Source organism: Oryzias latipes, chromosome 16 (genome assembly GCF_002234675.1).
Source record: "Oryzias latipes chromosome 16, ASM223467v1".
Taxonomy (NCBI): domain Eukaryota; kingdom Metazoa; phylum Chordata; class Actinopteri; order Beloniformes; family Adrianichthyidae; genus Oryzias; species Oryzias latipes.
In genome coordinates, this window is record NC_019874.2 from 3727957 (window position 1) to 3800045 (window position 72089).

General features: G+C 40.4%; 1 protein-coding gene and 1 long non-coding RNA gene across 2 annotated transcripts; both read left to right on the plus strand.

The window, feature by feature from the left end:
• The first annotated feature begins 9892 nt into the window (after positions 1-9892).
• Positions 9893-46150, plus strand: trhr (thyrotropin releasing hormone receptor). The gene is given in 2 exon segments (NM_001204790.1): positions 9893-10738; positions 45681-46150. Coding segments are annotated over 2 exon segments (1251 nt in total). The 5' UTR covers positions 9893-9928; the 3' UTR covers positions 46122-46150.
• Positions 28863-29859, plus strand: LOC110014814. Its single transcript, XR_002289812.2, has 2 exons — positions 28863-29156; positions 29401-29859. It is a non-coding gene; the product is annotated as an uncharacterized LOC110014814 (long non-coding RNA).
• Positions 46151-72089: the final 25939 nt, after the last annotated feature.

The window sequence follows — 72089 nt, forward strand, 5'->3', positions numbered from 1 at the left end:
ATATTGGCATGTTGTGCAATTCATTCTCATAAATAATATAGTTAACAGAACGAAATAATGTACAAAACTGATATTCTCGTCAGTGTGTCCGTCTGGCGGAGCAGGTATAGGTGTGGGCGTGCGGACGGACGGACAGATGTACTAATTATCCACTGGGGAAAGTTGTTTTCATATTAAAACATTTCTTCATAAGCTATGGAATTGTGGTATTCATGCATATGCCTTTAGTTTGTTTTATTTTTGATAAAACAATGTATGGCGTATGTCTCAACCATTCAGAAAGCAACAAGAAATTACATTTGCGCTGATCAATTTCCCATTTCCATGTCGATTATTACCGACATCTGTAGCTTGTCAGATGTAATAAAATGGATGGAAATAAAATGCCCCATCACAATGCGTAATGACGCACAATGGCTGATCTTGCGCTCTTAGAAGATGTGGCAAATGGAAGAATTCGGAGTGAACGCATCTTTAGACAGCAAGAAGACTTGCTGGCAAACGAGGACGAGTGGCTTATGAGCCGGTTTTGACTTCCTCCAGCCGTCCTGTTGGACTTCTGCTGGCTTTTGGGCAGAGGAGCACTCGGAGGAACCACGCGTGTCACCCGGTGCATCTGGCGCTCCGGTGTGTCCCCCCCCGATGGAGCGCTGTAGCCTCAAACCTCGAATGGTTGTGAGGCTACAGCATTTACGGCGTCTGCCGCTCACGTGCCTTTTTGGCATTAGTAAGGCCACACTGTGCCCTCCAAACAACACTTTTCTCCTCTTTTCCACCTCGCCAACGATAACTTCTACTTCACATTGAGTGAAGTTACGTTTTTTTCATTTCCTCTCTGTGATTGCCATGGTTCCGCAATCAATGAATATTCATTTGTGGGCGTTTCACGGACTATTTATGGACAAATATGTCCGTGTCATGAAGCCGCAAAAAGCTGCGCTGCATTTAGAATCGGTTGTGATTTATTAAGGGAAAGATGCGTAGGATGTGCGTGCGCACGGTTTTATAAATCCGAATATTTCTTTGCGTACGCACGTCCTATGTTTCATCCGTACGCCATTTCTGACGCAAATCCTACGCAAAGTTTTATAAATGAGGCCCCAGATCTTTTCATCAGCTGCTGATGGCTAGTCGGTGCAACTTTTATTCCAACATTAACAGTCATGACAGTAAAGGAACACTGGAATGTGGCAAACGAAGCTGGCAGCTGATAAATTCAAAACTAAAGCAATTTAAAAGATGCATAAAGGAAGTTGGAAACAATACCAAAGAAAAATAAATGAGAGTAAACAAAGAAATAGGTCAAGAGCAAAAGGGTGGTGTAATGGTTTGGTTGGGGGTCCTTCTGTTTGTTCTAAGCTAAACTTCCCTTTGAAGCAGTGATACTCTAACAGGAAGCTTAAGGTATTTCCTGCAGACATATAACACAATTGTCTCCGTCTGTTGGTGGAGTTTACCATGAGAAAGGAAGTGGCCTTGTTGAACCATGTGCACAGCTCCTACACAGCTATTTCACTCACTTTGATATGGTCCCCCTGGGACTGAGAATGGGTTGGTAAAGTCATTTTAACATGACGACTGTGTTGAAAGCTACAGCATGTCCGCTCTTGTTTGCTAATGATGCCCATTTCCAAAGCTGGCTGCAGGTAAACGGAAGATGGAATTGAACTTTTTGTCTTGAAAAGCACTTGTTCTTAATGAATGGATGGACATAAAGGTAAAGGGATGTGTGGAGAAATACGCTCTGATCAAACAATATTGTCATTACCAAAAATGATTTGTGACTTGAAAAGTGATGCTCATAAACATTTAGTGTATTGTATATTGACATTCCAGAGAATAAATAGGACTCATAAATATGTTTGGTAGATAATACTGTTTGCAGTTGTGCCAAGGTTTGTTTTCCTGTACTTTAGGGATTTTGACCACTAGGGTTCCTCTGTGTGGATTTCGAGTTTTGATAAATGAACCATTTTTCAACACATCCGTAAAAAGAATCTGAGTTTCCAATAATTAAACTTTATCCTGATAAATTCATTCATAGATATGAAAACAGACATAAATTAAAATCTAAACCTGAGATCTATGGGATAAACTGATGTAAGAGTGAAGTGAAACCCTGAATATAACAACAATTTGACCATGAGTAACAAAAACTTGAATAATTCCATATTGACTGATGGAAATCAATAATACAGGAAAATGATTTTATACTTCTTACTTTAGGAACCGAGCAGCTCCTCACATTTGCTGGCAAAGTTGAATCCTTTTTTCTATTTTATCAGGGTCATTTTAGCTTTTTTCCTGGAAAGTTTGCAAAAATATACTTCCCTTACTGGGTATCATTGCTTAGACTGCAGAACCTGTGGCCAGAACCAGGATAAGCAGAATATCATGGAAGTAAGCGTGGGTCAAAGTAGAAAAACGTTTTATTTTTCAACCGGAAAGGCAGTATTTTGTACTGTTTGTGACTTTTTTAGAGGCATTTCTTCATACTTCCATGTTCTTTATGTGACTGCACAGATAACATATAAGTAGGATACATTCATAACTTAGCAAAGAAATCAACTTAAAGACAACAAAAAAATTATTACTCATCATGAATTAAAGTTAGATGTTTTCTTGTCAATTCTGGTTCTGCTAGACATTAGTTTCAACCCTTGTGCTATCCTAGGCACTTTAACGTTGGGAGTTGGGTCATCTAGACCCACTAGACAGTGCTCTGAACCTTTTTTCTTCAATGATTTGTGATCTTCACTGGTGTCCATGGATTACAAGAAATCCTCTCCACCTTTATCCACCTTTGTCATGGTAGGGAGAACACGTTAATGGTCAACTTGACCCCATAGGATAGCACAAGGGTTAAAGGTCCTATACCATCCAAAAATCCATTTTTGAGCTTTTAGGTGTATTAGAATGTTCATTCCTCATGAGAAGAACCCCCAAAGCTTTATTTTGATCTGTTCTGAGTTTTCTTCTAAAAACCAGACACTCTGCTGAGGCCGACTCTAGGCTAACATCATGAAATGGGCGGCGCCCACATGAAGCGAAAGGCAGGGCCTCAGAGATCGAGTCGTCTTACTTTCGGGTTAGAAAAGAGCTCAGGAAAATAATTTATATTCAATTTAAAGAAAATTGTTCTTTCGAGTGCTAAAGGTATCATATACATGGACATTGTCTACTATAAAAGGTGTATGAATAGCATGGTTTAGACCAGGGGTCGGCAACCCATGGCTCCGGAGCCACATGTGGCTCTTTCATCCATCTGTTGTGGCTCCCTGTGACTTTGGAAAATAATGAGTATTTTATAATAATTAAATTTTATTTTAGTTTTTCATTTTTCATGGCATTTCAAAGGCGCTGCTAGCTCCGCACGAAGCACGAGCCACGTAAAAAAACAGCTTCGTAATGAGCTCGTATTTATCGGGCGCTGATAGCTGGGAGAGGCAAGCTGGGCGGCTTCAATAAACACTCCGATCTTTTGCCGGGAACTTGACGTGCTGCGGGGCAGACACTGATGACAGACTGAGAGTTCGCGCCAGCGTTGCCAGATAGAGTCACTGGTTTCCAGCCGAAAAGTCATCTGAAAACCGCCAGACCCAGCCAAAAACCGCCCAAAACAGATTTTGATGATGTTTTTTTTTCATACTGGACTGATAAAACAAAAGATTTTTCTAGATAAAAGATAGTTCAGACTAAAAATAAAATGTGTACAATATTGAATATTTCTTCAGCGGACCGCCTTCTTCCATTCATTTGCTCAACCCGCTCTATCCTCGCTATAACCTGCGTCCGGCTCTTTCATCCTTGTGCTGCGCTGGAGCGACCTGACTATCGTATTTAGCGCTCTCTGTGGGACACACTGAGGAGCGCGGGGGAAACAACTCTCAGCTGCAGAGGATATGAACAGGTGAACAGGTAGAGAGGAAAAGCAGGTAGAGAGGCGGAGGAGGGGCTTTGGCTTCAAACTCTGTCAGAGAGATGCAAACACGGGCGTCAGATTCAGACGCAGCTTTCCCTGCAGGAGTGTAAGCAGAGACTTTCTCTGGGATGATTTTATAAACCCAAACATGGAAACATGATTACCAAGTAGAACTCTTCAAAATAATAAACCTGATCTCTCCACATTCTCAGTGTCTACCATGCATTGATGAACACATCGCTCCATGCAGCGATCAGACCAGAACCAGTAGCTCCTCCCACACGCGGCCGCAGCATCATCTTTTAAAGAACATAATGTGCATTTGCAGCGACGTATGCTTCAGACGATCTCCGATTGGCCAATCTCCATGTCAATCAAGTCCCGTACTTCTCAGTGAGGATTTTGATTGGCTGGTGGATTTTATAGAAGTACTTTTTTTAAAAATCTTTTCTGGCCCGCGATCTACACTCATGTCATTGAAGATCGACCGGTAGATCGCGATCGACGTAATAAGCACCTTTGAATAATATATACATGCATAATATATATAATGATGTCAAAATGGGTTGTGGCTCCGGGAGCTTTCTTTTTTATTAGGGGCGGTCCCAAATGGCTCTTTGAGTAAAAAAGGTTGTCTAAACCCCTGGTTTAGACGCTTTAACACCCACAAGTTCTAAAAGGATTCAGTCATGAACTCACCATGTTGTGACAGCAAAGCAAGCAAACTGCAATCAAATAACCTCTATAGACTGTAGGTTTGACAGGACTCATCACATCCACTTCTGGAAGAAATCACATACTGAATTTTCCGCACCATTAGGTGCACTTAAAAAGCAAAAGCCTGCCAGAGCAGTTTGTATTTGGATTCATTCTGGTTGCATTCCCTAATGTTGAAGTAATTTTGAGAGATATTTCGTGCTCTGTCAAAATGTAAGTCTGTATATCTTCGCAAGTTCCAAACAAGGTTGGGTGCTATCGTAAATATGCGAACGCAGTTAACATTTATGTTTGTGAGACTGTGGGTGTTTTTGTGTGTTACAAATGAGGTTTGAAGTTAATGTAGTCACAGTAATGTTTGTTTTAGTGGCATCAGTCTGTTTTTTACGTGTTGCAAACAAGATGTAATCTGGTGTGCCGCATAGTGCAGAAAATATGGTACCTGGTAAAAATAAAAGAGAAGATTCAAAACATTCAAATTCAAAACACAATGTCCTGACAATAACCACCTTCTAGTCACAGACGGTCCAGCCCTGACACCCGTTCCATGGGCTTCTGCACCTCAAGCACCAAGAATCGTGTGACTGTGATGTTTTACATGATGGCCCCACAGGTAAACAACCCGCTGACCAATGACTGATAGGTGAGTCCCCAGACAAACACCAAACACCCAGCTCTAAAGGTGCTGATGAATGATGGAGACTCCTTTTAGTCAGAGGGGACTGATAAAATCTGGGAACAAAGGTAAAACATCCCTAGCCAGAAATGCCATGCTATAACATGCTATAACTATAACTTCCAAAGTTATATTTGCTCCTAAGATTTCTTTAAAACACAGACTCACGTAAGATTGTATTAGGATCAAACGTCAAATGAAGGAACCTTAGAGCGCAGCGAGTTTTAGTATTAGTTTGAGGTGTGTTTACTATAAAAAAATTACTATTTTTATTTAAATGACAAAAAAACAACAGTAAACAAACAACTATATATATATATATATATATATATATATATATATATATATATATACATATATATATATATATATATATATATATACATATATGTTTTTTTTAACCTTTGTTTTTGAAGGCATGAATGGCAGAAGAGACATTTTATGTTGTGATCTTAGTAGTAGTAGTAACCTTTTTAGTTTGGACAAGTGAAAACAAGTGTAAAATAAAAAAAGACAAACACGAGACAAAAATTAGAAAAAAAAACAAGAAAATTATATAAAACAAGACAAGACAAAATTATATAAACACAAGTCCAAAAGGGAGTGAGAAGAAAAATCTTATAAACTCTCACCCCCTTTACCTTAAGTGCTTTCTTTCCCAACTAAATCCAGTACTCCCACCATCAAAGTCCAGTGCCCTACCCAAGTGTATATTCGGTTACAGCTGCACATGTAATTCTCATTTCCAAAAAACATGCAAAAGAATAACAAAACGTATTCTCAAAGTATGCAGATTTATAAATATTGACTTTCTGTATTTTTTTGTTATTTCACATATTTGTCCATGATCATATTTCTGTATTTATACTTAAATTCTTTTATGTTTGGACATTGTTTCAAGCATTTACTGGTTCTGTTCCACAACTTCACGCCACAAACTGAAAAACGAAATCTCTTTTTATTTGTACGTGCTTTCCCTAAAATTGTATTTTTCCTCTCTTTTAATAAACAACCTTTGGATATTCGTCGGTAATAAATTGTTTACTAGATCGTAAAATTTGAGTAATTTTGATTGTATGAATAATTTATTTGTTTGCTCAAGATAATTGACTTTGTGTATGATTCGTATTGCTCTCTTCTGAAGTACTGAAAGTGAATGTAACGTTGTTTAGTTGTTCCCCCAAACCTCTACACAATAAGAAAAATATGGTAAAACCAATGTACAGTATAAGATGTGGAGTTATTTGTGGTCCAGAACCAGTTTAGCTTCATTCAAAACAGAAATATTTCTGGATAGTTTAGTTTGTAAGTAGCTAATATGTGCTTTCCAGGTTAGTTTGTCATCAATTATGACCCCAAGAAATTTATTTTCATAAATTCTTTCAAGTTTCACCCCATTTCTGTGCATGTCAATGTTAATATTTTTACCCTTATGGTGACCAAATAACATCATTTTTGTTTTACTTAAATTTAGTGAAAGTTTATTTACATCAAACCACAGCTTCAGTTTTTCCATCTCCTTCTTAACAATTTCTATGAGTTGCTGCAGATCATCCCCATCACAAAACACATTTGTATCGTCAGCAAATAAAACTATCCGCAATCTGTTAGAAACCTTAAATAAATCATTTATATATAAAATAAACAATATTGGTCCCAGAACCGACCCCTGAGGGACACCACAAACAATGTCCAAACATTGGGAACAAGCACCTTCAACCCTTACAAACTGCTTTCTGTTGCTCAAATAGCTTCTGATCCAGTCTAGGACTAACCCCCTAATGCCATACCATTCCAATTCATTAATTAACATACCGTGGTTAATTGTGTCAAAAGCTTTTTTTAAACCAATAAATACCCAGATTACATGTTTTTTATTATCAATTGCATTTGTAATATTTTCTATTACATTCATCAGGGCCAGTTATGTTGATCGATTTGACCTGAACCCATACTGTCCTTCGTCCAGTATCTTGTGCTTTTCAATGAAAGAGTTTAATCTGGTTATGAACATTTTTTCCAGTATCTTTGATAACTGCGCTAACATAGAAACTGGCCTATAGTTTGTGAAGTGAAGCTTGTTCTCGGTTTTGTACAATGGTATAACTTTTGCTATTTTCATTTGATTAGGAAATGAACCTGTTAAGAATGATAAATGAAAAATATATTCTAATGGTTTCAGAATTCCACTGATCATTGTTTTCACCAAAGCCATATCAATGCCATTAACATCAGTAGAGAGTTTACCCTTCATTCCTCTCACGGTCTTTAATATTTCATTTTCAGTTACTGGGTTAAGAACCATTGAACTGGGATTTCTGTCAATTAATATTTGCACATCCTTTCCAAATGTTCCTGGATCCGGGATTTGTTTTTCTAAATCAGGTCCAATGTTTACAAAAAAATCATTAAATCTTTTAGCAATCTCTTCCCTTTGATCTATTTCTTTATCCTTACTAATAAAGTACTTTGGATAGGAGTCTTCCTTGTTACCCCTTTTTAGAATAGTATTGAGTATGCCCCATGTTTTTTTGATATTACTTTTGTTTTCCTCTAAAAGTTTTCCATAATATTTCTTCTTGCATGTTCTTATGATCTGCGTTAACTTCTTTTTGTATTTTTTACATTTAATTTCTGCCTCTTTTGTTCTCTTTTTTTAAGTAGTTTTTATAAAGAGTATTCTTTTTCTAACATGCATTCTGCAATCCATTTGTAATCCATGGACAATGGATTACAAATGTTTATCATACAACGAACCAAATATCAGCAAAAAATACTCATAAGCCTCATCAACAGTTTCTTTTTGATAAATCACATCCCAATTATGCTCAAGTAGCTCAGCTTTAAATGCATTGATGGAGGTTTCTGTTTTAATTCTTCTGTATCCCATTGAGAAATGCAACCTGTGGTTAACATATCTACTGTCATATACTGGGAAAACTGGAAGATGGTCACTGATTTCATTAATTAGCAACCCATTAACCGTTTTATTTTCAATATCATTGGAGAATATATTATCTATTAATGTTAGACAACTTGCAGTTATCCTACTTGGTTGGTATTAATGTCTGGTATGGTATTAATAAATTCTTCAACTGCTTTAATCTTATGAGGATTCAAAAGGTCAATGTTAAAATCCCCACATACAAAAATTACCTTATTTTTATCCACAAACATTTTCTCCATCCAGTCTGTAAACATATCCATATTTGAGCCAGGTGTTCTTTAAATACAACTGACAACTATATTTTTTTGATTTTCTTGAGGGATTTCGATTGTTAAACATTCAAGCATATTGTCAACAACAGCTGTCATGCTAGTCACTACTCTGAAATGCAGAGTTTTATCCACATATAGAGCAACTCCTCCACCACCTTTGTTTAGTCTATTACAGTATCTGAGTTCATAACCCTCCAAATTAAAGTTTTCAACTCCCTTCTCTGCATTGAACCATGTTTCTGAAATTGCTATCACACTAAATCGTTGTGAAAAATTGCACCAGTATTCCTTAATGTTATCTTAAGGAGTATGTTGTTGTTGTTGGGAATGAAACCAATCATGGGGGGTCTGACTTACTGGCATCCCAAAATAACTGAAACAATGTTTAATGTGATACATTTGGCTTTCCCAATAAAAGTTGTCAATAAAGGAATCAAAACAGCATGTTTTCTGTTTCATAGAGCTCTGAATCCATTTATTCTCACAACAATTTAAAAACTATATGTTTATCAAGTTATTTTTTTTCTACTTTTCTGCTTTTAAACTGATCATGGCAAAGCAGAATGCAAACACAGCTTAAAACCATCCCAAAAAATGTACAAAATAAAAAATATCAAAAATAACAAATGAATTTTAAGAGAAAAAAACATATCTCCTTTTTCTTAAAAATAATCTTAAACAAATATATAGATATTTGACTTTTTTGTGTTTCGTTCTAAATCATTACATTTCAGTAAAGACAAATGCCTGAAGCTCATTTTGGAGATAAAATGTACATTTTATGAAATCCATAATTAACAATGCATAAATGCAGGATCAGTGAATCATGTCTGATGACCATACTGCGAATTAAGCAAGTAAATTAGCATTCATTAATATATATTCCATTCCATGAGATGAGCAGTATTCATAATGAATAAAATTAATTCGTTACGATTCCTGCATAAAATGTGTTTCTTCGTCAGAAGCTCATCCATAGGAAGGAAAAAACAATAAAAACATGCTTTTACAGTAAATCTAACCAAATTCCCCACAGAAAATCCACTGGCAGGGCACGAGAATTGTGTCCAATGCGTCAGAGCGTGACTCTGCTGTGCGCTGGATAGCAGCGGACGCGCTCTGAAGGAGGCGCGCAGTCCAGAGCACGGAGCCGCCTGCAGCCCATCCTCTCCTCTTGTCTGCAAACTTCAGCCAGCGATCTCTTTCTGCCATTTGGAAGGAGGGCAGTTGACAGTTTGATGGCTCAGGAAACCCAAAAGCTTGACTTGGGGGAAAGGAAAAGCATCTTTGTTAGGATCGTGGAGAGAATGAGAGAAGAAGAAGGCGCTCCAAGGATGTTGATGAATGCTTGAGTGTTTTCTGAAAGGTGCACAGAGTTCCGGCCTCCAGCTGTGATGGAGAACCTCACTATGGACAACATGACCCTGGAAAATAACACGTCGATGCTCGACAACCAGACCCTGGGAGTTTGGCACGACTACTCCATCGAATACAAGGTGATCAGCGTCCTGCTGGTGTCCCTCATATGCGGGGTGGGGATCGTGGGGAACATGATGGTCATATTGGTGGTCCTAACCACCAAACACATGCGGACTCCCACAAACTGCTACTTGGTGAGTCTGGCCGCAGCTGACCTGATGGTACTGACGGCCGCCGGGCTGCCCAACATCACCGACGCGCTGCGCGGACAGTGGGTGTACGGTTACGCGGGCTGCCTGGGGATCACCTACTTCCAGTACCTGGGGATCAACGCGTCCTCCTGCTCCATCACAGCCTTCACCGTGGAGCGCTACATTGCCATCTGCCACCCCATCAAAGCGCAGTTCCTGTGCACCCTGTCCAGGGCGAAAAAGATCATCATGCTGGTGTGGGCGCTCACCTCCGTCTACTGCGTCATGTGGCTCTTTCTGTCCGACACCAAAAAATTAGTCTACGACAACGTGGTCCTGCTCACCTGCGCCTACAAGGTGTCCAGGAGCCACTACCTGCCCATCTACTTCACGGACTTCACCGTCTTTTACGTGCTGCCGCTGCTGCTGGCCACCGTGCTGTACGGGCTGATCGCCCGGATACTTTTCCTGAACCCGCTGCCCGCCGATCCAAAGGGCGCCAGCAGCCACAAGTGGAAGAGGGAGGCGAGCCAGGCGGGAAGGATGATAAGCGCCAGCTCCTCCAGCAGCACCACGGCTTCCTCCCGCAGACAGGTGGGCCCCTGTTTGTTTGTTCACTTGATATGTGTAATGATGTGTGGACATCTGATCTCACACCCAGCTGGAGAGAAACAACCACAATTGAGTTTGGACTTAGTTTATTGCTTCTATTTGGGTTATGATCCCAAATAATAACACCAGCAGAATGAAATGATAAGGAATTCTAAACGGATTGATTTGCACAAACCATTTGGCCCTCGTGTTTTTCAGATCAATTTAAAATGTAATATATATTTTTTTTTAAATCCTTTAAAGTATGTTTCTACTTTGAAACCTTTGCTTTTGCTTAGATTGCGTAGTGTATAATCAGCACATCAATCACTGGTTCAGGACTTGTAATTTAAATGGAAACAAGCATCCGTGCTGTTCCTCAGAAACAAGCAAGAGTGTGAAAATAATATTCTTAAAGCTAACTTACACATACAGCAGCTGTCACATAAATAAGGGGTTTATATGCTCAGGATTAATGACATTTCAAAAGTAAAATTTCACCGATATTTAAAGCCTTTTTTTGGGAAATGTATTTTTATTCAGCTATGGTTAAAAAAGGATCAAAAGTTGAAAAGTGTCCCCTATTCAAAAAGTTCAGTGGGACCAGAAGTCCAAACAGAAAACAAATCCATTAAGTCTTATACAACTTTGTGAAGTTTGCAGAGATCTAGCAGCAGCTCTCAGAGAGCAAAACAATCATGAATCAAGCTCAGTGGTAACGAGACACACCTGACCTGACAGACCTTAGAGTTCAGTAATTCTCCTCGTCTGTCTCAACAGGACAGAATGAGGATTGAATAATGGTAGACAGAGCAGAGTTAGACAGGGGGATGTTACACAACCTGCAAAAGTCCAGCATTCACATTAAAGGATGAGGGCTGCACAGTCAGCAAAACGAAAAAAATGGAGGAATCCATATGTTTGATAGAGACGATACGAACTTTTATTGTAGAATTGTTGATATATTAATGTTTTACCCTGCAATTATTGTGGATACTTCTTATGGCAACTCATCGCTTCATATTCACTGCAGGATTTCCAGCACTACAGACAATGTCATGAGTTTAGTAGAGCATGAACATGGAGGAACAAGTGACACAAGTGATATGACTTCAGCTATTCAGGACACACACACACAATAACAAGCCATGAATTTAACTGGGTACCTCTGAATATCTTTTGTCTTATTTTCAAAGTGTTCCTTGTGTAAAACCTGTGTCATTGTGTAGGTTTTAGTTTCTGCATAGCAGCAAGGGGTTCATTAGAGATTCACGTCAGAGATGAGGGCAACCTGCTTTCCATCACCCATAAATGAGCTATGTTTACATGCTCTACCCGTTGCTTACTGCCCCTCACACCCCCAACTTAATATGCAACAAAATATCGGAGCAATCCAGGCGTACAGTTTTTAGCCAGATTCAAGCTCAGATAAGGAAAATAAAGTGGATCTAGTTGTTTTCAAGCGGACGCATCAGAATGGAGAGAAGCAGGGCGCTTGTGGCCCACCCAGCAAATTCTCTATGTCACGAATATGCTTTTTTTAAATTTTTGTCTGCTCCTGATTCACAACCATTTGAATAAAAAATACTCAAATGTAATTTTAAGCTTAATTTTGTTACTATGTGTTCTCCGTCATCAGGAAATTGCTTCCAAAAACACAATTGAGGGCCTTTAAGTAAGTGTGTGTTTTATTTTTAAATTTCCTTAGGGATTATTAAAGACCTATTTTATTCTATTCGATTCTATTCTATTCTATTCGATTCTATTCTAAAAACAGGCTTAACATAAGCCTGAATGCTGTGAAGGTTAAAACAGAAACACAACATGTGCTCTCAGGTAGATCGTGACAGGGGACGTTTGGTTATCAGATTAAGCAGGACGCCTCCCTGGAATGACAGGAGGTGGGGTTGCCTCAGGGAGCTCCATGTTTTGTTGGATGATTAAAACCCTTAACCCCAACACAAATAAGCTTTGGGCAGTTTCTTTTTACTCCAGTCAGTTGGACCTACAGTTGCATGTTTTTGAGAGTTTAAGGTTCATTGTGGACACAAGCAGCACAACGCTTCCTGCCTTTTAGCTGCTGTAGGGACTTTAGAGGGGGTGTTTAACCTGCATCACATCTTTCTGCATCATTAACAAGGACCTCTTCATCCTTAAAGGCGTGAGAATAATGAACTAGAATCAGAGCAACGAAGGGCTACAGTTTGGCTTATTGTATGCATTGTGTTATCTTTGTTGCTGTAACCCTCTAGATGAGTGCATGTACATGTTTTCCTCAATAAACCTTTGCTGCTATCTTTGCTTTTTGCTCTTTTTGAGTTCTTTGAGATAAAGCCGTCATGAGAAATGAGCTCAGGTATGGCCTGGCTGCATGCAGGAACAAAGACGCTGTGATGGAGGGGCCCATCCTCAGAGACGGTGCATGAGTGAGAGCGAATAATTTGCTTTTCTTCTGAGGTTAAAACACATCATAAGTACTTCTGCAGAGTATGTTGTGTGCTGTTAAGTCAAACTGTGAGTGAGTTTATGCTACTTCACAATGAAGCAAGCAAAGGTAAATAACGTCTAAAAAGACTGTCTAGCTGGTTGGAAAAGTTCTTCATGTCAGCATGGGATTCTTTGAATGAACCCTGGCTTGAGAAACACATCATGATTATTCTAGAAAGTTGCACCGGAGTTCTTTTCAAGTCAACCAAAATCCACATTTTCAAACGGGCTGACATGGGTTCACTTGTTTGGATTTAACATGGGATGAGCTGAGATTTCCCACTTTTCCAACTAATCTTTGGTGTATTTATCAAATGAGCTTAATTGATGTAGCTTCTGTCTCCAACCAAGTCAACCTTAAAAAGTCAAAACTCTTTTTAAAGAAGGTAATTCATCTCAGACCCTTTTCCGTCTTTGTGCTAGAAACATTTTATTTTGTTTTTCCTTGTCAGACATGAGCGAACAAAAGAAATTTAAAGATTAATGATTACATGCATACATGTGATAACATATTACCTTTAGCCCACTAAAGAACGATTTTTAATGAAATATTAGTTATTTTTGCGAGCTCACAGTCATGATTCGCTAGGCGAAGCAGACCCAGATGCTGGAACCCGGAAGGAAACACAGGAGAGTAAGATGGCGAATAAAGGGATTTATATTCCTGGATGAGGATCAGAGGGTTTGTATGTTTTTGGAGGATCTTTGACAACGTGACGATTCTGGCGGGAGTAGTGCCTTGGAGCCTTGGTTTGGCTTGGAGTAGTGGCTTGGCTGGAGGCTTGGATCGTGGATGACGATCAGACTGCTCTTGAGGAGGTAAGACCCAGGTAGACACTCGTGGTAATCTGTCCTGTAGATGAGGCAGAGAAGCGAGGTAAGCATAAGGTATGAGCATAGAGAGCATAAAGACAAAACTAGAGGCCAGGCTAAGCACCATAAGGGTCAACGAATGCTGGAGAAGGATCTTCTTAGAGGGGAAGGGGAGGAGAGACTGCCAGAGGCACCATGCCACTCACTCTCCTACCCGAAAGTCAGAAAACTTGATCTCTGAGGCACCGTCTTTTGGCAGATTGTCCGCGTTTTGCCCACACCCTCTGAACTTTTGCAAAGATGGATGTGCATACTGTCCATAAAAGGAAAGAGTTTAGCCGATCACTGCCAGCTTCTGCGGCAAAAGTGGTTGTTTGTGTTAGCCGGGGGGTGGTCCTGGCAACGTAGACTCTTCTTGGAAGGGGCTGTTCCTCATTTATATATGTATGAATGTGAGAACCCACTCTATTTCGTGGATTGGGAGGGGCTGGTGCTTATAGTGCAGGTTCTTAGAGGAATGCTTAGAAATGCATGAATGGATCAAAAATACCACTTTGGGGTTTCTTTTTGTGATAATTAACATTATAATACATCTAACAACTCAATAAGTTTATGTTTTGTTACATAGGCATTCTAAATTCAAATTTAGAAACACATTCTCTGCTCAGTGGGAGGACTTAAAATCGATTTTGCAGAAAAAAGGAATGATGAATTCCTGTGTAACCCTTCCATCACAAAAACTGTCTCAAACAAAAGCATGAACGCTAAAATGATGTCCATTTTAACATTGGGAGAAAAACTACTCTGCTGTGAAACTTCAAATATCTAGAAGAAGTTTGGTATATTGCTTTACTGCCTATATCTCTGTCAAAAAATCAAGGTTCAGAACAAGACTACATTTAAGTCTCCTACTGCTTCGTTGGGTGTCCAGCTTGTTTCAGCTATTGTGTGAATTTGAGTTTTTAATCATGAAGACTGCCAGTCCATGATAAATATATTCTCCATGTTTTCTTTTGTTTGAACATACAGTGGAGGAAATAAGTATTTGATCCCTTGCTGATTTTGTAGATTTATGCACTTGAAAATAAATTGACAGTCTGTCATTCTAATGATAAGTTTCACTTAAACATTTATGTAACAATCTATAATCTTAAATTCACTGAAAGCTATTGAGTCTTTTCCCATGTTCGAGAGTCAGCGTTAACCATTTTGTAGTGCTGTCCGAATCTACAATTCCAAAATTGAGTGCCCTATAAATTTCTCAGAAGTCTCTGTGAATAACCAGTGCCAGTGGTTATTCACATTGCCAATACCAAACTAAACCATCCAAATGTTACGGTGCCTAATTACTAATGAGGCTACACGAAATCCCTTCATACATTATTGTCAAATCCCAAATTGTATTCTCTTAATGCACATCATTATTTAGTTTTGACTTTTTTTTTTTACAACAAGCCTATAGACTTTAAATAAATCAGCTTTAATTATGTAAGTGCATGAAATATCTAACATGCATTATTTTGAAAACCATTCTGGCTACAATTTTTTCCCCTATGTAACCATACAGTATTTTTTCTTTTCCAACAAACTTAAAAAAGGTAACCTGCCCACCTGTTATTAGATTTAGACATTTAGGCAAAACAGGTGAATAATTTGAAAGTTCTGTTTACTGTTTGGTATTGGCTCTTAAAAAACAATATTTCCTGGTAGAGTAGTCAACATTTTACTTGATGTACTGGAGTAAGTTCTCCTGTCTGAGTGCATTTTCTGTAGACAAAGGAGAAATAGGGCGTATGCGGGTCTCACTTTTGACAGGAAGAATACATTTCCACAGACCTGATGGGATGGCAGAGAGATAAAAGCCAGAATGGTGTGAGATTGATGGTTGATGGCAGTGGACTTGGTGTAAAAGTAAATTCATCTGTATCGGTCTGTCTGCAGAAGATTGACAGTAATGGAGTGCTGACAGATCCTCCTTGACAGAAACGGGAAATGGGAAATGAAATGGTACTACATGTCTTCTTTGTGAATTTAATAATTGATAATTTAGTTCTTATTTAGCCCCCCCCCCCCCCCCCCACTCCTATTTTTCAGCCTACAGCATCTGTCTGTTAAACTGTGAATACTTGAGCTGGAAATAATAAAAGTATGTCTAATTTACTGCCCTCTTGGGTTTTGATACATGTCTCTTTACCTTCTCTCCTGCACTGATTCTTTAGAAGAAAATGTCAATTGTGCCAAAACTGCAATGAAATTATGGATGACCTTGTGAAAGCATCACCACACAAGCCTGCCTAACCCTTGAGCTATCCTATGGGGCCCCGATGACCCGATCCTTCCAGTGACGTGTTCTCCCTACCATGACAAAGGTGGATAAAGGTGAAGAGGATTTCATGCAATCCATGGACACCAGTGAAGATAACTAATCACTGTAGGGTCCAGATGACCTCACTCCCAATGTTAGAGTGCCTAGGATAGCACAAGGGTTAAGATGATTCAAATCAAAGCGTTCAATCTGTTTTTCTTTGTTTAATTATACAGACTTAAATCAAGTACATTAATTGGCAAATTAACCTTTTCTGCCACTTAAATTAAATGTATTCACACCTTCTGCTGTGATTTTTTTTTAATGCTGAACACATATTGTCCTCATCTACACTGTTCTTGAAAACAGGTAATGGGGGGTTAGATGGTGTTTTTGTTTCTTTTTATATCGTTATAAGTTTGGACAATATTTTTTTTAAGTGACTTTAGTTTACAGCCATTTGCTTTTAATATCAACTTGGCTGAATGACACTTTGGATTTTAGCTGAACATTTTGGAAATGTTTAACAACAATAAAGAAATCTATTTTATTCTATCACACCACTAACTGATATTCAACAAAAATGTAATTTATTGAAAATTAAAAAATGTTTCTATTTTTACACATATTTTAGTCATTTACTTTTTTTAAATTTTCCTAACACAAAGTATCAAACAGCTGTGAGGATGGAGAGAAAGACGAGAAGAGAGAAAAAGAATCAGGACAGATGGAGGAACGAAACAGGTTGGTCTTATGGTGGACGTTCAGGGCAAAGCCAGTTCATACCAAGTCAGTCATTTTCAAATGGTATCCTTCATTTAAAAATATGTGCATTAGCAAGATGTTTAATTTATTGAAAACTTGAAATAATTGTTGCTTGGCCATATGATTTAGTGGAGAAGACCACAGGCAAGAGGTCAAGGAGACAGACGTGAGGTTGGTGATGCATCTGAAATAAAAGAGAGCAGAGATGACTTCAGGTAGGAATAATTAAACTATTAAAGTCACAAAAACCTAGATGCTCATTCTGGTTTAAACTTCTGCTGACCACCTGTTCACTTTTTTTGGGAACACAAGTGCAGACATACTTGACATATCAGTCCCAACAGAGAAGAACGAGGAGAGAGGTTCAGATGATGATGATGATGATGATAGAGAAGAACAGAGAGGAACAGAGAAGAGGGCTGGGGCAAGGCATTATTCAGGAGGGGTGGATGGGACGTTTATTATGTGCATTTATGTCTGTGTGTGTGGGGGGGGGGGTAATGTGGCCGCATACCCCTATGAAATTAGATAGTTGTGCCCCTGTCCACAGTGTAACCAAACTTCTAACCAACAGCCCTGCCCACAACTCAGAGACTTTCCAATGAAGTCCTGCTGTTCTGCAGAAACCATGCTCTAGAAAAACAACACAGGTTTTTTTATATTGCCTAAAAATGGCATAATCATAATAAAAGGATCACTGGGAACATTAGAAGTAGGTCTTTAAGTCTAAAGAAATCACAAAAGGTTGAAATAGTTACACAAATATTAATAACATATAATTAAATAGCACAACATGTCTACTGACAAATTATTGTTACAATTCAATATAGTAAAAAAGTAGAAAGATGAAAACCAAGAAAATTAACAATATCAGCAAAAGCTGGGAAGTTAAACAGTAAAAATTGTGTTACTCAAGCAAAGTTCAATTTTGTTTTGAGAAACATGCAACAGTAGCTGCGTTTCTATTGACTATGAAATCACGCAAATTGGATCTGCGAAAATAAACTTGCTACTGGAAATACGACAATTTAAAAAGAAAAAACCCATTTATCAAAAAAAAAGTTCTTTCACTTGGAGGAGGTGCTTTTTGAGGTGTATCGAAATTAAATTATTTTGCAAAACTGCAATGGAAACACTTTTTCGAATTAAATGAGCCACATGACCACAGCTCTTTAAAAGTTGAACGTGTCATGTAAAATTGTTGGATCCACAGCTCCTCTATAAAACCACCAAGCCCAATTACCCTAAATTGCTTTATCCGTAGCCGCTCCCACGTGAAAGGAGCTTGCCGGTCCGTGGCCTGTGTGCGATAAATCATCAATCCATTAAAAGGTGACGATGAGCGCTGGTGTCTTGAAATATGAATGTATCTGCTGGAAATCAAAAATCCCATGTTTTTGAATGACTTATCTTGTGAGTTGGTTGGTGTTTATTCACAAAATTACGATTTCATGGAAACAGTGTCATTATGAAACTGTGTTTTTTCAACGTTTCTAGAATTTCGATAACGTTTTGCGCATATGTGTAATGGAAACGCAGCTAGTGGTAAACACAGAACTGTTTGGAAGATGCTAATTTTGTTTTTTTAAAGTAATTTATTTTTTATCTTATCATATTACTCTTGTTAAAATAACAAAAACAAAGTTACCAGGATGATTTTTAAACCTTTATTACAAGTACAATGTTTCCCCCAAAATTTGACTCTTTCCCTTTTTTTAATTTACCATTACACAGCTTAACATTTTAGATTATTTAGCAACTGTATTTGAGACGGCAATATTCTAGACCAGGTGTACACAAAAATCAAGGGAGCCTACAAAGCTGCAGCAGCCCCCCACCTGGGTCTATCGGACCACATTTCTCTCCTAATGACCCCATCTTACAGACTGGTGGGGTGCAGAAGCAGAGCCACCAGAAAGACTGTACAGGTGTTGAGTGAGGAGGCTACCACATCTCTGCAACATTGTTTTGAGGTCACAAACTGGGATGTGTTTGCTGAGGAGTCTGACCTTGAGGGCTACACGGCTGCTGTACTGGACTACATCAAGTTCTGTGCAGAGGAAATGGTACCCATCCAAACCATCAGAACCATTCCCCAACCAAATGCCCTGGTTTAATGGAACAGTGGGGACACTGCTAAAGGCCAGAAACACCGTCTACAGGTCAGGAAACCAGCTGGTATACAGCACAGCCTGGAGGAATCTGAGAAAAGGAATTAAGGAAGTCAAAAACAACTATAGACAACGGATAGAGGGAACCTATAGGAATAACGACCCCCGCAGCACGTGGAGAGGAATCAGATCTCTGACTACAACAGAAGTATCACACAGGTCAGTCAGGACAAGGATCTCCCAGACACACTGAACCTCTTCTTTGCTCGCTTTGACAAGCAGCAGGGAAGGCCCCAACCTGCTAGCAGGATGCAGCCTGAAGGGGACCCAACACTCAGGCTTGAGCAGCACCAGGTGAGATCCACCCTGGAAAGGATCAACACTGCAAAAGCAGCTTGACCGGATGGGGTTAAAGGCCGCCTATTGAAGTCCTGCGCTGACCAGCTGGCTGGCGTGTTCACTAACATTTTCAACCTCTCCTTATAGCTGTCCACAGTCCCCACCTGCCTCAAATCCTCAACCATTGTTCCTGTGCCCAAACACCAAACCTGCTGTCACAACACTTAATGACTACCATCCAGTTGCCCTCACCCCGGTGATAATGAAACGTTTTGAGATGATCGTCTTAGAACGTATCAAAGATAACATCCCCGCAAACTTTGACAAACATCAGTTTGCTTACCGGGCAAATACTTCTGCAGATATCTACATTTCTACCACACTTCACTTCACACAGCCCTGATCCACCTGGAGCAGCCAAACACTTACGGCAGGATGCTCTTTGTGGACTTCAGCAGCGCATTTAACACTATGATAACCCTCAAACTGGTCCACAAACTCTCTAATCTCCGACTATCGTCCACGCTCTGTTCATGGATTAAGGACTTCCTCACCAACAGACCTTAGAATATCAGGATGGGGAGCCGGACATCTGACACCATAATCCTGAGCACATACACCACAAGGCTGTGTGCTCTGTCCAGCCCTCTTCACACTCTTCACTCAGGACTCTGCTCCCATCCACTCCTCCAACACTAATGAAATTTGCGGATGACACTACAGTGGTTGGCCTCATTACTGACAATAACTAGAACTGGTACAGGCAGGATATCCAACACTTGGAGGAGTGGTTCAGCCAACGATCTGGTCCTCAATCCCACCAAAACCAAGAAGGTCATTATAGACTTCAGGAAGACCAGGGGAACGACACAACCCCCATTCCACATCAGAGGTGAGGATGTGGAACAGACTGACTCCGTCAGGCCCCTTTTAACGCACATATCCAAGAACCTGACATGGACACTGAACACCTCCAAACTGGTGAAAAGGGCCCATCAGAGGATGTTCTTCCTGAGGAAGTTGAGGAAGGCGGTTTTGGCTCCGGGACTTCTCAGACAGTTTTACAGGAGCACCATGGAGAGCATCCTCTGCCAGGGCTGTATCTAGAGTGATACAGCAGCTGCACAGCAGAGGAGAGGAGAGACCTGTCCCGGGTGGTGAAGACAGCACAGAGGACTGTGGGAGCTGAGCTCCCGGACCTGGACGTGGTGTACAAAGAGCGTCTACACAGAAGAGCACGGGCCATCAGCATGGACAGCAGCCATCCTGGACATCACCTGTTTGTGCCACTGCAACTGGGCAAGAGGTACCAGGTTTTAAAAAAAAAAGGACAAACAGACTGAGAAGCAGTTTCTTTCCCAGAGCTGTAGTCTCAACTCCCCCCCGCTTTCTACCTACCCCTGACTCAAATCTTCTCCATCTCAGACTTCCCTCAGTATAACATACCACTTAATGTGCAGTAACACTGTTTAGTTATTTATTTTGACATTTTACTTAAACTTCTTAACATACTTTTTGATTTTTATATCTTTATATTGGTTTTTATTCTTTTTATGCCTACTGTTTCTTTTTTGACAGAGTGCTATCGGAAATTTCGTTGTAGAAATACAATGACAATAAAAATCTTTGAATCTTTGAGACCTGGGCTACGTTAGAAAACCCACCCAACTCCCTAACTACAAAAATTGCCAATCTAGTGAGTATCAATTTACACTGGTTTTTCGCAGAGACTTCTGGGAAATTTCTAGGGCACTTGATTTAGGAATTGTAGATATTGAGAGCCCAACCACTATACAGTGCACTTAGTAGTGAGTAGTGAAGGATTTCAAACATAGCCCTGATATTTTCAAAAACAGAGACAACTCAGCGCATGGTCACAGTGATGTGGTCAAAGACACCAATAAGATGATTGGGACCTGTCTGTATAGAACAGGGCTGGGCAAACTACGGCCCGCCTCCATGTTTGGTCCGGCCCACTGAACAATAACAGAGACCCATGTTTTTGTTTTGTTTTTTTAATTTGGCCACACGATCAAGACGTGACATTTTATTCCTCCTTCTGCAGTCTGTGCTCCAACCTGAAACCCTGTAAAATCTCTGTCAAACAGAACAGAAGACGGTCTTCCCTTTCTACGTCGCAGTTCATCTTTCCCGGTTTAGCTCATTCTTTTAGAGCCATTATGCTGCATTTTTTTAACAGCGCACCGTGTTCTGTGTCCTGATTGGCTGGAGACCCTGTCAATCAATCTCCTCCGTGCCGTGTCTCCTGTAAAGAAACGCGGAGCTTTTCAGATCTACAGAAATCGATCAGTTCTTCATTCTAAGATCCTGGACCTAATATCTCTGAAGGTTTGAGAATTTAAACAAGAGAAAATGGTGAAAATGTTCATGTCTGTTTGAGAAAAGTGTATTTAGGCAGTGAGGAGTTTTTCTGCCATAAACGTCTGTAATCAGACTCCGTGGATTTCACCGATCAAGGTTATTTTTAGAACGTAACTCCTGCGATAAACAGGGAACTCTGTACTGGTGAAAAGGTAACGCAGATTCAATTTCAATTCAATTTTATTTGTATAGCCCAAAATCACGACAACAGTCGTCTCGATGGGCTTCGAAGTAAAACATGAAATCAAAAGGATCACGAATACAAAGAGTTCAATAGAAAAATACTAAAATGAACTAACAAACTGACTAAGCTATACTGGCATCCCTGCCCTTAGACCCCCCTTCGCGGTAAGGAAAAACTCCCCAAAAAAACCGGATTCCGGAAAAAACGAAGAAACCTCAGGGGTGCCCACATGAAGAAGGGATCCTCCCCCAGGACGGACAGGCGATTTACCAGAAATCTTAGAGAAGAATTAACTTATCTAAATCTACAACTACATATATAAAGTCCAGCAGACGAGCTTCATCCAGCCGTGGTTGTGGGGACAGTCAAAGGCGCGAGTCGAGCCGGAGACAGGAACCACAGCCAGGTGTAGGAGCAGGAGCAGAGACGAGGTACTCGGTCAGGTACAGAGCAGAGACGAGCCAGAGATGAGCCAGAGGCAGGATCCACAGCCAGGTGTAGGAGCAGGAGCAAAGGCGAGGTAAACGGTCAGGAACTGGAGCACGGATGAGCCAACTGGAGTCTGGAAGCACTCCCACTCCCCAGGAGGGGAGAGGAAAAGAGGGACAATACATGAATCGCACTGCACCAAACAGAGGCATGGAGAACTAAATGATAAATTATGATCAAGAATAGAGGAGAGGAAGGGTAGAAGTAAAAAAGGAAAGAGGACAGAACCCCAGTGCACCATAGTTACCCCAGCTTCAACTTCTAGCAGCCTTTTAAAAGAAATAGTTATTAAGTTTAATTTAAACAAACTAACATTAAGTTAAATAATCTCTGAATACTAGCTAGTCTGACAATAAGCCTGTCCAAAGAGGAATGTTTTCAGTCTAGCTTTGAATGTAGAAACTGAGTCGGCCTCTCTTACATGAGCTGGGAGTTTATTCCATAAGACAGGGGCTTGGTGGCTAAACGCTCTACCTCCAACCGTACTTTTACTAATTCTAGGAACCACAAGCAGTCCTGCATTTTGCGAGCGAAGTGTTCTGATTGGTTGGTAAGGGACTATGAGGTCCTTAATATAGGACGGGGCCATTCCATGTAAGGCCTTATAGGTTAACAGGAGGATCTTGAACTTAATTCTAGAATCAACTGGGAGCCAATGGAGCGAAACTAACACAGGAGTGATGTGATCTCTTCTGCTGGTTCCAGCTAACAATCTAGCAGCTGCGTTCTGAACAAGCTGGAGACTTCTTAAGGAACTCTTAGGACACGCTGCTAACAAGGAGTTACAGTAATCCAGCCTCGACGTAACAAATGCATGGATGAGTTTTTCAGCATCACTCTTAGAAAGTATATTTCTGATCTTAGCAATATTTCGCAGGTGAAAAAAGGCAGTTCTACATGCCTGAGATATGTGAGCCTTAAATGATAAATCCTGGTCAAGTAAAACCCCAAGGTTTCTAACTGTGGAATTAGGGGCTATACTTATGCCATCCAGGGAGACTATCTGAGCAGACAGAGCATCTCTGAGGTTTTTAGGACCAAGTATAATGACCTCAGTTTTTTCTGGGTTCAAGAGGAGGTAATTAATTGTCATCCAGGTCTTGATGTCACTGATGCAGGCGTTCAGTTTCTCTATCTGGTCATTCTGGTCAGGCTTCATGGATAAATACAACTGCGTATCGTCGGCATAACAATGAAAATTAATGCTGTGTTTCCTGATTATGTTTCCTAGGGGTAACATATAAAGCGTAAACAGGATCGGTCCCAAGACTGAGCCCTGTGGGACTCCATAGTTGACTCGAGTGCACTGAGAGGAATGGCCATTTACATTAACGAACTGATACCTATCAGACAGATAGGATTTAAACCACTGGAGAGCAGATCCTCTGATCCCTAAGCAGATCCTCTTGATCCCCAGATATATGCGTAGCTGCAGCAGAAGACATAGAAATTAGCTTTTCATTATTAATGGATGAGAAACAAATGTCCCTCGAAGTCTTTATTAGGATTATGATGAGACAGGATCAAGTAATTATTGTTTTTATGTATCGGTATATTTTTCCAGAATTTTTGTCATTGAAAATCATAGAGAGTGTTATTTGGTCATTGATTTATTTCATTAAAGCATTTTTATTTTATCAACCCTTGTGCTATCTTAGATGACCCCACCCTTTCATTGACGTGTTCTCCCTACCATGACAAAGGTGGATAAAGGTGGAAAGATTTCATGTAATCCATGGACACCAGTGAAGATCACAAATCATTGAAGAAAAAAGGTTCAGAGCACTGTCTAGTGGGTCTAGATGACCCAACCCCCAATGTTAAAGTGCCTAGGATAGCACAAGGGTTTCAAGGATCATAAATGAATGAAACTTTATTCATACAGCACTTTACAACTCCTTGAAGGTACCAAAGGGCTTCACAATAAAAAAAGAGATCTAAAATAGGGAACAAAGGTTTTAAACTAAAAACTCTAGAATATTCTGTTTTAGAAAATAATTTTCAATCCAGATGTTTTCATCTACATTCTATGTTATATCATTCTAACTCACAAATCTGCTTGTGGTCCGGCCCTTCTATCGAATTTCAGAACCCAATGTGCCCCGTGACTTAAAATAATTGCCCACTCCTGGTATAGAAGGATCTTGCTCATTTCGTGCAGGTCACTCATAGGCTGAGATGTTTTAATTCATGTAGCTTGACATTAACATATATTCTGCCGTATTTCCTAACCCCAAAGGTTTCTTCTGTCCCATTTCACCAATCTTTATTGGTGCAGGGTCAATCTCCTCCACCTCATAAAGAGTGTAAATCTGTTCACCTGGGAGTAGGCTGGACATATACAAGCACTTTCATTAGATTTAGAGACAGGGATTGATCGCTGAGACAAGATTGCACTAGCTCTTGACGCATACAGCTTTTTGAAAAACTAGTTACAGAGATCTGTTTGGTTCTGCTTCTGCAGAGGTTTGCAGAACCATGGAGTCATCATGCTGTTTCCAGTGGTCCCTTAGTCAGACATGTTATTTGACAAAGTCTGAGTCTACTTCTTCTGACATAGTGAAACAAAAGAAAAACTTTCCTTCCTCACAATGACATGCAAAGTCGATTTCTAAAAGCCTTTTGAGCAAACAAGTCTTTCGTGTACCTTCCAAAAAAGACAGGCTAACTGGCTCAGACTTTGTGGAGCAGTGGCTTAATTAAGATTGAAAGATATTACCAGGTGATCTAAGTGCTTTGCCTGTGCTTTGAATTGCTATCTAGCTCTTGTCTCCTTCAATCTATGTCAGAGACAATATGTTTCTCTACCAGTACTTTGTTCAAATGGTCCAATCAAAGAAAAAATGTGAACATATTTGGCAGTTGGGAGCTACACTTTGCAGCAATTCTGTATAATTTACTGAATTCAGAAGGTCTGATTGACGGACAACCCCCCCCCCCCCCCCACACACACACACACACAGAAGTCAGTACCTAAGATGAAAGACTTTTGTCTGCCAATAGCTTTCACATTCCGTCTGTGTTTCTGACATGTTTGGACAAGTTGCTCACACAACAACAGGTTAGTAATGCTGGACAGCAACTTCGAGCTGTAGTTGTAAGGTCTGTAAGGGGAAAGAAGCAGTTCTTAAAAAATCACCCAGGCAATGTAGTGATAAAGACTTGAGCTTTCTGGTTTTTGAATGAGAGTAATAGGCTCCACCCTTATGAAAGAAAGATTTATTGCATATCTTGGAATTCATATCAGACGGTATATATTAAGAAAAATATTTCAATATATCAGCAACTTATCTGATTTAAAATATATCGTAATATATGAATTGATAACCTATTTCATTTTATTTATTCATATTTATTTAAAATCCTTGGTGTGCAAACAACTGCTTGTATATCTGTTGAAATAGATTTCTGTTTGTTAGACAGGAATTCCATATCAGACTTTCCAATCTACATTTTTTTATTATAAAGAGATGGATGGACCAGATATGGCTATGTAATAATTTATATAACTTAAATGATTATTTAAGGTATATTATATGATATATGCCTGTTTTGATATATAACTTATGTAATATGATATTGTGACCAATAGGGATTTGGTTCAGGGGCGTAGTGCGGTATATAAAGAGAACAGGTGTGTGTGTAGGATGTAACACTTGGCTGTTCCGGTTTTGCCGTGTGTCGTGGGGTTGCTGTTAATGGTATGTGTTTGTTTTCACATTCTTATATATTGTGTCTAATGTTTCACCTGTTTCTTACTATTTTGTATATGTCACATTTTTGTATAGCATCTTCTTTTGGTTGCGGTGCCGCTGTTTTGGTCTGGCAATATTAAAATAAAAGGTCTTGAACCTTTCTTCATTGTCTTCACTCTCGTTTCTGCCGTCGTGGCACGCACCTGCGGAGGTACGGCTACATTTGGAGCTGTGAGCAGGACCGTTGCGTCACGGAGTGGTGGCGGTCGGAGTCTGATACGCAAACCAAAGCAGCAGCTCGTTCAGGTGTTCGGCTGCTGACGTCATCACTGGATTCCGGGGATTCCCTTTGCCGCTGTCGTCATGGAGGAGCTGCGAGCGGAGCTGCAGGCTTTGAAGGACCGGATAGCTGTGGACAAAGCGACCATGGACGCCTTGCGGAACATGAATGACGTGTTGACTGAGAGGTTGCGGGAGCAGGAAGCTTCACCCACTGAGTCTGGTTTGTCTGCGCGGCGTCCCAATTGGAGCAGCAGGTGGTTCGTCATCAACTGGGCCGAAGGACAGTGTCATTTACCTCCCTAAGGAGAAGAAATGCTGCACTTTTTCCGGGGGTTCATGTGCGGACTTTTACGAATGGCTGGATGAGATCAACTCGGTGTTAAGTTTCCATCATTTTCAGCAGAGCGAGAAAGCGATAAATATATATGACCATCCTGGGGGCGAGGGCCAAGCAGGAAATAAAATACCGGTCTTCCGCAGAAAAGGCCGACCCGGATTGCCTGCTGGTGATATTAAAAGAAATTTATGAACAGCCATCTTCGTTGACTTCCCTGCAGAAACTTTTCTTTGACAGAAAACAACGTGACGGGGAAACGATGCGTGAGTACTCGCACGCGCTCATTGATGAAATTAACCGCTGTGAGGTAAATTACACTTGTAGTGATTTTGCCTTGCGGGATCAGTTTGCTGAGAATGTGCGGGACTCGATTCTGAGACGGGAGTTAAAGCACATCATCCGCCAGGATTCCACCATCTCGTTTTTTAACCTGCGGAAAGAAGCTTTACTGTGGGAGGATGGGGACGCGACTGCGTCTTACAGCCGACGTAGAGCTGATGTGTGTCAGGTTGATGGGGAAAAGGAGTTCCAGAATGTAAATGCAGTTACAGCTAAGAAGGTACTGGATCCAACTGCAGAAATGATCAGCGTTATGAAGCAACAACAGCAACAAATTACTGACTTCGCTAAGAAGGTGTCAGACTTGTCAGTAGAGATTGGACAGACAGCTGGTCGGGGGGTCCAACCACGGTCCGAATTGGAAGGTAAACCCATCTGCTTTGGGTGTCAGCGGGCGGGGCATGTTGCTCGTCAGTGTAGATGGAGAGCTCCGGGTAATAAGACCATTTTCGTACCGCGTAACGCTTCTGGTCGTGGCAACTCCGTCATTGTTAGCGAGCAACAGGGAAACTCTCTGCCCCTTTGGTGATGAGCCCAACTACAGGAGGGGATGCGATGGGCTCTGAATCAAAGAATTCTGATGCACTGGAGATTGAATGTCTAATTGGAGTTTGTCCCACTGTCGATGTTTTCATAGGTGATGCACGGGTGAAATGTCTTTTGGACACTGGTTCAAATGTGTCAACAGTTATGGAGTCATATTTTAATAAACGTCTTTGAAATATTGTGAATGGCTTTCACTCTGTGCCGCAAATGGTTTAACTATACCTTATTTGGGCTATTTTGAAAGAGATGTACATGCGTTTGGTGTCACCATAAAAGGCAGAGGGATCCTTGTGGTCAAAGATCCTGAGACTAACCTTATGAGGCAATGTAAAAACACTGTCCCCTGCATTTTGGGGATGAACGTGATTGTTTTTATGAACGTCACGGTCATGGTTAGGAATCCCTCAGTCATTCAGTCCCTGATGCATGGCAAAATGCCTTCAGAGATTGCCAGTCTCAACAGGCTGGTTCAGCGAGCACTTATGTTTACTCCACTGTTCCTTTTACTTATCCAGCTGGTGTACTGTGTTTTGTTCCAGTTGTTTGGCCACTCCTCCTCAGATGCTTTTTCCCTTGTGGAGGCACTTAGCGTGGAAAATGGGGGTTTGCCAGGGGAACTGCTTGTTTCCAAGGTTTTAGTCCCTATAGATAATGGCCATGTGGCCATTCCAGTGCTTAATGTCGGATGTTCAGATGTGGAGCTTCGGCCTCAAAGCCGGTCCTGCTCATTTCACTGTGTGGATGTTTTGCCACTTGGTAAAACTGGCATCAGCTTTGAACGTGTTAGTCCAGGAGAGGAAAGGGTTTTGGTACCGGTGCATGTGGGTGTGAGGACTGAACAGCTGACTGTGGGATCAGAGGTGGGCAATCTTGACCTCAAGGGACTTACCTTATGTAGCCCGGTCTTAAAAGAAGAAAAAACAGTTGTTCATTTAAATAGTATTTGTTATAAAAAATATCTATATTTGTTTAAGTTCTCTTTAGATAAACAGTTAAGTTATCTATGTAAAGTTAAACTGTTGGCAAGGAATTTATCTAAAGTATCAGTGTTTTATTATTTTTCTTAAGTTACTGTGAGTGTATAAAGGGTGCTCAATGTGTTGGCTAACCTAATTGGATGTCAGATTGTCTGTCAACGGATTCTGTGAGTGTTATTGGTTGGGTTTTGGATTTTAATCCAATCACAACATTAGAGGGCGGGACAATTGAAAAAAGTGTGTGCGTGTCGAACAGGCTACGTACAGAAGCTGGAAGCGTGGTTCAAGTTTCGGCTTGATTTATATTCTCTGACGGTGGTGGATGCAGAGTTCGCCAAAGGAGTTCAGAGCATATGAAATGCTGCTGAAGGTAAAGCAGTTGACAACATTTGTGTATGTAATTGCGCTGAGTTTTTACGAAGCACATGTTGTATGAGAGGAATGTTATATGTGACTAGCATGTAACTTGTTAGCAGCGGTTATTCTGTGACCCAACGTTACGGTAAAAAAAAAGTAAACGGTGCTAATGTTGTAAAGTATAACAGTTATTAAACACACTCAAACTGAGAGTTTGTGTGAGGATATTAATGAGGCATTTATGTGCATTGACTGAGGAGCAGGACCAGGACGCGCTCTTGGGGTATTCCTGTGGGCATCAGACGGAGATCCAGAAAGTTCCCGCTGGGACCCGGGTTGTGTTCAGTCAACATTGAACAAGAGTCCAGTTCCAGTTTGGGTCAAGTTCCTTTCCCTCACTCATTTCCAAGTCAATACACCAGAATCCGCACTGACTGAACCAGGAGGTTGTGAGTACAAAAAAAAAAAAACACTGCACGTGCTTATTTTGTTTTGCTTTCTAAGTGAAGCGGTCAATACGTTTTAGACCTCAACGCTCCCGAGCGACGACACAGGCCTGCAACGGGTATTTTGTTTATTTAAAAAGGGACATTTTTTGAGTTTGTAAGTGTTTTTATTTTCCCATTTTCTTGTGGATTTGTGAACTAAGATTCATACTTTGTTTTTGATTTTTGTATTTGTTTTAATAACTAAATTTTCAGTTTATTTAAACGACACTTCTTGTCTGGAGTTTTTGAAGGTGTTTTTCTTGAAGTTTGGAGACGGTAAACGAGGAAAAGTTTTAAGTTATTAGATTTGAAGTATGTTTGGAAATTATTTAATTTTGACAATAATCAACTACAAAACACTTAGAAGTTAAAGGGATTTGTGACGGCACCAAACCATAAAAATCACACCCAGGGCCCCGCCCATAGTATTACAGTATTTGAGTTTTACCGTTTAGTTTATTACATGGGACGGGCGCTACACTTAGAACAGACCAAAAAGGTTAGGGAGCTTTTGGAAAAACATGAGGATGTTTTTGCAAAATCAGAGTTAGACCTGGGAATCACTAACCTTATAGAGCATGAAATCCCTGTCCTGAATGATCCCCCCATAAAACAGTGTTACACACAGATTCCCCCTAGTCAGTATGAAAAAGTCAAAGCACACATTACTCAGTTGTTGCAACAGGGCATCATCAGCGAGAGCAGTAGCCCATATTCTTCTCCTCTTGTTATAGTGCACAAGAAAGACAGTTCACTTCGACTTTGTGTTGACTACCGGCAACTAAATACAAATACATGAAAGGATGCTTTTCCTCTTCCGCGGATTGGTAAGTCTGGATACTCTTCATGGGGCAAAATGGTTTTTTACCCTCGATCTGGCTAGTGGGTACCACCAAGTGGGAATGGCTGAAAAGCATCTCTGCAAAACAGCCTTTTGTTCGCCATTTGATCTACTTGAGTTTACACGCATGCCATTTGGGTTGTGTAATACTCCTTGGACCTTTCATCGATTAGTGGAGCGGTTATTTGGTGACCAGAGGTATCAGTCCCTTCTATTATATTTGGATGATATAATCATCTTCTCCTCTACTTTTGAGCAACACCTAGAGTGTCTTGATCTTGTGTTTTCCCGTCTAAAACAGTACAATCTTAAAGTCAGACTACATAAGTGTTCCTTTATGAAATCTGAAGTGGCATACCTTGGACATTTGGTTTCAGCTGTTGGAGTAGCCAGAGATCCCGACAAAATTAAAGCTTTTGTAGAATGGAAGAGGCCAAGCTGTTTAAGAGAATTAAAGTCCTTTTTAGGCTTTGCAAGTTTTTACATGAGGTTCGTGAAGAATTTTGCTAACATGGCAGCGCCTCTCCCTGCTTTGGCCTCATTGCTATCTGTAAACAAGGGTTAGTCGGCCCACAAATGGGTTTCGGCAATTATGGGAGGCTTTTCAATGTTTGAAAAAAAAACTCACTTCAGCACCCGTTCTTGCATATGCTGATTTCAGCAAACCTTTTATTCTGGAAATAAATGCGAGTCACCAAGGACTCGGGGCTGTTTTATCTCAAGATGTGAATAGACAACTGCGACCCGTGGCTTTTGCCAGTCGGGGTCTTAAGTCTTCAGAACTGAATATGGACAACTACAGTGCCATGAAACTAGAATTGTTGGGCTTAAAATAGGCAGTTACTGAAAAATTCTGTGATTATTTGATTGATGACAAGTTCACAATCCTGACTGATAAAAACCCTCTTTGTCATTACAACAGTGCAAAACTCGGTGCTGTGGAACAACGATGGGTTTCTGAGCTAGCCCGGTTCGATTTCCAGATCTCCTATCAGCCTGGCAGGCATTACACTGGTGCCGATACTCTTTCTCGGCAGTATGTGGGGCAACAGGAGGTGCATACAAGTTCAATCGATGTACCTTACACTAGCTCCACTACCAGTTTTCCCACTTTGGACCTTAAGGCCCTGGTGAAGTTGCAGTCTGGTGATGGTCTGATCTCTACCTTTAGGAGGTTTTGGGATCGGGTGTGGGGCCAGCCGGACAGAGAGGCTTCAATTATGTCCCCGGGCAGTAGAGCTATTAAGACTGTGGAAGCGGATTGTTGAGGTTGATGGGGTGCTGTATCGGCAGTCTTGGGGACAGTGTGAGGGGCAGATCAGGCAGATTATACTGCCAGCCATTTTGAAGGACGAGATACTCACTCAGATGCATACCGCAGCTGGGCATCAGGAAGTAGAGTGGACCTTTGAGCTGGTCCGTTGTCGGGCTTACTGGCCTAGGATGTACAGAGACATGGAGGCTCTTTGCAAGACTTGTGAGCGGTGCATTGTTTTTAAGAACCCTGACCCGCAGGTGGTTACACCACAAGGACATTTGCTGGCTTACAGGCCAATTTGAGGTTGTGGCTATGGACTTCACAGTGTGGGAGCCTTCGTCAGACCAGCGTAAGAATGCCCTTATCATGACTGATGTCTTCTCCAGGTTTACTGTCCCAATACCAACCCATGATCAGCGTGCAGTAACTGCTGTTAAGGCCCTGGTAAAGAACTGGATCCAGCCCTATGGTGTTCCTTCTAGGATACACTCTGACCAGGGTAGGTGTTTTGAAACAGATGTGGTGCAGGGTTTGTGTAAAGTATATGGGATCAGGAAAAACCGAACTACCCCCTATCATGCTCAGGGAAACGGGCAGTGTGAGCGCTTTAACAGGACCCTACATGACCTGTTGAGAACACTGCATCCGCATCAGAAGAGACGATGGGTTGAATACCTTCCTGAGCTGCTGTATGTGTATAACACCACCGAACACCATAGCACAGGTTACTCAACATATTTCCTGATGTTTGGGAGGGCCCCACTTAGGCCTTTTGATATTTGGTTGGGTCAGGATAGGAAAGACTTTGAGAGTGACGAGCATGCTTGGGTGGTGGTACATCAGGAGCCACTGCGTTGGGCTTATAAGCAGGCGGTCCAGAATCTGAACCAAGCGGCCGAAGCTCGTCGTGCTTATGCAGGTTGTGTAAGTGATGATTTGGTCTGCTTTGGTCTGGCAATATAAAAATAAAAGGGCTTGAACCTTTCTTCATTGTCTTCGCTCTTGTTTCTGCCATCGTGGCATGCACCTGCGGAGGTACGGCTACAATATTGTGGGATATGATAAAATGTATTGTATATCAGTCAATATATAGGATATTTCAGTATAAATATCCATATATTGGATAGTTTATTTCAGTACATCAGTCGTTATATTGCGGGACATTTCAATAGAAATGACAATATAATGCATTGTATATTACCATACAGTATACCCTTGTTTTTCGCGGGGGTTACGTTCCAAAAAGAACCCGTGATAGCCAAAATCCATGAAGTAGAAACCTCTATTTTTTTTTTACAATTATTATACAATTAAATACTCTATTTTACATTGAAAAGAAAGAACAAACGGGCTCAAGCATTTGTTTCACAAATAAAAGTACTTTAGAAAAGTTTTTACAACAAATAACTTCTGTACTGTACTGTCAAATAATAATTTTAATCATCGATACGAACAGAAGGCTTCAAATTGCGGAGATTAGCCCCGCCCACCACGACCCGAGTAATTGGATTAAATGGGATAAAATTTAAAATTATACTGAAAAAAATACAAAGTACAGTCAGACAAACAGTGACTCAGGTGTATTTCACTGCTATTCATACTGAACCGCTGCATCCTGACTCCGCTCTGATGTGTTTTCTTCTTTTGAAGCCCGCGGTGCAGCTGTGTTTGTTCGGGAGAAGAACATAGTGATAGGCAGTTGTTGTCGCTCTTTTTTTCTATGGGTTTTAGAGAAACTGGAGATTGCAAGAGAATTTGCACGTACGTAATGTAAATTTGGCAAGATGTTTTACGTACGTGTACATATTAAACTGCAATGTTATTGACGCACAGGTAGAGAAAACGCGGAGTGACACTTTAGCCAAACAGAATGCAGAACACAATGCACGATGCAAATCCGTGAAGTAGCGAAACCGTGAAAAGTAAACCGCGTTATAGCGAGGGATCACTGTATATGAAAGTGGCAATAATTGCAATATTTTAATATACTGAAAATAATACTTCCATATATGGAAGATATTGTCAATACAGTGTTGCTCAATATACTGAAAAATATATTGTAGTTCGATATAAGCAAAACAAACAATAAAAATTAATTTGTCTTTGTTTTTTCAACTGTAGGAGAAATACAGCAGAATCAGAACTTAAAAAGATCTAGTCATCAGTTTTATTGAGTTTGGGAGAGTGTGATGTTAAATGATAGGGTGTTCACTAAACCCTTGAGTTAATGTGAAACTGCAGCAGACATATATGGAGTTAATTCAGTCTCAATAATCAGAAATGCACACAACCGGTTTTACAAATGCACACGCTCCGATTCACAAATGTCATTTTATGCAAACGTGAAAAATAAATTCGGAAATACACACCCTGTGTTTCACAAACACACAGATTGTGTTTCACAAATGCACACTAAATGTTTTACAAATGCACAATAAGTGTTTCTCACAAATGTGCACACTGTGTTTCACAAAAAACATTTTAGAAATTCACAATAAATGTATCAGAAATGCACAGTAAGTGCTTCACAAACATGATTTTTAGGTACACATGTGATGTGAACTCACAGATCATTCGAACTGCAGACTGTGCATTCAAAATCCCGTTCTCGTTTGTGAATCTCCCCGTGTGTGTGAGAGAATTTTCTACGGTGAATATTGAGACTCATCTGACGGAGCGGGTCAACTAATGTCACCATTGGCTAGTGAATCTGTCAATCAAACTCATCGGGAAAGCAGGCGGGTTCGCTTTTAGCCAATCGAATGGCCCCTTACACTTTCTCTACGCTTTCTGCGGGTGGCAAAAGCCCCGCCCTTTTTTGATTCTGGACCAGTCGGTCGTTAGCGTGTTAGCCTTAGCATGGCTTGTCGGTTTATTGCCTTCGGTTGTCAAAAATTACTGGCTTGTGCAACTTTTCAGTGGACCTGGGAGCAAGGCAACAGTGGTTGAATGCAGTTGACATTGAATCCATCGAACTCTGTACTGGTCATGAGATTTAAAATGAATGTTTCACTCGGGATTGTTTGTACGTTATTCTCTTAGCTTTCATGCTAGCGTCATTTCAACACTCAGACACGGTTTTGATCATATGAAGGTGGAGGAGAAAAATCTTCAACTTCCACAGGTTTTGTGGAGAAACTGGCATCACTTTGCTCCGTACCACGCAGTGGGACTACATTACCTCAAGTTCATCTCACTGTCAATCACAGATACCCAATACACCCCCCCTGCTCAGCCCGAAGTCACTTTGCTTGACCTTAATTTTATTTTTTAAATAACTCAAATGTCATTGATTTTATATTGTAACCATATACATATACATCTCTTGGCCAGGTCACCCTTGCAAAAAAGATCCTCATCTCTCTGGGTTTTATAGCTGGTTAAATACTACACAACAAAAGATGGTCATAGAACAACAAAGTGCAAACATTCACCCTTTATTGCAGAGTAAAATTCAGTGAAAACATGGACAGATTAAAACATCAAAATTTAAGCAAATGTGGGATCTCTACTGATTTGAATTTTATTTAAACTGGTACTAATTTTCATAACTTCCTTACATACAATGAAGTCCCTTGAACAATACAGCAGTATTGATTTGAACTTTGTCTTACTCCCCTCAGTCTCTCTTCTTCTGTATGTAATTATGTCACCTAAATTAAGTTCTAAACACACTGGACAGTAAAGATGTAGGTCCACTCCCAAACGGTCTGAATTCCACAATGGATTGATGTCGTCTTGCAGTTCCAACATTTGTGGACCCAAAAGAGGACTGTCCCATACCAGGACATTGATCCCAGGATGAGGTTCAGTCATGGATCCACTCTCCTCACATTTAATCTCTGGAACCAGCATACCATGACAAAAAAAAAAAAAAAAAAAGATACTGTTTATGAACAGCACTGTTTTTTTGTGTTTTAGATTATGTAGGAACAGTGACCGACTAATAATAACTTATATTGTTGCTTGCAGGCAGACCTCATATCTCCATAACTGTTTATAATTTGCAAATAAGTGAACCTTAACAAAGTAGTGACATTAGTACATCTGATGGCTCATAAGGCCATGCATTGTGATGCATTTTGAACTTGCAGATGTGCTATTCTTCCTACAAACAAACAATTTAGGGAAATTGTTTGCACCACACAACAATAATCCTTTTCATTCATTTTCGACGAAAATTCACTGTAGTCATTATGATTTCATGATACTCTTCTTGATACTTTCCACTTTAGTCAAACTGCACACAAATCAGTTGTCCAGTACAGTGAGATTAAATAAAGCATTTACCCGGGGATCAGAAACAGGGTTCTGGGTCAAGCCCAACTGCCACAGCTGATTTGGTGTCATGTTTTGCTCCGTCCTGATTGGATGGGTGTCCCACGCGTCACTAAAGACATCCAAACTGGCCTGAATGCGTGGTAGGAAAATGTAATGGCAGCAGAATACGTGATGTGACTGATATTGAGCAAGTCTTGGTCCTCAGGAGAGTGCAGGATGTTGTAATATAAACCAGTAACAGTCATGAAGACATCACACCAGAGGAGCTCAATCCTGTATTTGGAAAAAAGCAAAAAGAAATATTATATTGTCAGATTTATTTTTAATACATCATTCACTTTTATGTATCAGGGCTCCAGACTAACTTTTTTCACTAGGAGCATAGTGGCCCCTAACTGAAAATTTTAGGGGCACAACCAGAAAATTTAGGGTCGCATACCGTAAATCAACATTCTAACCAAATCTACTAATTTCCACTGTATTACAAATAAATACTTTAATAATAGATGCAGAAATTACAATGTGCTGTTTCTAATTCAGTGTCATATTTTATTCTGCACTTTTGAAGATGCAACATGAAGGTAAACTGACATCACCATCGCTGTCACGACAGTACAACTAAGTAAAAATAGTAAAAAAAATACCATACATTTAGAATAAAAAAAGTTTTTAGTAACAAGTGATTACCGTAGTAACCTTTCGTAATTTCACAGTTTCAAACAATACTTAAATGTATGTAAATATTAGAGGATGGAAATTCATGTTGGTCACACCAAATAGGTTTAGCCAAGATGCACAATAAGCGTGTTTGAGATCACCCAGATGGACGCAACACTGCACAGATCACCTGGTGTGTGACGTATATTTTTGTTTTTGCTCCAACATCACCTGTCAATCAAAACAAAAATATCCCGAGAAAGGGGTGAGAGCAAGACACCAATCAGAGCGGACGCAGCTGGAAATTTAGTATTGAACTGACTAAAAGCTGCCCTACAGACTAGGGTTGTGCCGATGGACGATATCATCGTCCATCGTGATGGGTGACTGACATCCCGATGGAGAGACCACCATCGTGATGCCACGCCCCCGCCACGTTGCGCGTCGACATCATAAGCCGCGGTTACATGTACAAAATATCTTGATGGGATCAATGGTCGGATTAGAATCCAACCGTGTACATGGGCCCAGAAAAATGTTTTCAGAATAAAAAAACGTTCACTAAGGTCACAATTTCGGTCGGAATAAATCATTCGCACACGCGCAGTTTGAAAACCGGAAGAGGATACAACTTCCGCCGAGCGGCTTTTTTTCCAAACTTTATTGAAGGTAACAATTCAATACAAAACGATAACAGCGGCGAGCAGCTATATACATTGACATGTCAGCTCGGTAAAATACGAGAAGATCTTCTAAACGTGCTTTTAATAATGTTACGGTTATTATCAAACACCTGTTCGCTCATCATTTGAATTTTAATCCGTGTGGTCAGTGCTTTTTCTGAACGTAGCCAGGATTAGCAGTATGCTAACACGGGCTAACAACATTAGCTTTGGATGGTGCTGCTTGCTGGCTGCACGTAAACATGTAAGAATAACATCAGCCTTTATTTAGTCGGGACACGACTGGAAACACAAATCCACGTGATTGATTGAATGTTTTCTAAGGACTGAGCGACATTTCTGCTTTGAAGCTCAAACCGCTGTGTGTCTGCTGACGATCCGAGCTGTGCTCAGACACACGTTTAGATCCGGTTCTGAGTTTTATAGCTCGTACCCCTAGAGCTGCGGGACGGATCGCAGTCTTAAATCTCCCACACATACCGCTCATGTACCCCCCCCCCCTTCCCATCAAACATAAAGCTGTAAATCCGCCCTCCGCCGGTCCACTTCGCTAGTTAAGTGCAGGAGCGGACCACTTCTTTTCTATTTTGCTTGTTACTTTTTCTGTTAAAGTCACTTCCCTCAGTTTATACTGGATCATCGCGGATTAACCATTAGTTGGGAAATAAAATGAAAAAAGCAAAATAACGAATAGCAGTTATATAAGAACGAAAAATGTAAAAATACCCCCCCCCCCCGACGATGTCATCGTCCATCCCGATGGTTGACAGCAAACATCGTCAACGGCCAAATTAGGGGACATCGCCCAACCCTACTACAGACTACAAAACAATGCATTATGGGACATGCGTCCTGATGGGTTTTTTGTAGTTCACTGATCAATTAAAATAATTTAAAATACCAACTGATTAAAAAAAGGCTACATCCATTACAAAACATTAAAATAATTATAAAAGATGTAATATCACAGCTCATACTTAGGGGGAGAGGCATATTAAAACGAAATTGAATGTTAAGGACAACTCCTAATTCCTGGTCTCTTTCAGTCTCGCTGCAGCTTCGACTTCATGCGAGTTTGAGACCCCTGCTGTACACTCTGTCACTGGTACACTAGCTGCAGGTCGGAAGAACGAATCAATAGTTCGCTTGCTCATAGCTCAGACGCACATATCAGGTTGTGATGATATTTGTCTCCGTTTCCTTCCCACGGATGTTTACGCGCACTCGATTATCTCTAGGCCCCGCCCCTCCACATATTTTAGCCACTTGCAGTGACTTTCCCTATTCTTCTCAGACGCATTGGCCGCCTCAGGCATCACTCAATGAAACGCGAGTGTGTGCTCGCGTGTGCTCCAGTCTCATGAGTATTCGCGCGAGTGTGTGTGTCTGCCTGCGTGCGTGTGCGCTCGCGTCTCATTGATGATTTCATCTCTCATTTCATCGATCATTGACGTGCTCCTTTCATGTTTAATGTATAAAAAATACGGAGGGTGGAGGAGGCAAATTTACTGGTAGCACATGTGCGACTGGGTGTAAAATTCAGTCGCACACTCTCAAATTTTGGTCGCAAAATGCGACCAAATGGACGCAGTCTGGAGCCCTGTGTATATATTAAAGCTTCTAAAACTAGGTTCAACTCACCGTTGATTGTGTGTACACTTTTCCCACAATGAACCCGTTTGTGTCAGTTGTACGTACTGTGAGCATTAACTCGGCTATGCCCACATTTTCTCCTCCGTGATCTCCTCTCACCCTGACAATAACATGAAAATCATGTCTCAAACACATAATTACAAATGCATCGCCAATACGGTACACATCAGTTTAAAATGTAATGTTCTTATGTATGATGCCAATTTCTAGGTTAAAAAAATTGCAGGAGTGGGTTACATGTATCACTGGGGAAAAAATGAGGTGAGAGAGACTGTTAAGGGGGGGTAAAATGTTATTCATGAGGGGAAAGAGTTTTAGAGTTGCCTTTGTTTATGGAGAGGAGTCTAAAAAAAGTAATTTTATTTTTGTACAAATAACCAAGTACTTATACTGCCTGATATGTGAATAAAATATTTCTTTATGAATGACATGAATACCTCAGAGGAAAGCCATAAACGTTCACAGCGTCACTGAAGAAGGCCAAATGGGTGTCTGCACAGTTGTTGTCTGCTATCTTCTCAGGTACAAGATCTATGGAATACAAGTACAAATACTTTCAACTGACAGATGTTTACGGCGGCAAAAATGCTAAATTCCCAATTGACAGGTAAAACAGTAATACAATAGGATGATAAAATATGAAATAGAATAGAAGGGTATTTAATAATCCCTGAGGAAATTTTTTAAAAATGGCCATCTTAAAAAAACAAATAAACACACATGCATTACAAATAGAAATATCACAAAATAAAAAGATTGATAAAAAAAGGTAAATAATTGGAAAATCAGTGGGTAAAATTAAAAGAAATTACTTGTAAGATGCCCTGCCAGAGAGTTGTATTGCCTGATGGCACGAGGAACAAAAGATTGTCACGCTGTCACGCTTCAGTAATTCCTAGAGAATAAATAAAAACACAACAAACATGGATTAGATCATTTAGCTGTCTTATCTTAAATTACATAATTTTCAAATATATGAAAGGGGAATTTTTTTAAAACACTCTTGCTATGATTACTTGAGCTTGTAGTAAAGAACACCTTTAAAAAAATCAGAGACAAGACACTAGCCGCGTTTACATGGGCCAAAGTAATCGGAATGAACGCCTGATCGGAAAGAAAATGCGTCATGTAAACGCGCCGTTCGGAATACTCTGCCCCGATCAGACTCATTCGGATCAGAATTTCTTTCCGATGGAGATAGGTGGGTTATACCGATCGTTTATCCGATCGTGGAGCATGTAAACGGTAATTCCGATCGTGTGTCACTGCTGCTCTGGTTTACGTCATGCATAGACGGTGTTTCGCTGAGAGAAAGCTTTGGAGCGCATATGGGACCGACCAGCTGCTTTGCGGACGCCCCGTGAAAAGCGCCGCTCCACTCTTGCCACGCTGGGTCTCCCCTCTCTTTCACCCCTCATGGGGGAGATTCGGAGGAGGGGCGCTTCGTGCCCCCCGACGCTCACTCGGTCCACTGGCACCTGAGTGAGCAGAGGAGCTGGATTAATAATTTTGTGTCTGTGTGTGTGTGTGTGTGGGGGGGCTTTTTTACGTGTGCGTTTTGTTGTTTTGTTATGTGTGGGAGAATTCAGACTGCGAGCCGTCCCGCCGCTCTAGGTTAGCGGCTGCAGGACTCGGGAGGAACCGTGTTCGAACAAAGCTCGGGCCGCTAGCTCACAGAGTGGCTTTGGGGCGGTCTGTGTGAACTTTTCAGAGCAAAAATAAATGTCGCTCAGTCCTTAGAAAGCTGCAGATTGCTGCGTTTCTCGCACGGTCCTGGATTTTGTGTCCATCAGGTTAATGATGTTAGCCCGTGTTAGCCTGTCCTAAGCTTTCGTCCATCTTAATTCTTCCACAAAAAAGCACTGACCACACAGATTAAATATAACGATGAGCGAACAGGCACTTCATAATATTCATAACATTAATAAAAGCACGTTTGAAAGATCGTCTCGTATGTTACCGAGCTGCTGTATAAATGTCTGTGGCAGCGGTTTGTTTACAAAGGGACCTATTTCCGCATCCGGGTGATTTTACACTACTGCGCATGCCCAAATTATTCATTCCGAACGAAAGTGTGAGCCATGGGAACGTTTGTTCTAATCGGAAAAAGGTTTTCTGTGCCCATGTGCACGGGTGAATTTTAACCCGACCATTGATCCGATCAAGATATTCTGCCCATGTAACCGCGGCTACTGATCACAGGAAGCCTGTGTGTAATACTTACAGTAACTTCTACTCTAATCACTGTTGATAGCTGATTTCTCCCATCCGCCCTTTCTGTGACTACTTATCGACTACAAAACAGCCTAAAAACATAATGTTTGGGATTCTTGTCATTACGTCATTGGAAGTAAAGATACGGGGATTTTAGTGGCTGACACTCTGACACAATCTCACAGGGCTTTCAGCACAATACGGGTTCTAACGTTAGAAACTTAATGAGGCTTCTTTCATTCAACAGTGGATTCATGTATGTTATATTTAAAAAATGCCGTTTTCATGAATGTCATATGAATTAACTTTGTTGCACATATCCACCCCGTCTTAAAGTCTGGGTTGTGAAAATGCTGTGTCTAACTTTAACCCGGATCGCGTTTACATAAAGGCAGCACACGGAACAACTAGCTAGTTAGCATAGCATAGCATCAGTGTTTAAACAAATCGCCGTCTCCAAATCAATACTTTTTATTAAACTTTCTTTGCTGCTGTAAATCCGGCATGTTTTCCCCTTAGTTCTATCTGAATCATGTTAAGAACCTACAGATCATTGGCTATAGACGCTAGCTTGAACCGACACCGGCTTGAACTTCACTCACACTCACACAGCCACAACTTGCACAGGCTAAGCAAAACAAAGCTAAGCTAATTTGCGGTGGGGGTACTCTGCAAACGACTCGGCTGCAGTGTTCATAAAGCATTCACACATGTCACTTGGCAAAGGAGAACGCTTCAACTTAGTATTCAATAACATTACAGGACGTACAACGAGGGAATGATCAAATAAATGCATTACTTACGGGCTGAGACTGATCCCGTTCAGAAGACCTCTCCGCCATGTTTGCCGCCCGCGTCCTCCCAACTGCTGTGCTGAACAGCTCCCTCCCTCGTCACTTTGAAAGTGAGGAGTGTAAGGGGCCATTCGATTGGTTAAAAGCGAACCCGCCTGCTTTGCCGATGAGTTTGATTGACAGATTCACTAGCCAATGGTGACATTAGTTGACCCGCTCCGTCAGATGAGTCTCAATATTCACCGTAGAAAATTCTCTCACACACACGGGGAGATTCACAAACGAGAACGGGATTTTGAATGCACAGTCTGCAGTTCGAATGATCTGTGAGTTCACATCACATGTGTACCTAAAAATCATGTTTGTGAAGCACTTACTGTGCATTTCTGATACATTTATTGTGAATTTCTAAAATGTTTTTTGTGAAACACAGTGTGCACATTTGTGAGAAACACTTATTGTGCATTTGTAAAACATTTAGTGTGCATTTGTGAAACACAATCTGTGTGTTTGTGAAACACAGGGTGTGTATTTCCGAATTTATTTTTCACGTTTGCATAAAATGACATTTGTGAATCGGAGCGTGTGCATTTGTAAAACCGGTTGTGTGCATTTCTGATTATTGAGACTGAATTAACTCCATAGACATAGGCAGGCGAGAGATGAATTGAAACTAATTACTGTCATGTCGTCTCAGAGGGGAAAGTTCTTGTCCAACCCGAAGGCCCTTATTAGCGATGGCTTTTAACATGGTGTTGACAGTCAACAGTGGGGACACTTGATGCACAAAGAGCGCTGTCACAGATGAAAGCTGGACCACAAAACAAACAGGGTCCAACAATTGGATTTTTAAGGGGTTGTTAATGTGAACAAAGACAATTGGTTTGTGTAAGCCGTGCTGTGCATCACATCTATCATGATCATTTCTGCCGCTGTGTTTTAACACATAGCTGTGTGATTCCTCCTCTGCATAAATATGAGGCACCTCTGCTTCAAGTGGCATGCAGAATTCATTCCTCTGCCCCTCTGTGAGTTCTCACATGGCAGATGCTAAGTGATTGAATGAGTGGACAAACCAAACACTTGTGTTGTGTACCTGTAGACTTGTACAGGTATTTATGCAGCCGGTGAAGGACGAGCTTCAGCTGGGAGATGACCCCTGCACACCGAGAACCACTTCTGTAATCAAGTATAGCAGATGAGAAGAAAGAAGGGGAAGCTAGAGACTCCTGGTGCAAAAACTGCAATGACAGATATTTATGACTCTAAACCCTTGCTAAAATTAGATGTTGACATCCGTTGCAGAAAAGTACTTCATTTTTTGCTTTTTCTAAATTGCACTTATTTTACTTCAGCTGGTCCAGCTTTACAAGTTTTAGACTCTATATCTTTTAATCCAGGCAATTTAAGAAAAATGCACAGGGAAAATTCATCAATGATAATCTATAAGTTCAATGCTATCAGCAGGCTTTTGTAGATAAAATGAGAATTTTTACATCTTAAGACTGTTCTTTTCCTCCAAAGAGCATTCCCTTTTCCTTTACTTTGATGACTGCCAGTACAATGACATAAATCACTTCATGCTGATAGAATGAGATATTGTTCAAAAGAAAATCAGCTTTGGTCACTTGAAGGTTTCATATTAGTGATAAGCTTTTGTCCTGAAAACGGCAGCAGTGCTTTTCTCTTCCTGAGGAATCATACATTTCTGATAATGTTAACTGTCACTTTTTAATAAACAGACGTGTTGTGATTCTTATCTTAAAGTCTTAAATGCACCTAACTTTTTAAATAAAATCTTTATAACTATAAAGATTATAACTGCTTTTTCAATAAAATCTTTATAATGTGTCATTCTAAGTCACAGTTGAGGTCATAGTTCTCTGATGCAGCCAGAACCACCTGGATTTGAACCCACTTAAAACGGTGGAGATGACAGTGGACTTCAGGAGGAACCCCCAACTCACAATTCTCAACACCACTGTCCCCTCAACAGACACAGGTTCCTAGGGTCCACCATCTCACAGGACCTTAAGTGGACCTCTCACATTGACTTACTTTTGGAAATGGGCTCAGCAGAGGTTGTACTTCCTGCGACAACTCAAGAAGTTCCACCTGCCTCAGGAGCTGCTGACTGTCTTCTACACGGCAATAACCCAGTCTGTCCTGACCACATCTATCACGGTCTGGTTTGGATCAGCTACCAGACACGACAAGAACAGACTACAGAGAATCATCAGATCTGCTGAGAGGATTATTGCTTCCAGCCTTCCCTCCATTCAGGACCTGTACTGATCCAGAGTCAGGAAGTGGTCTGGCAGAATCGTAAAAGAGCCCTCTCATCCCGGACACGGCCTTTCCAGCCTCCTCCCGTCAGGGCGGCGCTTTAGGACAATGCGCACCAAAACCACTCGCCACAAAGACAGCTTCTTCCCCCGAGCCGTCACTCTAATGAACTCCTGACTCCTGACCACTCAAGAACATAGAACAAAACCACAGAAACTGTCACACCGGAACTACTGCTGCATTAGTCTTTTTTCTTATTTAGTTGTTTATTTATTCCTATATTTACCTTATATTACTTTCTTTTTTTATTATTTATTCTTTTTTTGTCTTGCCCCTTTACACTTTTTTATACCTTGCTAGTTTGCACGAGAGCACAAGACACTGAAGCCAAACTCCTTGTACATGCACTGTACTTAGCCAATAAAGTTGATTATGATTCTGATCAGCTAATTTGCTGCCATTCTTTTGCCTTTTAATAGATCCAGGAGGCAGCACAGGACACACATTTACAAATGTCAACCAACCTTGCTTGTGCTGGTCTGCCCTCCTGTGGCCTGCATGACTTATCCTGGATAGGTTAGGCTTTTTTTCACAGTAGTAGGCTTAAGTGATTACCACAGTTATTTAAGTTTTGCATCTGCAAACAACATGTGCATCGAATAAAAAATTGCAAGAACAATATTTTTGGTGCTTTCATAGTATTACTATGTCCATCTGTAAAAGCTGTAAGGTTTGTGGCTGTAAAAGCACATGTAAGAAGGAGGACCCCTTGTGCTACCCTAGGCACTTTAACGTTGGGAGTCGGGTCATCTAGACCCACTAGACAGTGCTCTGAACCTTTTTTCTTCAATGATTTGTGATCTTCACTGGTGTCCATGGATTACATGAAATCTTTCCACCTTTATCATGGTAGGAAGAACACGGCAATGTAAGGGTGGGGCCATCTAAGATAACACAAGGGTTAAAGAGCTACTCCAATGAAAATAGTGTTTGTGGTGTTTTTAACATGTTTTTGTAGCATTTCTCTCATGATGGAGGAAACATATTAAAGAATTTAATAACCTTAAATTATATATATATATATATATATATATATATATATATATATATATATATATATATATATATATATATATATATATATATATATATATATATATATATATATATATATATATATATATATATATATATATATATATATATATATATATAAATAAAAATTGCATTTCTGGGAATTTATCCAAATTGTGATGGATTGAGAACAGACGAAAAAACCTGCAGTTTAAAAATGCTTGGGTTTGTGATGTTTTGGGTATTGAATTTTTGGCATTTATATGTATTATTTATTTTTTGTTGTTTCCATTTTTTCTCCTAATCAGGTCACAAAAATGCTTGCTGTGGTGGTGGTCCTCTTCGCCGTGCTTTGGATGCCTTACCGGACCTTGGTGGTGGTCAATTCTTTCCTAGAAAAAGCTTACTTGGACACCTGGTTCCTGCTCTTCTGCCGTCTCTGCATCTACTTGAACAGTGCCATCAACCCAGTGATCTACAACGCCATGTCCCAGAAGTTTCGCACAGCTTTCAAGAAGCTATGCCAGTGTGGTCCCCAGCGCATGGAGAAACCGGTGACCTACAGTGTGGCACTCACATATAGCGTCATCAAGGACACCTCCAATGGCGAAAGTCCTGACCACTTTACCACTGAACTGGATGATCTGCAGTCGCCGACAGACCAATACCTACATGCCAACATTTTGCCATGTGCCAAAACGATGCAGTGTGATGAGAATATCCTCACTGGTCAAGATGTCAAAGCTTGACTAAAGTTATCTGAATGTCAGGGATTCTGAAAATTTACAGTTTAATTTAATTTAAGTCTTAATCAAAAGCTGACAAAGATGTGCTGCTTAGTTTCTTTTTGTAAATAATACTTTCTTAAAAGGGAACATTTGCTAAACAATAACTACAGCATAATGGAATGCGCCGTCATGCACTCAAGGCTTTTAATATTATGCACAAAAAAAGCAAATACGATGAAAGATGACTTGTCTAAAACTGAATAATCTTACAGTTTAACACAGCTCTTATCCACTGACCTTTGCGTAAATTTTACTACGACAGAATAAACTTGAATGAAAAAAGCTGCACAGTGGATCAGAGGAAAGAAGAATCTGACAAACTAGAGAGAAATATAATCATTCCCATTTCACAGTCACCGGCTGAAAGTCCCTATAATGGATGTGAAAGGACAAGGGTCCTGTTTCTGTCATTTTTCAGTTTATTGTTAAGCTGTGGGTAATATAATTTTACGGTTTGTTCTCTTAGCACCTCTATCAGCCACAGCAAATAGATGTTTACAAGGAAAGCTCCTAACTGCCATTTTAAACCACCTACCCAGCAACACCTAACATAGAAATGTGCATTTACTGGTTTTCAACACAGATGAATATTAACCAGTGATGGGGTGTGATGTGTTCCAACAGTTATTACCATTTAGGAAAGTATCATTGGTGTCAATGTTGGTGTGATCGAGCCTTTTTATCTGTTTTGTCCTGTGGCAATCCAGTTATGGTTAACCTGTTGCTCAAAGGGGATACCCTATAAAATACAATTGCTAAGCTGTTTCCTGTAATCGTCACTTTTTAGATAAACTCCAATTACTCACAATTGCATGTAAAATACCATCTCATCTATAAAGTTTAGCTTATGGGCTGCCATAAGCAGGGGTCATAGGCATGTACTTGCAGCCACACCTCTGTCAGTCTGCCCCAGGGCAGCTGTGACTACATCAGTAGTTACCATCACCAAGAATGAATGAGAAGTGAATGAATAATGGACACATTATTCTTTCACTCCTCAGCATAAAAGTGTATTTTCCTGATGTTTGCATAAATCCTTTTTAAAAAGCTGTTTTCAGCACAAGTGACAAACAAGTTCAGTTAATTTAATTTCAACAACAGTTTGTTGTCTGTAAAAAAATATTTGGAGGTTTCACCCTTTTTCACAAATTAATGGTCATTAATAAAGACATTTATTACTGAAGACATTTAATACTTTTGCCTATGACTGTCTTAAATTAGTGGTCTGGCAATGCGTGATATGGTTTACTGTCACATAATGCCACATATCTACAGATTATATAATTTTTTTCTGAAGATATATTGACATAAAAAACATAATCCAGCTTCCCCTGACATATAATTCTACCTCTTTTTTTGTACCATGGCTTTACAGTGTAACACATGTTTTTTCCTTCTTGTGTGTTTGCAGTTGAACCATACAATTCAAATTAATCCACAAAAAACCACTGTGACATTTTAATTATGCTAGAAAAGGAAATGCTTGGGTGCAGATATACATGACCTTTGAAAGAAAAAAAAACATCCCAGCATAAAAAAAGGCAGATATTAGACACTCACTTAAATTCACCTGGATGCTAATTAAGCCAGCAGGGATTACTTTGATTAGTCAGAACATGACAGGGACACTGAAGCCTTATGCTGCTTTGGTCACTGTGAAGGTGAACATGGTGTACCCTCTGCAGGGAGCCTTAAAAGGTCGAGGGCCAGTACATCGTGATGAGGGGAGATACTCCTGAGGAGCAGTCAGAGGCTGTTGTTTGATAGGACTAATTATTGCTGTGGAAGCAATTTTGAACACGTTTACGGAATTAATGTCTGTTCAGAGATGTATCTGATCCCCACAGAGAAATGACAGAATGTGTAAATAGGCTTCAGGAACGTACAGTGCCTGAGCTTTTTGTCTGTTTTGTAACACTGGTTGAAATCGGTTGTGCAGTGTGATTTGAAATCCATGGCAGTATTGTGCTTTAAAACAAATGCTTTGGGGTTTTTTTTTTTAATGATAGCCTGTTTTGATCTTCTGCTCTGTCATTTCTAATCCGTGTTTGAAGGCTAATCACCAAAGTGGAATAGATGGAAAATCATTTAAAAAACATAGATTTAGTGTCCGTGCTTTATAAATTACCTCCCATCTGTAGTGTCTTACTTCTCTTTATTTCCTTAAAAATGATTTTTTGTGTGTGTGTGTAAAAAAGGCAAACATTTATGTTGCAAATGTACTGAGTCATGCACGGCAACCATGCATTAGCAGCATGAACATGTTTTTTTGTGATATGAACACCAAAAGTGACACTATTTACAATATCCACGCTCTGTCTCAAGGTGGTTTTTCTCTGCTCTTATCGCTAAATGGCTTGTTTTGGATTTTGTATTGTTCTTTGTCTATAATAAAAAGGTACACAATGCAGTAAATACTGCTATGTTTTTACATCTTGATGCAGACTGCTCTCTCCATCCACACTCTTCGTGTCTTCCCCACTTCTGAGCCTCGACCAGCCTTCGCTGCAGAAAGTGCCTCGTCCAGCAGCTCTGGCATGAGTCGGGCTCCGAGCTATTTTGAGCTATGACCACGCTGAAAGCATCAATCTCTGGGGATGACAGCTTCGCCACTCTAAGCCAAGTCACTCTACTTGTGGTGTCCCACCTTGGCTCAGAGTTATGCCACTGAAGCTACCGAAGAACATGCTCAAGACAAACAATGTTAACGCTCATGCACTGCTAATGTACAGCTACGTTATGCCTAATCCCCCCCAAAAAAAGACAATAAAAAAGTTGCATCTACATTTCTTCTTCCCAAATTGTCAGTGCATTGGTAGCATTTCTGCTTCTCCCTGTCATGGCAGTTTGTGAACTCTAAGGTCAAGACTCTCTCTTGCCAGCTCTTTTTTTCCATGTCTGCCTGAAATTACTGCTTTTAGACAAAACTGGATTCATTGAAGACATTCTCGCTGCTCTATAAAAGTGAAGCATTATTGATCCCTGATTTTAGCACAGTTGGAATGTGGCACATAAATCTCAGAAACCACACTAGCACTTTGTCTTTTTTTATACTTACTAGTACTTATTAAACTGTTAAGATATATTTAAGAAAAAGTCTTTACAGTGTACACAAGAACGTTTTTAAAAAAAAGTAAAAATGGAAATAGAATGTTGTTGACTCAGTTTGACTAAACCAGTGGTTCTCAAACTTTTTCTCTTGTTCTCCCCCTTCGTAGTGGGAAACATGTTCACCCCCCAACACGAAAAAAAAACTGTGATAAAATAAGCCAAATTTGTAAAATATTAATACTATATCAAAATCTTAAACATTCCTGTTGCTAGAGACTAAAAAAAAGTTAATACAGGATCATTCACTTTTTAAGAACAATAACATTAAATCTATGTCCAAAATAAACAAAAAGTTGTGTTAGTGGCTGAAATGTGCCTACTTTGTGCTACACATCTTATCAAAACGAGTTTGCAGGTTTGTTACTTCAACTCTCCAGTCATGCTCAATATTGAGCCTAGCTCTGTTCTTTGTTTTCAAAGTGGCAACAGCAGAAAAGCAGATCTTAGGATGTAGGATGGAAGCAGAATGCCCACAGCCTTCTGCCCTATGAGTGGATGCTCCCTCTCCACACCCAACCAGAATTCAGTGAGTGTCTGTGCTGTAAACCTCATCGTCAGGGTGGAATCTAACGTGATTTGAATGAACTGATCCTCCTCAGCAGAGTTTGAATCAGCAGGTGCTGCTGCGTTAATTGGATCTCTCAGCCAGTTGTATTTAGCACTGTTGTCTGGGAAATATTTAAGAAAGTATCCTCGCAGGGAAGACATGTACAAGTGAATGATCCTTTATGCATAGTACAAAATAAATTAAATAAAGGATCATTCACTTTCTATGTTCTCAAACTGTGGGGCACGCCTCCCTGAGGGGGCACGGAGGTTTTACACCCATTATACATGCATTCCTCCATTCTTCTAAAAAAATATTATCACAGCTGAAAAGGCAGGTGTGGGTATCCAATATGTACATCTGTCACATGTGCAAAATGCGTTAACATCTGGGCGGCATTACCGTCTCAAGAAGTAATAGTTGTTGTTAACGGCAGCTTTGCCGTTCTTTTTAAGACATTAAAACCGCTGTTGACAACAGTAATAACGTATTCAAATGTCACGGTTAAGATTAGGTTAATGTAAGTGCGGAAGACCCACAGATGAGTGGTCCCGAAGCGTGGTTTGTTTATGTTCCGGCGTGAAAAAAATTCAGACGTCCACCCATTAGTCTCTCCCACTTCCCAGCCTTATCCCACCGGGTGACTCACGACCCCCCTGAGATGCCTCTGCCCTCTTTACCACGGAGGCGTGCCCCACAGTTTGAGAACCACTGAACAAAACAGTATTTTGCTTTACTGCTACATGAGTCAAATAGAATTGCTATAGATTCACTCTTTTTTGGCTCAAAGTTTTATTTCAGGAAAACTAGATGAACAAGGAGCTCTCCCAGTGCCTTTTACTTACCATAGTTGGTTAGAACAACTTGCTGGAGCACTACATATCCAGAATTGTTCTCCCTACCATGACAAAGGTGGATAAAAGTGGAAAGATTTCATGTAATCCATGGATACCAGTGAAGATCACAAATCATTAAAGAAAAACGGTTCAGAGCACTGTCTAGTGGGTCTAGAAGACCCAACTCCCAATGTTAAAGTGCCTAGGATAGCACAAGGGTTACCATTGTTAGCTGGAATGTGCGTGGACTTTGCTCTGGGCCAAAGAGGCAGAAAGTCTTTACCCACCTGATTGATCTTAAAGCAGATCTAGCTTTGCTGCAGGAGACCCACTTCTCTAAATCAGCTGATCATCTTCTGTGCTGCTCAGTATTGCCGTCAATGTATTCTGCTGGTTACAACTCCAAACAAAGAGGAGTTGCTGTTTTGATTAATAAAAAAATGAAATTTACTCATAAGGATACAGTTACTGACCCAGAAGACAGATTTGTAATTATCACATATTACATATTGGTTCAGAACAATGACCTTTGCTTAGCCAGTATTTGTGGCCCGAATGTTGACGACTCTTCCTTTTATCACATATTCTTCACCTTACTCTCGGTTCACTCTGACTCCACAATCATTATAGGAGGAGACATCAACCTGATTCTGGATCCTGAACTTAACAGACTCAGCACAGCAGCAAACCAACGCACATGGCGGTCTACAAGTATCCTAAAGCAGTACATGAATGGTCTGGGTCTGCGACGCTTGCCACTCATGTCACCCAAACACTGACACCTTCTTCTCCCCACTTCACCAATCACACTCTCGTTTAGACTATTTATTAGTCAGTAAATCTCTTAAAAGATATCCAAAGTTCCAACATTCATCCAATTATTATCAGTGATCATGCACCAGTTTCTATAAAAACTTTTAGGGAAATATCCACACCCTCAGGTACAACTAGGGGGTTTAATATATCTCTGTTATAATATAAAATAAAATTAAAACTTTGGAGGCTGCTTATGCTGCTTCTGCACAGGAACACATTCTGGGAGATCTGAAAAAATTAAATCTGCAGTTAAAATACATAATCAATAAACAAACACAATTTCAAATACAAAGACTTCGACATGAAAGATTTGAAAACTCAAATCGATCTGGCAAATTTCTAGCTAATCAGCTTAAAATTAATAGAGAAAAATCAACAATCACTTCTATTATGGACCAAACAGGAAATATCACTCACGACCCGGTCAAAATTAATAACGCATTTGAAAACTTTTATCAAAACTTATACACATCACAGATCACTCCATCAAAGCAAAGCATCAACTTATTTCTTAATAATGGAAACCTACCCAAGTTAAATGAGGATTACAAATTTAGACTTACCGCTCTCGTTGTCTGAACTTCATGAAACTCTGTTACTATTGCCCAATGGTAAAGCACCAGGGCCTGACGGCTTTCCTGCTGAGTTTTATGAAAGTATTCTGGGAACAACTGGCACCAATGTTTTATAAAACGGTCACATCTATCAATGAAAGCCAGTCACTACCACCTAACATGAACTCAGCCAACATAATCCTTCTTCTAAAACCAGACAAAGATCCCACTAGTCCTTCAAGCTATCGCCCTATTTCTCTAATCAATGCAGATGTAAAAATTATCTGCAAAGCACTAGCACAGAGAATAGAAAAAAAATCACTCCTCACATAATTCACCTCGATCAAACTGGATTCATCAAAGGCAGACACTCGGATGACAATGTCCGCAGACTCGTTAACATAATAGACATTGCCACAATAAAAATCAGGAAATGACCATACTAATGCTGGATGTTTAAAAAGCTTTTGACAGATAAAATTGGAAGTTCTTCATTGCTGCCCTCCATAAGTTTGGGTTTGGAGAATCATTCATCAATTGGATTAAAATATTATATCACAACCCAAATGAATCAGTCAGAACTAATAGACAGACTTCCAACAGGTCTTTTCTTGGAAGAGGAACCAGGCAGGGTTGCCCACTCTCCCCCTTCTCTTTTTGCTATATTTATTGAGCCTCTAGCTGCAGCAATAAGACAGAAAGAGCACATCAAAGGAATTAAAACCAAACACAGCCATCATAAAATTAGTCTCTATGCAGATGACATATTACTGTTTTTAAGTAATTTACATTCTGTAAATGTAACAGCAACAATCATTAATGAATTCTACTCCATTTCAGACTATTCCATTAATTGGAATAAGTCTGTTTTATTACCACTCAACAGGAATGCGGAACAAAGACTCACAATACCAGTCAAATCAGAAAATATCAAATATCTAGGTATCTATTTTTCCCCCAAAACTATCAGAACTGGTGCAGCTAAACCACACCCCATTACTGAAAAGCATACAGGACGATCTAACACGCTGGGTCAGCCTGCCTCTGTCCCTAATGGGCAAGGTAGCCACGGTTAAAATGAAAATCTTACCCAAGGTTAATTATCTCTTCTCAATGATTCCCACACAACCGCCACTAAAATGGTTCAAAACATTAGACTCATCTATATCAAGCTTTTATGTAACAATAAACCTGCAAGAATTAGTCTAAAAACTTTAAAATCTGCAAAAAGCTGTGGAGGCTTAGAATTACCTAACTTCTACAATTACTTTCTTGCAAATAAATTACAGTACATCCTGAAATGGTTAAAAAATAATCCCGAAACCAACTCATGGTTAGACTTGGAACAGGCGTTATGTGGAAAGATCAACCTGTCAGATCTACCATTTATTAGCCAAACAGTTAAAAACAGGACTGCTTCCAAAGTATTAAAATAAATGCCACTTTACCAGACTGGTGGGAATTTCTCAAAATATCAAACTCATCAATTCAACCGTGCAAAATGACACCCATCTGGAACAACCTGGACATCCTTATAAACAAAAAAATGTTACACTTCCCGGCAAGCAGGGGGCGTAACACTACTAGAGCATTTAATTACTGATTGAAGATTCATAACACAAGACAAACATGGAATAAATAACTTATTGGAATATTAGCAACCTAAATCTGTGCTTACTAAAAAGTTTTATATACAAAGACAACGATTTAAAACCACCAGAAGTAGTTACCTCTCTGAATAAATTTTCAATGAATTAAACTCTCCCTTTTATTCGTTAGCAGGTATACTTTTTTTTTTGCCGCAATGGCGGTTCTTGGCCATGGTAATAATGACTCCAGCTATAGGTATTTGGTGCATACATAGTAAGGCATCATGATGAGAGTAGATAATACATAAGAGTAAGTGGTGTGTTAAACTGCTCTGTACTGTAAGATGTTATATTATACTTAACAGAATTAAGTTGACACTGTATGATTGCGGACGTGACACTAATATTTTTTAATATGTTCTGCAAACTTATAAACAAGTTGTGAGTGCTTTGAGGTAAAACAGGGAAAATAAATTAACTAATTTAAGTTAAACAAACGTAATTAACATAACTGTGTAGAAAGTGGCAGGAGGGCGCTAATGCATATTAATTCTGTAATTTTGTAAGACATCAAATTAGTGGAAACCTATGCTATCTTTGTATTCAGTCTGGAGCTTAGTTCCTGCAATAGTAAGAGTAATATTAAAAATTATTGTTTTTGAATGTCTTAAAATGTACCAATGCTAAACTGCAGCTGAGTAGTTGTTTTTTTTTTAAATTAATGTTAATAGTTAAATATGTCATCATCTTTTAAAGTTGTCATAATTAAGTATTTAAAATTACTTTCTAAATTAAGAAAAGCTTAACATTTTTTTTTTAAATATTGATACTTGACATGCACAGAGCAGGTCACTGCTGCCACTTTAAGGACAGTGGTCACGTCAACAAGTCCGGACAAGCTTTGCTTTTACAGCTCCTCCTCAGGGAGACTTCCGCGTCGCTCTTCGCTGCTTTTTGCCATTTTGTGACCTCAGATGGCAGTGAATCGCTTGTAGGCTAACAGAAAACCTTCAGTTGACTGATCACTTACGGCATCAGCATGAACCGCTCTGGAAGCCACGCACAAAAAGACAATCCCCCACACCTTAAGTCGTACTGTGACAGTTTGTGGATGACTTTTCTCTGAGGTGCCAGTCAGGTCTCTCTCCTGACATAAGATACAAAAAAAAAAAAAAAAATCCACTGTCACAAAGGATGTTATCCACACCCTCTGCTCTTTACACACACAAAAGCCCAAAGTTCGTTTAAATTCTTTTATTGTCTCCGTTACTTTAGGGGGGGGGGGGGGGGTATTGCTGAAATTAAGTTAGGAAGCATGGCCACACAGTCTACTTTTTCCGAGTACCTTTTGTTTCTTGTTCAGTCCAGTACTCCTACGAAATCCTTTCCGGGTTCCTGGGACGTTGTTTCCTGAATCCAGTCATTGGTAGAGGGGATCCGGTCCAGGTTTTCCTACCGTCTTTGTTGTACAGGAGCAGTTCCGTGTGTTACGTTATAGAGTTGTGGGTTCTTGGTCCAGTTTGTTGTATTGTGACTTTAATCCAGGTTTTGAGCAGATGTCTTGTGGATAGTGCAGGATGAGGCCTTGTGCAATAAACTGTCTGGAAAAGTTCTGCAGCATCTGATCAGGTTTTCCTTTCAGAAGACGTCAGTCTTTCAGGTTGAACCACGCATGGTTGGTCATTGGATCCTCTTTCAGCTTCCTCCTCTCTCTGACTCTTCTTCTCCCAGATCCTCTGCGTCTGTCTTTTTATGTCCCCTTTTTCCACAGCTGATGGCACTCTGATTAGAGGGCACGCCTCTCCTCTCTGACCTGCACAGGTGATTTTCATCAGGGCGATATGCAAACTGTCAGATCGCCACAGTACCCTTTTCTTACTTCATCTTTCACTTCCAAAAAACAGATCAACTGTGGTAAACTCAAAGGGTTTGGGCTGGACGTGTTCTTTCAGGAGGAAGGTCAGCCATGATTTGATAACATTTTTTGGCTTTAGTCTTTCTGCACTCCACACAGCTATCAAGCACCTTTTTAGCTAGTCTTTTGCCTTTAACAACCCAGGCCCTTTTCCTCATCCTCATGAGTGTTCCAGCAATGTCTTCATGGTTTGCTTTGTGTGCTTCTCGGGCGAGGAGCGTTGACACCCAGGAGTTACATGGCAAAAGGGGGACTGCTGTCTTGTCCTCATCAAAGCTTTGGATTCTTCCACCACATACTTGAAGTCCCGTTTACTCATCCGTGTACAAAACAAGTCTGTTCAGAGTGGTATCTTCAAATTTCACCCCTTCTTGTGCAGTGTGGAACACATCTCTGAGAGCATCCTGGTATTCTTCCACGGTGAGAGTGAGCTTTTTAATTGCATTTCCTAGTTCTTCTTTTGAAAGGGCAACTTTGATGTGTCTCTTTTTTGTGTTCTTTAGTTTTTGTTTCCATATTTCAAAAGCTTTCCAAAGCCAAGCAATATTCCTGACTAATCGCATTAAACTGCTGATTTTTATACCATCTATGAGTTTTTTTTTAACTGCTCCTCTAGCTGAAGGTCTGTGAGCATGAAAAATCTCCACTTTGAACTCACAAGATGCCTTCCCTGGACTACCTTGAACCATATTGTCGAGTGCATTTGTCTTGATATTGCCTGAGCTCATGTGATGGCAGAAGAGTAGGCTTTTCGTAGGAGTTTGTTAACTCCTTTGGAACTGGTAGTAATTTCTTTGGCTGACTTTATTGGTCATTCTGTCATAGGCTTCCTCCCCTTTGCCAGTCAGAGTCCTCACAGAGATTTTCAGGTCCAGTACCTCTCGTTATGCAGTCTGCAACATTGAGGTCTCCTGGTATCCACCACCAATCTTCTATGGGTCCGACCTTTTGGATTTCACCAATCCTGTTGGCAAAAAAGGTTTGGTATCCATAACTGTCTCTCTGAATGGCTCCAAAAACAGTTTGACTGTCCACTAGGTGATACCAGCAGTCTATTTTCATGCGGCTGTGCTTTTCGACGTGCAGTCTTAGTCGAAATGCAGAGACAGCTCAACACATTTCAGCTTTGACTGCATCTCCTTTTTTGGTAAGTGTAGTAAGCTTTGCCTTTGACTCAACCAGTCTGACTTGAACCCCTTTGATTGTTTCTCACCTGAAGTACACTACAGCACCATATCTTTTGTCACTTACATTATTTCCAACCCAGTCTACTGGTGTGAGGCTCCTAGGGAAAGTGATGTGACTGAGACGTATGTAATCTTCAAAAAGCTGTGTTGCTTCTTCTCTCAGGCGGTCAGAAAGGGGGTTGTCCCAGGTGTCTTTGGTCTTAGCGCCACCTCTAACTTCTTGGAAGGCTTTCCTAACAAGAATCACCCCTATTTGTTTTGTAGGTATGGCGCCACCAATTGGGTCATACAGACTTGCTACTTGGCTCAGTAACTCCCTTCTAGTTAAGGGGTTTGGAGTTTTCCTCTTCAACTCTTATTGTGTATCTTCTTTTTGAGAAATTGATTGCAGTCATTACATAACGTTTATCCACTTTCACCAGGTAGCCAACTCCAAGAGCTTCATTTTCCTCCATCTTCATTTGTTTGGGTAGTATGAGGACTTTGTTTTCATTTGCTGGAGGGAGAGGATCTGAAGTTTCAGTGTGCCTTCCACTTTAGGCAGATGGGATCCACCGTTTGAGGAAAAACCCTCCTGCTTTCAGGATCTGTTTGACTCCTTTTAGGATTTCATTGAGGCTCTCCAAGTTGTTGCCGGAAAATGTCATCAACATAGCTGTCTTCTTCAACAATTTGTCGTTCCTCTTTTAGGTTGGTGAACATTTGAAGGTTTGATGTTTCTCGCATAGCCAGTTGAGCAATACATCCAGCTGGTCGATCATCTATGTTCACTCTAGTGATGGCGTATTCACTAATTTCCTGTTCTTGGTCATCCCTCCAGAAAAAACGGTGAAGATGCATCTCTTTTTCGTTTAACCATACAGAATTACACATCTTCTTGATGTCGCCCAGAGCTTCGTGCATTTTTCTTCTGAACCGTAGTAAAACTGTTCGTATGGGATTCAGAACATCAGCTCCTTTCAACAAGAGGTCGTTCATGCTCAGCCCGTTGAACTTTTGGCTACTACTCCAGACAAAACGCACAGGAGTACACATGGAATTTGGCTTTGGTGCAACTAGATGGCTCACATACCATATTGGTCCTTTCCAGCTGTTCAAGTCTTCCTGTGTGAGTCATTCTGCTGCTCCCCTCTTCACCATGTCATGGACTTAGGCAGCATAAGTCATCTTCCACTCAGGTTGCCTGTTGAGTTGCTTTTCTGTTTTCAGAAATGTTTGCTCCACTCCTTTCCTGTATTTTGGAAGAAATTATGGATCTACAATCCAGGAATAAGTTGCATCCCAGTGTGGTGAGTTGCTATGCAAGTCTGATGTGACATAGGTGGCGCATTGCTTTATGATTTCAAGTTCTTTTTCCTCCACCAATGACATTTCTTTGCCTCCTGGCTGACACTTGCTGCACCGACAACCTCCACACTTTGGATCACAAGCAGCTCCAATACTCTCCCAAATCCACCAGTCCAGGAAGTTACTGGCAGCAACTGCACACCTATGCTGGGAAGATTCCTTTGAACTGCAGGCTTCTTTATATTTAGCAGCAGCTGTTCTCATAACCAAAATGTGTTTCAGACCTGTGAGCTGGGACATCAACAATCTCAAACAGATCAGGGTGAGCTCCACCTACAGTTTTCCCCAGAGGACTGTCCCAAAGGACTAGATCACCCACCATTTTGAGCCTTTGTGGAGATGGATGCCCCTCTCAGTGGTGAATTAGCAGGTCAATAGTGTCTTGTCTCTGGAGGTCTTCTGGTTCAATCTCTTGAAAGAATCTTCTTAGTTGCTCTGGTGTTACAATTTGATGCACTTTTGCAATCTCATCGAGGCCGTAGCCTCAGCGGATGCACCTTTTCAGTTCCTTGAGGGGATTTAACTCTGATTTTTAGGAAGTATCTTCTTGACTTTACTTTTGTTGACATCCCTCCAACACCATGAACAATCAGTGTGAATTTCTCCCTTTTTAAGTTCAGTCTTTTGGCTGCTCTGTGAGTGATGTAGTTTGTGTCAGAAGCTAGGTCAATTAGAGTTCCAATTTTCTGACCTGCGTTGGCAGTAACTTCCAACAATATCAAACAGGCAACTCTTCAACTTTGACCTCACTTTCTTAATGAAAATCCGTTTTGTCTCTTGTGACTGCAGCAGTGTTTGAGAAAGCTCTTTTAAATTGTTCTGCCATTTCAGGGGGAAGTCCGCCAATACATTTTCTTGCTCTTGTGTGAAAGTTGGTCTTCTCTTGATTTCTCTACTTTTTCCAGTTCCACTTGGTTCTTCTCCATTTGGGCAGAGAAAGTAATGATGGGTTGAAGAACCACATTTCCTAAAGTACTTTTTTCTACATAGACAATTGGTCTTCAGAAATTCTGGATTCTCAGAGTGACACCCTAAACATTTTTGCCATGTTTGCACATTTACCAAACTTGCTGCAGCAGCTACTGTTCGAGATGCACGGTTCTCTTCTGGAACGATGTGTGCTGTGATAAACTCAGACTTTCTTGTCTCAAGAGCGCTGATTATAGTTTTTAACCTTTTTACTCTGGCTTAAAAATCACCGTTTTTCTGCTGTTGGTAACCACAGCTCCCAAGATGCTAGACTCTGAACTGAATCTTGGACAAGTTTCTGCACAATCGTCAACCGTGCTTCATATCCATCTTTGTTCACAGAAGTAACAGGGATGGCAGCAACATCATCACAGGCTTTTTCAGCTTCTTGAACAGCAACACTCATTTCCTCAAAACCGTATGTTGACCAGAGGTTCAGTTGAACTACACTTTTAACACCGTCACCGTCTCAAACCTTCAGTCACATTCATTACTTGTTTTTTCTAAATCTTCTTCTTGCTGCTTATAAAGTTCCACTTCTTCTGTGTCTTTGCCACTAGTTTCCAACTCTTCAAGTACACCAGCTCTGTAATCATCATTTGCTTCACTAACATTTCTTGCCTCCTTTATGAGTCTTTTGAACTTCTCTTTTAATTCATTTTCTCCATTACTTTGGGCCCTTCTGCTCAGGTACTTGGGTTGTTCAGTGAAAGCATTTTTTGGTTCTTTCTCGCTTCAGTTGTTTTAAGGTTCTTCAAAGAGCTACTTCAGGCATCTTTTGTGAACTTTTGTATTTCCAAAGTCGACAGATGATTTCTCTGACTTTATCAGCTTTAGTTTCACCGTCACATGTCGGTTTTCAACCGTCGAGTCTTTTGGTCTTCCCCAGTCCCTGTCCGACTCGATAGACCATGTTTTCCAAAGGACATGAAATCAACTCAATCGCTCATCTACTTTTCTTCGCCTTTTTGTTTATATTAGCAGACAGTTGTCTGATATTTGATGAACATGATAGGTTGAAAACCTTAAAAGACATAAATCAGAATTTCAATTGAACATTTCAAAAATCTTAACATGTCAAACACATATCAAAAAGCTCTTAAATTTAAACTGTGACCAATAACCAGCATTCAACATAAAATATATTCTTAATTCATTATTAGTCCATACCGGTTGTGTCTTTGGTTTGGTTTCTGGAGTGGAATCAGACCAAACGAAGATGCATGTGTACATTTTTCAGTGATGAATGAGATGACTTACGTGTTTGTTTGTTGTTTTACATCTGCAAATCTGGCCCGGGTGAAGACTTTAGGTTTGGCCCGGGTGGAGACATTCCCAATTGCTGAGATGTTGAACATGACAATGTTAATTGTTGTATTTCAACAATTGTATTTTGTTGTATTTTATTTAAAAAAAGAGTTTAAAAAAGGGATAAGGGATAAAAAAAGGGATAATTAAAAGGGATATTCAATTTTTTTAAACAGTTTGGTGCATTTTTGAAATAAAGGTTTTAAAGAACTATTCAAAGTGATCATTAGTTCTATACACATGAACAAATAAGTTAATAATATAGCTGGAAATGAGTAAAAAATTAATGATGAAACTCAATTTAATATTATATAATTTAAAAAAAGTATTTAAATAAATCATAAATCCTAATTTATATCAACTTAATCCAGTGCATGAATCTTGATTAACACCAACTCAATTTAGTTAAGTTAGGCATAGAAGAGGAGACGGTGGTGTGGTTTTCAGTTTAGACCGTGAGCGAATCCCCACCAATGGACATAATCTTTGAATCTGTAAGAGTACTTGTGTGACTGTGGTATTGCAGTTTCTCATGTGGGTGAACAACTGAAGCCTACTCTCAGGTTTTATAGTTGAACAAACTAAAAAAAAAATGTTCAAAAATCCTGCAACCCATCTGTGAGAGATGAAAAGTTTGTCTGAGGAAATGAGGAAACTGAACCTTATGTGACTTTCCCATTTTTGCGTCCTGCTGGAAGGATTATCGAGGATTATCAACATCAGTCTAAAGGTAATTGGATAAACTAAACCACACCGTTGCTTCTGTGGGGTTGTGAACCCTCAGCTCAAAGAGAGCTCAAGGTTCCTACTGTTCTGGAGATGGTGACTGTAGAGTCAGATCAGGTACCTTTACAATAGAACAGCTGACAAAGATGTAGTGTGAAACTGATCAAAGTGGCTCTGGACTGTTTAACATCAGCAAATTAATAAACAAAGTCCCAAGTTATGAAAAAACAAGTGTATAAATCATCTTCCTTGTTCCAATTCTTTCTCCCCGTATCTTTTTCCTGGACAAAACATTGTTCAAAGAACATGGAAAAGATTTAGTCCAACGTTCAGTTTATTATTAATATTTTTTTATTTTTTTCAGAGACATTGTACAGAAATATCCTAAAAGAATCTGATGTTTTGTACCAAAAGCTGCTTTCAATTTGCAGTTCAGGTAAGCACTGCAAAGTACAATCAAATAAAAACAATTAGTTTGTAATGGAAACACATTGTTCGTTGTCAAGGACTCGTTTTCCTGAAGATAATTTACTTTTCTGTTACACATTTTTAGAACAATAGTGGAGTTATGTAGTCCAACCAATAAAAACAGAATTAAGTGACATTGATCTTAGAACATTTAGAGCGAAAGTACAAAATTACAACAGAGTTTGGTCTATTTATATTAACAAAGCTGAATATTGCAAAAAGTAACAAATCTTGGGAAATTCATACAGCAATTCTTCAGGGATTCTGCTGTTTTTCTGAGCTGCGGAACAGTCTGATTTTTCAGACCGAAGTGGAATAAGTCTCTTCAGATAAGGCACATTATTAACAGTTCTGAATATGAACATTTAAATATTTGATAAAGTCATTGAAATCATCCAAATTTCATTATCCACTGTTGAAGTTTTTTTTTAAAGCCCCCTGGGGTCTTCATTATGCAGGAAGTTCAGTGGTTTCATTTCAGAGGTGAAAGCCTGAGACCAACAGGAGATGCAAAGCATGTGATATGAGGGTAATATTGTGGCATTTAAAAACACAGCAGGAGCCCACAACTCTGGAACTCCCTCCCCTCTGATCTACAAAATATGGACTAACTCTCTCATTTTTCCAAACACCTCAAAACTCACCTTTTTCGTCATGCATTCTATACATAATATTTAAGCTGCTGTTTTTTAACTGTTAACTTATTTTGTGTTTTGGAGTTTTATTGTTGTATTTTTTATGTTTTTACATACTTTTGTCCTGTGAGGCGACCTTGACTGTCCAGAAAGGCGCCATATAAATAAAACGTATTATTATTATTATTATTACTTCCATAAAAGAGTATTGTTTTTGTGTCACACATGTATTTATGTGGATTATTTTTGTAATCCAAGAGTTCACTGTAGTTTCATTTATTTCTGTTCAGGTTCCACATGCCGAAATCTTACTGCAAGAAAGTCTGAAGCTGATGGTGCACAAAGATGGGCTCAACAAATACCAGCAACACTGATTTCTATGAAATCCTAATCTGGACAAATTTGGCATTAATCAAACAGTGTTTAGAGCAGGCATGCCCAAAGTTCGGCCTCTGGGCCAAATGCAACCGGCTTTCAAAATTCTACCAGCCCCTAGGCAACTGTCATAAAATCAATGACTTGTGGTTCCCGCACTTACATGTGTAGTATTTCTTAATTGTGATTGGCTAATTTACTCTGTACGCCAGGGGTTGCGAACAAGTTTTTTCACCAAGAGCCCAATTTTTTTACTGTGAAAGTCAAAGAGCCACACATTGACCTGCCAAGACGTCCACGCACAAACACACAATTAAAGCCGTATTATTTTCCATAAAACACTCCTCTCCCTACAACACAACAGCAAGTATTGTACTTGTGTTTATTTCAAGGAAAGTGTCCACCCTCAATACACACATCAAATGCAGCTTAGCCAGAGTTAACACAGCAACTACCCTGGAGGTCAGATACCCCCTCCACACACACAGGCACCTCTCTATCATCTCATAAGTCATTCATATTCACAGTAAAAACATTAAATATATTACATTTCAGTTGTGTGCAGCATTAATTAATTTTAACCATCATTAGGAAATCTTGCTTTTATACTTTTTGCTTTATTTAAAACTTAATGACTGACTTTTTGCACATATACTAATGATTGATGAATTGTTAAAACATTTCAATGACTCAGCTTATTTATCAATGTGACAGGTAAACAAGCAATACGTGGCCGACTAACTGGCTGCATTATTGACCTGTTCATACCACTCCTGATCAAAATCAGAACCTGTTCAGTTAAACGCAGCCGAACAGCATGGATCTCACTCCTGCTCACAGCCCCCTGGCTCCTGGTTTTACACCCAAGATTTCCCACTTCCCATGAGTCTTACGGGCTGAAGGCGGGGCTAACCCCCGGGCCAGTTGTAGCCTCTCTGATCGGTTCCTTTATGTGAGTGTCAGTCAGAACGGACCGATGCCTTGATTTCACGTGTTTCAGGGTAATAATCAGGGACTCACATACATATATTGAGGAGAACATCGACAGCAGCTTGAGAGCAGCTCTTTTACACACGGGTATTTCTCCATTCTCCAAAACGTAACAGGGTCCTCTTTCAAAGAGATTTCATCTCAATCATCTCCGGTTCTCTCTTTGCCTCATCAGTGACAAGCGGGGATCTCTGGCAGTTGGTCTCTGCATTAAAGGATCGCGTATGTGTCGGGAGCAGCATCAAACAAACACACTGCCAAATTACTTTTTTTTATTATTTAGTTTTAAACCCCTCTGATGGATTTGAGTGTGGTTTAAGAGGGAAAAAACTATGAAATGAAGCACATTATATAGAAAATATGATGAGATGCAAAGAGCCGCATGCTCATTGGCCAAGAGCCGCATGCGGCTCGAGAGCCACGTGTTCGCCGCCCTTGCTGTACACTGTTGTAAACCTTTTACAGCAACCTGTAGCTACTTGACTTCTAGAGCAGTTTTTTTCAACCTTTTAAGCCTTATGCTATCTTAGATGACCCCACCCTTACATTGACGTGTTCTCCCTACCATGACAAAGGTGGATAAAGGTGGAAAGATTTCATGTAATCCATGGACACCAGTGAACAAATCATTGGAGAAAAAAGGTTCAGCGCACTGTCTAGTGGGTCTAGATGACCCAAATCACAATGTTAAAGTGCCTAGGATAGCACAAGGGTTAAGAGCCAAGGTACACTATGTCCTTGACAAAAATCACAGGGCATACCAGCAACCAAAAATGTGAAAAAAAAGGAAAATATTTGGTTTGTATTGATGTACAGACTCTCCACAATCTCACATACATTCATTCATGCATTCATCTTCTCAACCCATTTTGTCCCTTTCGGTGTCACAGGGCTGCTGGAGCCTATCCCGGCCACTTGTGGGCAAAGGCAGGGGAAATCCTGGACAGGTCGCCAGTCTGTTGCAGATCTCGCATACGTTTTTGTAATAATGGAGGCACTAAAAGCTTGAAGTTGCAGCTGTTTTTCCTAAAAGTTGTGATGGATTTCAATTATAATTTTCAACTAAATTTGTTAAAAATGGCCCAGGTAGTTGTTTTTCTCTCCAGTTTATAGAAATGTAATAATGTCTTTCGGATGCTGGTGTGCCGCGGGATTTTTGTCAAGGTTAAAGTGTGCCGTGGCTCAAAAAAGGTTGAAAAACACTGATCTAGACCCACTAGACAGTGTCCTGAACCTTTTTTCTTCAATGATTTGTGATCTTCACTGGTGTCCATGGATTACATGAAATCTTTCCACCTTTATCCACCTTTGTCATGGTAGGGAGAACACGTCAATGGAAGGGTGGGTTCATCTAAGATAGCACAAGGGGTTAAGAAAGCAGTTCTTTCTTTTATAAGGATGACTCGGACCAAAAACACAGAAATTTCTGACTTCAATTCCTTTGTTTTCAACCACAAACCTTGAAGGAGAACTGGGGGGTATTCCAAAAAGCAGGTCATGCGAGTTTCACTGCAGAAAACCACTATCTTAATTCTAGAAAAAAGTATTTGTTTTTAGTAGAAATTGACTAGAAATAAGTCAAATTATCTGCCAGTGCAGCTGTTAAATTTTACTTAAGATTTCTTGATTTAAGAAAAAATATCTAACCCTTAGTACATGGGTTCAATCTTGAAATTAGACAAAAACACTTATTTTGAGCAGTAATTTAAGACAAAAAACTAAAAACTAGGATATAGGAGCTTGAATCATATTTATTGTCTACTAAAATTCAAAAAAAAAATCTTGAAATAGTCTGTTGGAAGAGTTTTTCCTCATTTCAATACTAAAAAGAATGAAAACAAATTCACTTGTCGATTTTCCTATTCAACTTACAAATTGAGATTTGTGTCACAAATTAACCGAAAGGCACAACTGTTTCTTCACTAACACAATTAGAATACTCATCAAAAGAACAGACATACACATCAAACTTCCAAAATATTTACTTTAACGCTCGTTTAAGTGGCGGTTGTGTCCCACTCGTGAATTGTATCCTGACGGATCTCTGTCTGAATAACAGAAAGTAGGGTGGCCATGCATTGTGGGTAGGTCAGATTTAGTGTGTAATAATATGCCATTAAGAAAATTAGACCCTAATGAAGCTTTTCTTTTTCAAACGTAACTGGCATCAAACCAATAGCAACGATGCATCTGCTGCCATCGAACACAAGACTGGACTTGACAGGCCTCTCTTCTGGAAGAAGACATTTCGATCTTCTGTTGGCAATAAAGCAGACAAAACATTTTTTTTCTTTAGTATCTCCAATGTAGTAATTTCTTTGCGTATCTGCTTAGGGCAAAAAATAAAAATTTACCTCCAATTTACCTCCTTGTTTTTCAATTTTAAATTGTTTTTTGTTCCTGAACAGTTGTTTGTTTTTGTTTTTGGTGTGAACTTCATTAGTTATTTCTGTATTTTGAAAAAATTTGTAATGTTTTTTTACAGTTTACATGTTTTGCAGACAGCGTGTTTTTTACACTTTTGCAGCTGTATTTATTTAATATTTAATATTTATTTCTTTATTTAATAAGAATCTCATTTTTGATAATAATTTTTCATAATAATTTTAGTAATATTTTTAATTATCTAATATAAATGTCATTTGTGATGTCCTTTATTGATGTTATATTATATAGATCATTTCTGAATGCCGTGTTGCTGTCACAGAAATAAAATTTCCCCATTGTGGGATTAATAGTCGTAATAAAGTCATCTATCTATCTATCAGAACATGCAGTAAAGCTTCACTTTCGGTTTCCAACTTTTCCGTTTCCAACTGGAAATGTATTTAAATGTATTTCTGTTCTATGTGAAGGTATGAAAAGTAATATGTTGCAAAAAAAAAAACCAGAAAACAAACAAACATTCAAACATTAATATTTCATGTTTTTTTTTCAAGGGTTTAGGGAAAGCACTTAAATAATATACTAAAAGCACCATTTACTATGTTGAAAAATTACTTTAAGCACATTATTGAATGCTTCCGTCCTCAGATACCGCTGAATCCCTTTCGAGTTCATGGGGTTTCTGGAACCAACCCTACTGTTGGGCAAAGGCAGGGTACACTCTGAACAGGTCGCCAGTCTGTTGCAGGACCGCACAACCACGTACACGCAAAGTCACATACTTAAGAGGCAATTTGGAACCATCCATTGGATTATGAAGCATGTTTTTGGACTGGGAGGAAGCCGGAGTTCCCAGAGAAGATCCACGCAAGCACGGAGAGAACATGCATACTCCACAAACAATGTCCCGACCAGAATTTGAACCAGAGCCTTTCCTAAAACAACACAACAAACATTTGAAATAAGTAAACCACAACTCAACAAATGTGACCTTTTTTTCTCAAAAACTTGCATAGTTTCAAAGCAATTTAATTATTGCTGAAACATTTCATTTCTGTTAAATACTTTAAACATTTTCTCATTGTGACAAATTTCCATGACAAACTGAAATATCCAAAATGATCTATTTGAGCAGTCAGACTTTGGCTGTTTTGGCTGTTAACCGTTTAACAGAAAGGATGAGTCAGACTCCGCTAATGCAGAGATCCTTTTTTTAAAATTCATTGTAAGCCTTTCCGATCTCCTTCTCTTGGTCTCTAACTTTCTCCTACTTGGTCAGCGAAATAGCAAAGGAAAAGGATATGTGCGGAAAATATTTAGATAATTTGGAAGACCAACTGGTCCTGAACTGTGATCTGATCAAAATTCTTGCCTGCATCATTTACATGTCCTTTTCTTTTGCCCTTGCTTCAAAACATCCAACAATGTATGCAGCAGTCAGAAGGATATTCATGACTAAAAACCTGTGGCTCATTTCTTCTTCCTGCCTGCCAAGTATTGGCCTTGTTGCAAACACAACTAAACAGATCAGAATGCTTCCCTATACATTTGTCTTCAACACAATCCTGTCACAGGCTGCACGGTGGCGCAGTGGTTAGCGCTCTTGCCTCACAGCAAGAAGGCCCCTGGTTCAAGTCCTGGCTGGGGGACCTGAAACAGAACATCAATGGGGGACCTTTCTGTGTGGAGTCTGCATGTTTTCCCCGTGTATGCATGGGTTCTCTCCAGGGTCTCCGGCTTCCTCCCACCGTCCAAAAACATGTTTCATAGGTCAATGTAAATTGTCCATAGGTGTGAGTGTGAGAGTGAATGGGTGTGTGATTGAGGACATTCTACCCTGTGACAGACTGGCGACCTGTCCAGGGTGTCCCCTGCCTTTGCCCACAAGTGGCTGGGATAGGCTCCAGAATCCCCGTGACCCCGAAAGGGAAAAACGGGATAGAAAATGAATGAATGAACAATCCTGTCAAATATATTAAGTCATAAACCAGCACTCTCTATGCAAGACTCCCTGATCAACAGTCTTTCACATTTCACAATCATGTTACATACAACATGGCTGTCAGCACTGGTACTCCCCATGTAGCATGCTTGGTGTAGTTTTTGCACACCGGACTTGGTCCTGCCCTACTTCAGTAAAGACATCATTGAATTTGCAGACATGTTTTTGTGCGTTATTGATACTTAAGGATTCTTAATTCTGTCTTTTAAAGTTATGAACTGGATAATGTTAAATCATGTAATAAAATGGTTACGGCAACTGGGGTGGGATTATATAAATTTGCTTCCTTCAACTCCCTTTCCAGCAATATTTAGTTTTATGTCCAATTATCCTAAGTTTGATACATCATTGTATGAATGTAAAACTGATGAATGTAATGTTTTTTGTGTATTATTCTTATTTGATTGCTTGAAATAAACCATTTTAAATCATATCAAATGATCCCAGAGTTCACATTTAATCTAGAATATTACCTTATGAGTGATGCTTTTTTAAATATCAACTGCCACTAATTGCTGTAAGAAAATTTGTCCTGAAGAAGCAGATTTAAGTTCAACTCCTCATGTGTGACCTTTGCCATACTGCAACCTACACACATTGAATGAGGAAAGCTCATTTCCAGCATGAAGCTGTACATTTACAACCCAGCTGTGTTCAGTCTGAGTTCTACACTACTATACTATCTTCAATTCAATTCAATTCAATTCAATTCAATTCAATTCAATTCAATTCAATTCAATTCAATTTTATTTGTATAGCCCAAAATCACAACAACAGTCGTCTCGATGGGCTTCGAAGTGAAACATGAACTCAAAAGGATCATGAATACAAAGAGTTCAATAGGAAAATACTAAAATGAACTAACAAACTGACTAAGCTATACTGGCATCCCTGCCCTTAGACCCCCCTTCGCGGTAAGGAAAAACTCCTAAAAAACCGGATTCTGGAAAATAAAATGAAGAAACCTCCGGGGTGCCCACATGAAGGAGGGATCCTCCCCCAGGACGGACAGGTGATTTACCAAAACTCTTAGAGAAGAATTCTTGCTTTGTTACCTTGATATTGATCCACTTTTAGACTGGATTTCTCTGTTAGTTCTAAATTCAGAAAACAACGATCATTGTGTTTTTGTAGAAGTTAATGTGAGACCAAGAGTGCCCAACCTTTTCTCCTTGAAACATTTTTGTCAGAAATTGCAATAATCTTTGCACTGGAACCATTTAAATTCCTAAGCAAATTGTGATTTTGGACTGTAAGGGACTTGCTGCCTCATCTACTGACTTGTTCTTATCCGTGACCGTGATAAGACTAACATCTTTTTGCACACACACTGTACTTTTAAGATAATGAATAGACGGCTATGTTGTCAAGTGCTCTACTGTGGGCAATTTTCCATGTTCTTCTGGCAAAAAGCCCAGGTACCCCTAGGGAATCACTGCTGAAACATTGCCATGTTAATCGTTTTCGTTCGATTTTTCCGGAATCTGTTTTTTTAGGAGTTTTTCCTTACTGCGTAGGAGGGTCTAAGGGCAGGGGTGTAAAGTTTTAGTTTAGTTAGTTCAGTTTAGAATCATGATCCTTTTGATTTTATGTTTTACCCAACATTTATCTTCACAAAGCCCATCGAGATGACCGTTGTTGTGATTTTGGGCGTCTAAAAATTTTGTTCTTGATTACACTACATCTGTTTTTTCCAAAAATATCTAAGGTCTCTTAAGATTTAATATTATTTAGAAGTATTTACAGTTTCAAGGACTGATGAGTGAACATTTTCTAAACTTTCGTTATGAATATAGGTTGTTTGAGAAGTGACACTGTTAAATTAGTTAACATATTTAAATAAATCACAAAGATGCAAAAGCACTTAACTTGGTCTTCAGAGAAATGGTAAATGGCATATACTTATATAGCACTTTTCTACCTTCTTTGAAGACCCAAAGTGCTTGACAGTCACGGTCCCATTCACACATTCACACACTGGTGGTGACTCTGCTGCTGATCACTGGTGCCAACCTTCCACCAGAAGCAAGGTGTGATTTGTTGTCTTGCTAAAGGACACTTTGACACATGGGTGGGCAAGGCGGGAATCGAGCCTGCATTCTTCCGATCGGGGTCGACCATCCTACCACTGCACCTAAGCCGCCCCAAAGCTAATGACAGGAAAGCCATCAAGGTCAAGTAGTAGGTTTAAAGGTTGTAATCTGGACTTGGTTTTTAAATTTGAAGACGTTTCACCTCTTCACCCTGCTCATGGGGGAGCAGTCAGACCTGAAACTGGATAGAATTGTCTACTTAGACTAGGTTAATGACCTAGGTTCACCTAGGTCATTAACTTAGGTTCACCTAGGTCATTCCTGTGGTTGCCGTATGGAGTGGGCCCCCCCTCTTTCGGTTTTATTTGCACCTTAGACATGTAGGGCCCTTGGTAGGGGGGGTGCTTGGACATCACTGCCAGCAAGCAGCGGATGTCCTCCTAGCACCCTACCCGCCAATTTTAACCGCACCTTAGACATTTAGGGCCCCTTGGTGGGGAGGGTGAGGGGACGTCACTGTGAGTAATCAGGAGATGTCCCCTTAGTGCCCTACCGGCCAATTTTAACCGCACCCCCCTTAGTACACACACCCCTCCCCCCTCAATATATACATCCCAACATAAACACACACACATGCACACACACACTCTCTCAAACACACATACACGCACACACATTTTGCAAGGAAGGTGGGACCTAGGACCATCTGTCCCCTGCCTCTTCCCTGGTGGGGGGTACGGGCCCCTTTGCAACGGCGGCTGTGTCCCCGGGGTGCCGGCTTCCTGGGCCCGGCGGTGCTCTCTCCGCGCGGTGGGGGGGTTCACATTACATCTGAGCCGGGGGTGTTCGTGTCCCTGGGGGGTGGGTTCTGGTCCTTGCTCCTGAGTGCTGGGCCCCGCCAAATTTCCAACTGTGGCCGAGCCTGGTCGGGCCATATTTACAACACCCCTTGTGGGCCCTCTTTTTTCCCCGGGGTTCCCCCCTCCTGGGCGGGGGCGGCGGGCCCCTGCCTCGCTCCTCCCTGGACCAACCGTCGGCCGGGCGGATGGCTGCCTGGAGTGCGGAGTGGGTCTCCCTTGGGGGTCCTGGCTCGTACCTGGGGTTGGGGCGGGGGGATGCCCGGAACTCCTGGGTGGTGGTGGGGTGCTCGTCTGGGGCTGTGGGCGTCCTTCTCCGGTGGGGCCCTGCGTTGGGTTCTCCCGACGCGGCGGGGGGGCTGCTCTCCTGGTTGGGCTGGGGCGGCGCCCTCTTTCCCTCCGTGCCTCCCTGCTCTCTGGCTCTGGGGGCCTTGCGGCGGCCCTGCTGGCCCCGGCCTGGGTGGCGGGCTTGGTCGCCCGGGCGGCGGTTGTTCCCTGCCGGTTCCCATGTGGCGTTGGGGGGATTCCGGCTGCCGCTGCTGGTGCGGTGGGGGTCTTGGGGTGGGGATGGCTGGGCACTCTCCCTCCTTCTTTTCACGTTCCACCATCCATTTTAGAAGAACATAAACACTCACCTGAGCACAGGTGTTAGCTCAACAGACTGAATGACTGAAATATTTCACACTAGTTGGTTTTAAGGCATAAGTATGCGTGTGAACACTATCTGTTTTGTGTACATGTCGACAGGTGGACATTTTTTGCAACTAACAGGTGTGTGTATAACATTTGAGTGTGTGTGTGGACAGGCTCCGCCCTTTTTTTTTGTTTGTTTTTTTTACATTTAAACCTTACCATAATGATTAACAACCAGTAAACTTGTTGCTTTATGCTGCTTCATGGTTTTATCCCCCTTCCCCTCCTATTATCACCCCCTACCCCCCCTCTCTCTAGCGTCCCTCTCTCTTCTTCCCCTCTTTCCTTTTCCGTCCGGTCCAACACCAAAGATTTTCAGACATGTTTGAAATTAATAAAGTTTGGCCTCAATTACAAAAGGGGTTTATTCAGACATACCTTTGGTTTGTCTGAAGATTAATAACCCCTATTGTTAAAGTAAAATATGTCCAACCCAAGAGGCCCTCAGCTCTCATCTGACTGCCCAGCTGTTGGACAGGACAAGTTAAAAAAAAAAAAAAAAAAAAAAAAAAAGGTTCACCTAGGTCATTAACAGCTGAAAGAGATGACCAGGTAGCTACTGTTGTCCCAACTCCAGCTGAGGACA